The following is a 72,089-nucleotide window of genomic DNA, read 5'->3' on the forward strand; positions in this document are numbered from 1 at the left end:
ATAACTATGTGTGAGCACAAGAGACTTGTAAAATAAAAGAATTATATAAAGTTAAAGGTTGGGCCTGAAGGAAAATCAAGTTAAGTATAAATGCGTGACAAACGGGGTGCCCGCTTCCCCATCCAAAGTTTATCAAATAAAAAAGAGAGCTAAGGCTTGTTGGCTTCTTGTTCCTTCCGGGCCTGCTCAGCTGTGATACAAGCATCCTCTGCAGCCTTAATATCCCTCTCTATCTCTAGCTTAAGTTTTTCGGCATGCTTGGCCATGCCCGCACCCAGGAGACCCCAGTCAAAGTCAGGAACTCTGCTGATAAAGATCTTCATGAAGTTCCTAGCACCCAAGTTCCTGACATCAGCAAGGGAAGCCTCCTGGCTCACAGTCAGGATAGAAAGCCACCTCTCCAGCTGTATAATCTTCTTCTCTAAGGCCTCCCTCTCCCTCCTCGCATCATCTGCGTACAAGTCATGAATCTCCTTCTGCTCCCTCAATTCTTTAGCATGAGCAGTAGACATGTCGAGCATCTTTTGTTTATGGTCTTCCATAAGTTTAACTTTCTCCTTCCCTTGATCATTGATTTTGTTCTGCAGAGCACTTGGAATCTAGCTTAGTTGCGGCTTGACCAGTGGCTCGAATTTACCGAGTCTTGGAAAGCTGGCGAAAGTACACTTCAGCTGCGTCCCGGTCAAAGCGTCATTATTGGCTTCAAGGGAGGTCGAAGTCCAATTTTTAACATCTTAGTCGCTCACATTGGCCTGTGCGATATGGACAAATGTGGTCGCTACTGCGTTGACCAAGGAAGAAGATGGAGGAAAAATTTTTGCGGGAACAAAGAGATGGGCTCTTTTGGGTTCTCGCTCGTTTGCTCCCCTCCCATCTTTAGTAATTATGTGCCTCTTATACTTTGGGGAAGGGGGCACTCTTGCGGTGCTCAGTTAGAGTGGTACGGTGAGCTGAAGGAATTTCCTCAGTGCGAGCCACTGTGGTCGCTACCACCTGTTTGGCCAGACCCGAAGTTGCGGCAGCTTTCTCTGCCTCTTCCATAAAGAGGATAGGGGAGATGGCCATTTCTGAAATTACAAACAAGAAAGAATGTGAAATATAGGTTTGATGCGAGCAGGGGAAAAATGCATGAAAATGGGATGCATGTAATTTAAATGGAACATGCGTGCAGAAATTAATAAAATATGTGTAAAAAGTGAGCCCACACAGTCGCAAAGTTGAAGCAGGTGCGAGTCTGTAAGTCCGAGACGCGATCCCAATACACTTGCCTTTCTTGGCTTTCTTTTTTGATTTCTACCTTAAGGAGTAAGCCTTACTCCCACTTTTAAAAATCCACACTTGACTAGATTCGAGGTGGTAATAAGTTTGCGGATGTTCCTGTCCATAATCGGGAGCTCTAGAAGGTTGTCCGCGTATATCTTTTCCTATTCGTGGAGAACAGTGTGAGGCGGGGTGGATGATGATCAACAAAATAATATGTTGTTAAAGTAATATATTTTAAAAGAAGGTAATGCGACCCAAGGAGACTTGTCTTATATAGGTTGTAATAAAAATGGATTTGAACTCGAGACAACTCATAGATATAAAACTATGGGCTCTTCCACTTCCCCCGAGTTGTTCGGCCCTCTGCGAACCAAATTCTTTTTATTATAGCATGGCCAGATAGACAGGTAGAAGTACCCGAAGTCATTTGGTGAGTGCTTCAAGTTAAGGAAGTAGCCTAGCCGCCTCGCAGTTATAGGAGGGAATTTGCATTTATGGTAGATGATGTACAAGGAGATGGCATATTTATATCCATTGGGATTAATTTGAAGCGGTGCGAGCTGGTAATACTCGCACACATCCTTAATGAATGAATTGAGGGGTGAAGAAATCCCTAGTATGAGTAGGAAGGTGGACAGAACCATGCGAGGAACCCTACCCCCATTTTTGGGGTTGCCAAATCTGTAGCATCTCATGTAGGGCCGCGGAAGAATCACGTGGCCCTCAATTTGAAACTGGTCAACAATATTAGCCTTGTACTTTTGGGTGAGCGAGGACTCTAGGTCGCGACATGCCAAGACCTTTACCTCGTCTTAAACTGAGCTCGAGCTTTCTTCTTCATCTAAAAATTCTGAAAATGATTTCACCCTCAAGCTCGGGCCGGGCAGAAGGTAGATATGGCTCAGTGGAGGCCTCGGGGACATAGTTATAATTGCAGACATTGAATTGGCTTATGACATTCGTCCCATCCTTGCTTCTACAGGGTCATATGACCAATGTGAGCCATCCTCTTCGCCCTCGAGCCCCATCATTGGATATTTTTTATGGACTAGTTTCTTTCCATTGATAACATCATAATAAGCTCTCTACATGTCGCTTTCAGTAGACTCAGAGTCGAGATGGACAGGGTCGAGGGAGGTGGATGCTGTGAGCTTAAGGCGAGCCCCCCCCTCCTCTCTCTCTCTCTCCGGGGCCATCTCCCTGAGAATCTCATCAGCCCGCTCTTTGCCAATATGAGTGGGCTCACATCTAAGTATCTCCTCTACCCCAAGTGAGTTGGGAATATTTAAAAGATCAACTAGTATGTTCCTTTAGTCATAGAGATTAGTCTCCCTTATATAGTCCTTAGGATATGGGTCGATATGGATGTTCAGCGAGCTGGAGCCGTTAGCTCGCATCGATCTTTCAATTTGAACTATGTTCATGGCCCCCTCTAGGGTGATAGAAGAATTGAGAGAGATTGGCTAGCTAAGACGACCAGAGATGGAAGTCAGCTCGCGCTGGAAATCCTTAGAACCCCGTTGCTCAGGCGGAAACTGGTTGAGAGGAGAAGGGGTAGCTCAGAAGTGAGTCGAGCTGGAAGAGGAGCGAGACGACCCGTAAGAGCGAGCTGAAGACACATTCAACATCTGTAAAAGATGGTGAATGTCAGTGTGTGCCCCTATAAAGTAAAAGGTAAGAGTAAAAGCGAGCTAGTGTCCTCGTATCTTACACGAATATATGGGGTCGCATCTATGAGTCTACGCGAGCTGGTAGGCTCGCATCGCGATTTGTGAGCGTGTGTGCTAAAATGGACTCGCGTCGAACATGTGATGTGTGCTCGCATGAGGCATAAAATTGATGAATAAAAAACAATGAAAATGCATGATTTTGGATGAAAAGGTACATGTGGATGCTTCAAATGAAGATCTTGAAGAATCTGTCGCTGGAGAATAACGTTGCCGGTAGACCGTCCTAGTGGCGATGATAGTCTTCGCCGTGGTAGATCCTTAAGCAAAAAAGTGTAGAAATTCAATAATGTTCTTGGAATAGTTATAACTGGCAAGTTGAACTCTCATATTTATAGGGGATATGAGAGAGAAAGTGATGATGACACGTGTCATCATCTTGGTGGATGACATGAATCTTAAAGACAGCTGCCTTACAGTTGTAAGACACTCAAAAGGTGCATATATTGAGAAATGTGAGACGACTAGACCTTAGTGCGGCCTCACTGGATCGCATCATTGTGGCACAAGTCTAGGATTCTTCCAAAATTATTTCTCCTCATTGAAATTGATAAGCGAAGCGACCCCATGGACTCGCGTCGTTGGACAAGTCTTAAGAAATTAGCACTTGAAAATTTCCTAGCCCCAAATGCGATCAGGAATTTTCGGGGTAGTTGTTATACCCACGTTGGGTATAGGCCCTAAAAAGGTCCCTATAAGCATGAATGAGAAGTTGAGCCTATATTTATGGAAAGTGCGAGCTGGGCTGGTGGGCTCGCACTTTGATCCATCCATTTAGGAAGTATGATGGTCTTTGTAGGGTTCGCCAAAGTAATAGATGGGCTAACGGGTTGGGCTCATAAGCTCACTATACTCATGTGCCCAAGTAAATAAGAGTGATGGTAGAGTACGTGCTGGGCCGACGGGCTCACATAACTCTATTCTCCGGATGGTGAGCTACAAGCCCATCGCGTGACATCGAACTCGCATCACTCTAAGCTAAGTTGTGAGAGAAGACCATTTACATGTGAGCAGGGCTCGTGAGCCCGCATCACATGGAAAGACCAAGGAAATTAGTTAATTAACAAAAATAGGGGAGACCAGACGGGATCACCTATCAACTTTTTGAATGATTATTATTAGTGCGAGCCGAGATGGACAGGTCAGCTTGCATCATGAAGATTCTAGATTTATTATGCAAAATGACTCATAGATGACTGAGTTGTTCATAAATTTTGGGGTCGACACAGGACATTCCTATAATCACGGGAATAAATATGGAGATGTCGTGAGATTATAGGGGACGTGTGGGATCGGTTGAGATTTACGTGATTGATTAGATGAAGGCTTGACTGATAAATGGGCTTTAGCTGTATGGGTAGAAAAACCCTAACCCTAGCCTAGGTAACTTGTTCCCTAAAAACTACGTGAGACTTGATACCTATAAATAGGGTAGGCAGGTACTTGTATGAGACATGAGTTGACACTTCAAAAAGAATGAAGAAAATCATATTCTTTCTTGAGGAGTCATCATACAAGCTCAACCACCATTATACACAACCTTCCTCCGCCCTAAAATACCACTGGTCACAAACCTCTAAAATCATGTTAAACAAAATTCTCCTTTTAATAAAGATAAATACTAAGATTACATCTAATTTTGTTATCCTATGAGACGTGCTTAATTGCTTGTAATAATATTGGATAATAGTGAATACATATATTTACCAACTATTACTAGCCTAATCTGTATAACTGGTTCCCGGTGAATATCATAATCCGAGACTGGGCTATGGCATAGTGTTTCCCAATTTCGGTTCGGTTTCAGCTTTAATTCGATTTTTGCTCAACCCTAACACATGTATTATCAATACCGGAAATTGAGCACTTGATTCTCGTCGGATTATATTATTTATGTGTTATGTGACTCCTGATATCAGTATATTTTTTAGAATTGATAAGAACAATGTCTAAATTTTGAAAATAACAAATAAAATGATATAAAGACTTTGTGAAGAAAAAAAATTGCAAGATACATGTATATATGTACAAGAATAATAATCAAATCATATTTCACTAAATATATTAATTTTTGTAATATAAAAAAATATAAACGAGTTTAAATATTATAAATCAATTATTTGATTTATTTTTACATGGTTTCTTTTAACACTTTCTCTAACACTAGAAAAAGTTCCACTAAATAATTCTAAAAAGAGATCGTTCACGCGAGATTAAATCACAAATTTTGTTTTACTCTAAGAGAGTAAATATAATATAGAAAGATGCAAATTTTTTTACTCAAATTTGATGTGGCGGGTTGATTATCAAGTGAGTCACTGAAGTGTGCTCAATATATAAAATTGGTCACTAATATAAAAACGGTATCAAACAAGTTACTTGATAGGATATATATTTATATATTTTTTATATGATTTTATTCCTCATATTTGTTATATTTTTTATTGATTTGGATTTTTATTAATTAGATTTTAATGTTTTATTGTAGGAGGCAAGGAAATCCTAAACTTGGATGGATTGGGGAATAAGAGTTTAATTTGGAGATTTATTAGAAGGAAATTCGAATTTGTTGGACTGCATGCGCGAAATTCATAGTTTGGGCCATATCTTGAGTTCTAGAAGTCAGAATTGGACGATTTAACAGTCCACACGAAGCTAAGGGAATTACCTTTTATTCTACAGAGGTCCAAGTACCAAATTATAACTGGAGCAGCCCAGAATTATTGAAGAAAAGTCAGCTGTAAATTTTCCTTTAGAAACCCAACTAGTTTAGGAAACGTACTTGTATTTTTCCTAAAATTATTAAAAAACTTTTAATATATATACATATACATACATATACCGGGGGGTCATTACTTTTCTTGTAAAAGATTGAAGGTTTTCTTCTCTATTCTCATCAATATCAATTATTTGTTCTTATTATATTATGTGTTTTGTTAATCTAGTTATGAGCGTAGATTTTTAAATCTAGGGTTAAGTTGAAGCCTAGTTATGATTAATGTATGATTTTTCCAATTTTCACAATTTAGTTATATTACATGTTCTTGCTTGTTGAATTATGCTTAATTAACAATTACAGGTCATAAGTGATTATGTGTATTGTTTGAACTCAATATATATTTATCAACGAAAGTTGAATTTAGGTGGTTGTGATTTATCCAACAAGAACACGAACTTCTCCATGAAAATAGGTAGAACGGATTGTTAGGAAGTCAAGATGCTGTATTTAATGTCTTTGAATTGCATGATAACATGAAAATAGGCTTGATTGTATCTTAGAGAAGCCATTAATACTCGAGAGAGGTTATTGGTATTTTATAGGGCGCGTCTTTCCTCTTGAGTAGTATATAATTGATTGGGGTGAAAAATCATAATTGCATTGATTCATGCTAGTGGGGATACTTACCTCTGGATTTTTTAGTTATTTGATTAATACAATATATTTGCTTTAGTATAATTTTAGTTAATAAATCTCTCAATTTTTACTGTGTAATTTGCTTGGTTAAAGAATTACTAGTGATTGATAACTTTGTCTCTGTGAGATCGACTCAGACTTGCCCTACTACATAGTTAGAAGGATTTGTTACGAATTACTAGGGAATTTTGTCCGCGCTACGCGTGCTTAATAAATTTTTACTTTTTAAAATTATTTTAAATTCTATAATTATATTAAAATATTGAGAGAGGTGTTGATATTTTCTTTCTATTTTTTGTATTGTTCAATTTTTCAGTTGATAAATATCGTTTACGCGATTTTTTCATTTTGAAAATATTATTTACATGAATTTTTAAGTTTATAAACAATTTTTACGTGGATATATTTTTTGACGTATATTGCAAAAATGTATTTAACACATTAAATATATGAATTTGAACTCAATATTACTCGGCGTCGCCTTACAGCGACACCTCGTACTTTAAACTTTGAAAAACTAAAAAAATGTAATTATTTAACAAAAATATTTTTTAATATCTGTTAAATTGAAAATCACAATGTTACATCTTAATGTATAAAATCTGCAAAATGTAAAATTAGAGTATTAAGTTTACGCGAATTTTTCAATTTATAAATATTTTTCACCCAGATATTTTTTTTGCATATATTGCAAGAATATATTTAACACATTAAATATACTAACTTGAACTCAATATTACTCGGCGTCGACTTACGGCGACACCCCGCAACTTAAACTTTGGAAAAATTAAAAAATATAAATACTCAACATAAATCATTTTAAAATTCTGTTAAAGTGAAAATCACAATGCTATAACTTAATGTTTTAAATCTGAAAAAATATAAAAATTAGAGCATTAAAATAAAAGTCAATTGTTCTGCTAATGAAGAATTTTTTTTCAAAAATTCGTTTTAATATTTCCCGGCGGCGTCGTAGAGTCGTAGGGTGGCGCATCGTAGTTTAATCATTATAAAATTAAAATATTAAAAATTGTAAAAGTAAGGTATATGCTTAAATTTTTAAGCTTATCAAGTAAACATTTAAAAAAATTAAACAATAGAAAATTACATGATTTCCACTGATAACACTTGGAACTCCACCGTTAAGGACACCTGATACTTCATCGGGAAGGACTTTTACCTACTACAATATTTATCAGAATCATAATACAGCAGATTTACCTACGCTACATATCCACACACATTGTAATTATATATTTTTTTTAATTTTGAACCCTCAACTTCCGGATATTATTATCATAACAATGTACATATGCAACATATTCACACATTAATATTTCTATCTTTTCACTTAAACCTACTACTCTTCTTGGCATTATTAGTGATTCAAAAGCCATATTAAAAGATAATTCTCTCGATTGTGTATATTAATTTTCGTAAATTTCATTGACTCTAATTATTTCAACCAGCGTTACTCGACGTCGCCTCACGGCGCCGTCTCGCATTTTGTATAAGATACATTTATATGGTTATAGAGGAAGCGGGGGCATTACAGTAATTAGTGAGGATTGCGGTTGCGAGTGAATTTAGGAACATGAAAATTTAAATGATTTATGTAATACTCTAATTAAAAAATAATTGTATAAAAATAATTTGACCACAATTTCTTTCATAATTTCTTTCATGTGAAAATATTATATTTTGCAGTAATTTGAGATTTTTTAAAATCTTCAAAAATTTAAATATTAAAATTTAGGTTTATTTTTAAGTGAAATTTCATTAAATTTTATTAACTTATACTTAAAGTATTATTCTTGTCATGTTGTTCTTAATATGTTATTGTTTTTTATATAAATTATATTGAAGCATGTTTATTTTTAAATTTTTATATACCATTTTTAGATTGGATCTTTCACGTGCATAAATTTAGCTACCAAGTAAAATTAATAATACGAGTTTGAGTTTTACAAAATAATTTTTTTTACCATAATATAATGTTATTGATGTTAAATCAATCCCAAACAACCTTATAAGAAATAATTCTATAAAATTCAAAATTGTACTATTATTTTATAAGAAATATTTTTTTTTGCATAATTTTCTACTTGTAAGAAATTATTATAAAAAATTACATTCGATAATTTAAATTTAGATCTCATATTCTTATAAGTTTTATACTTCCCGAATATTTTGATAATGCTTAAATGTTACAACTATAAATAAAATAAAAAAATATATAAAAAGAATTAAGTTAATTACTTTGAAAAGTAATTAATATATACCTAGTGTGAACACATGTAAAGTTTATCAATATATGCATAGTATTTTTTTTAAGTATTTTAAATGATTTAATGCTACTTAAAATTATTGTTAGTAATATATATTTAATTCAATAAATAGAATTGTTTCATATGTTTTTTCGTCTCATCTTGATTCATTTTTTCAAATAAACACAGTTTACCCAATGTTTTTAGTTTATGAATGTTGTTTACGTAATTTCTCAGTTGAACACTAAAACAACATTTCTCTTTTTAATGCTTATATTTTAACGGGAATGATATTTTTGACATATGTTGCAATAATATATTTAAGAGACTAACGCAACATTACTTGCAAAATATTACTCTGCGTCGCCTTAGGGCGACAACTTGAATTTGATAACATGTTTACATAAATAGCATCAAAGAGCACATCAATAGCATAACCACCGAGAAAGGAAGAATATGCATTGCTTTTGTAAAAGAAATTACATTTGAGAAAGATTTAGCAAAAGTAATATACCACTATTATCTTACAATCTGCATTCATTAAAGTTTTTAAAATTTGTCGTGTAACATAAAAATGTTAGGCACAATATAAATGTCAAGAAACTTATAATAAAAAAAGTTTATAAAACATAACAAATAGATAGATAAAAACTTGAGATCATATGTTCTACTAAGATAATAGAACTTAAATTTTATGACATTAGAATACATAAAATTGACGTAAACTATTCAAGAGCACAAGCCTTATTCTGCAATTGTTGCAATCTATATCCACAGATCCTGCTAATGTCCCTTGTCGGCTATATTGCAAAAGTGAGCTTCACATGGCTACTTCTAATGTTGTTGCATATAACAGGTGTGATACTATTTGCAGATCATATTCAGAAATGTTAGCATTCATATCTGAAAATATTTTAAAGTGAATAATTTTTACTAAATATTTTGTTAGTAATATATATATAATTAATTCAATTGAGAGAGTAATTAATATATTGTTTTCGTTTCATCTTTGAAAGTTAATTTTTTCAGTAGATAAATATTATTTATACAATTTTTGTAAGTTATAAATGTTGTTTTTAATACGATTATTTCAGTTGATTGTGGTTCTAACACATTAAACATATAAACTCGAAATCATTTTTTGTCAATTACTACTCTAATAGAATTAACATATATAAAATTTTGATATAAAATTTAGTTCAATATTACTCGGCGTCGCCTTACGACGACACCTCGCACTTTAAACTTTGAAAAAATAAAATATGTAAATACTCTACCTAAGATTTTTTTTAAATATGTTAATTGAACCACTATTTTCTTTGATGTATACAATTTGAAAAATTAAACAATTACTCCATTAAAATTATTTTGCTAACGGATTTTTTTATTAAAAAATCATTTAATAATACTGAAAGCCATCTTACACTAACACCTCCTAATTTAAACATTATAAAATTAATTCTTCAAAAAAACTATTATAAAATTAAAATATTTTTTTTCTCGACACAGTTTGCTCTAAAAAAATTAAAATTAAATAAAATTAATTTAATTATTAAAATGTAAATATAAACTATAAACAAATGAAAATTATATAGTTATATTCAAAATAGCTAAATTTTGATATAAAATTTAGTTCAATATTACTCGACGTCGCTTAGGGCGACACTTCGCACTGTAAACTTTGAAAAAATAAAAAATTTAAATACTCAACAAAGATTATAAAATTAAAATATTTCTTTTTTCAACAAAGTTTGATGTGAAATTTTTTAAAATTACATAATTACCTTAATTGTCAAAAGATAAATATATACTATAAAAAATGAAAATTATATAATTATATTCAAAATAGCTGAATTTTGATATTCAATGTAGTTCAATATTACTCGGCGTCGCCTTACGGCAACACCTCGCACTTTAAACTTTGAAAAAAATAAAAATGTAAATATTCTACATGAGTTATTTTAAAATATGTTAATTGGCAACCATTATGTCATATTTGATGTATACAATTTGTAAAAGTAAATGTTAGTGCATTAAAATTATTTTACTTAAAATTCATTTTAATATTACTGATAGCCACCTTACACTAACACCTCCTATTTTAAACATTATAAAATTAATTCTTGAAAAAAAATATTATAAAATTAAAATATTTCTTCTCTCGACACAGTTTGCAGTAAAAAAATTTAAATTTACATAAAATATAACAATGATTTTGAAATGCAGATAAATATAATTTTTCGAAAATGTAAACTGTGTATGCATATATTTTGAAATGCATATAAAATATCACATAAATATTCACTTCCATGAACTTTTATTGTGACATGACAAATTTATAATTATAGGACAATTTTAAAAGTAATAAGAAAAAAGCTAATTGTAATTAGTACATATAATAGGGATATCCTCGTCATCATAGTGTATATACAACATGAAAATCTGCATAGTAAGAATTTGGAATTTGCAAAAGAATTAATATAAGGATATTATTATTAAAGAAAACTACATCTGAAACAAATTGTTATATGCTCAAGTGATTCTTCATCTACTTCATTGAATGCTGGTAACATATTTTTGACACCAGAGTAGGTAGATGGTTCATCAATTTTTTGTTGAGCACAGTACACATCATTGTTACCTGACCAAGATTGTAACCGGGAAATGTAACAATCTATACTCCTTATACATATTTTTTAGCCCTTATTAATTTATTTCACATTAGAGATTTCAATATCAAAATACATTAGATCTCATGATCTTTCATAACATTATGTAAGTTTACTTTGTCCAAACTTTTTTATGACATTACTCATATCTTACTACTATAATTTAATTATTGTTATTTAGCTGAATTTTATAATATTTAATTTTTCTTACCATCAATTTACTCACCCACTCTTCATATTTACTAATACTATTCACATCCATATACTTAACCACCCTTGCTAACGCCTCAAAAGATTAATATTGATAAATTGGTTTAATTAATATAAAGTACATAACTAAAGATAAGAGTTTTTACAAATTAATTAATTTTTTATTTTACGAATCCATAATTATATAAATTTTAAGAATTAATATTAAATGTCAAGTTGATCCAAGTGTCTTTAATATTGATGAAAAATATTTAAATATAAATACAGTACATGATATGGTAAAATATGTTGTATGACCTACATTTACATGTTACATGCAAGAGAGAATAGCTAGCTCTGTACATGAGTGATGTGTAGCGGGAGTTCAGCATAGTGAACCAGTATTCCTTACTAATGCTACTTATTAAATTATAAACTACTAATATTGCCATGACTTTAAACTTACTTTTGTAACTATTACTAACAGAAATGGAGTAATAGTAACGCATCATCAAACAAATTTAAAAAATAGAGGTCAACATCTCTCTGTAAATCAAATATAATACTTTTTTCTTCACATGTCAAAGACATACTTTGACATACACTTATAAAGCATTTATACTTAGTTGGGAGAATTAATTGTTGACCCCGGTTAAAATGTATTAAATTTTAGAAATAGTATCTCCTGCTGCAGATGCAACCGTACATCCATCCGGACTCTGCAAGGAAGGTGTAACATAGTTATAAAAAAATACCAAGTGAAAAGTATTATCCTGTTAGTTATGATTGTAAAAATAGTCCAGAAAAAGATAGTTACATGAGACATGAAGAGCACCCTAGATGTATGGCCAGTAAGTTCTGCAATCTTGACCATTGATGGGTACTTCCAAAGAGTCAGCTGATTTTGGGTGAAACCATGAAAACTAAGCAGCTCACACTCATTCTTATTCCACATAAAACAGACCTGTGAGCCTGTGTCAACCGAATTTAACCTATCTCTATCAAACTATCGATTTAATTCATATCATTCTACCTTAGGGGCAAGGTCAGCGTATTAGCATAATGTCTTTTCTTCATTACACAATGAAAAAAAAGAAGGTAATCACTTCATGTTTCTAAGAAATTAACACAGATGTACCTCGAGATGAAAAAGGCCAAATAAGTTTTATTTTGGAAGAACTCAGGTTCCTTTTCCTTCAAAGTTTTGTGTTCCCGCAAATATTACATGCAATCATGTCCCGAATATAAGCATAACTGTTCCTACTAAATACATATCTGCAACATTCAACTTATTAAATACTAAACAGGCCAGGCAACTATTCAACTTATTAAGATCGTGTTATGTCATAATAAAAAATTAACAAATTTTAGCACAATTATTTTATAAAACAAAGCAGGCCAGACAACTATTCAACTTATTAAATACTAAATTTTATAAGTAAAATCACCCAAGTATCTTGAGTAGTGTCCCATACTGATCAGAAGAGTCCTAAGATCCACTGCTTCAGTTTTGCTATCTGTACTTATAGATCGACTCTTGCTGAGCATAAGTTCACACTAGTAAGGATCAAAGAAGATAAATGAATACAGAAAAATCACATGAAATTATGTTTCAAAAAAAATATATTCAACCAGATCCATTTATTCCATTCTAATATTTTTTAGAAATTTCAACCTTTTGTTCCTCAAAGTGTGGTATAAATTGTGGTCGGCATATAATATTTTTCAGAATTTTCATAAGCCCTCAACCTCTTGTTCCTTATCGAATTTTCAAAAGAAGCGGAAACAGTCACAATTATTATAGTATAATAGGAATCATATGAATATCGGATACCTGAAAGAGTGGAGATAGTCTTCACAGTCTTCATGGTCTTCCTCTTATCTTTGACATCTTGCACCTCCAATTTCAGAATGAATTTCTGGTGAAAACAAAAACAGGAAAAGCTCTATCTTTATACCAGTATACAATCTACTTGCAAACAACCATCAACTCAATATCTATTATGTGTTCAACCATATAAAAATAATCAAGATCACTTATTAGGAGTATACAAAGGATGTAGCTAATGATTAATCAGCAAAGTGTCTCTAAACGTTTGCCTATATGCATGTATGTGTAACCAGATTACCAAACCGAGTAGACATAAGTCTTAGCTGAGCCGGTGAGGTACTTGAGAATATGAACGATGCTGGTATTTACAGTGGCTACAGCAATGGACCAAGCACCAGAACTGGACTGATCACCGCCATGTCTACTCCTCTTTGTTTTGCCTCCTCCCAGAAAGACTTTTCTGCCACCGCTTTTCCGTAGCAGTACCAATTCTGCATAATAAAAATTAATTTACAACCAAATGAACTAAACCTACTGGTTTATCAATTTATACATATGTAGCTAATGATTAATCAGCAAAGTGTCTCTGAACGTAATCCTATATGCATTTAGTGTAACCAGACTACCAGACCGAGTTGACATAAGTCTTGGCTGAGCCGGTGAGGTACTTGAGAATATGAACGATGCTGGCATTTATAGTGGGCTACAACAATGGACCAAGCACCAGAACTGGACTGGTCACCACCATGTCTACCCCTCTCTGTTTTGCCTTCTCCCAAGCAGACTTTTCTGCCACTGCTTTTCCGTAGCAGTACCGGTTCTGAATAATAAAAATAAATTTACAACCAAATGAAATAAACCTACTGGTTTATCAGGATGTTATACTAAAAAACAGACCAGGACACTAAAGTTTAATTACCTTGATGGATTTGCAGAATTCAAGATCACTCCAGCAATCTTCATTAATGACCTCATCAGGGCCTCTGTTAGGGTATATGTAAAATGCACCAATTGATGAAGTGAAGACTACTCGTCGTACTTTTGTTTTCTCGGCTGCAACAATCACATTTATGGTTCCAATAACAGCTAGTTCCACCATTTTTTCCTGCACACATAATGTCACCACCATTATCAGGCCAAATCATTATCGAAATCTTTAAAAATTAAATATGCACGTACATGATCATCGGTGACGGGAGAAGGAGAGTGGAAAACACCATCACAACCACTAATGGCATTGCATAAACTCTCATAATCAAGAAGATCAGCTATGTATAATGTCAATCTATCCTTTTCACCTTCCAGCTCTCTTAAATGGCCATTCTTCAGTTCATCTGATAAAAATACAAACCACATAAGTACTCAAATTTTTGTAACTGAGATGTTTGAGATTTAAAATCAAATAGTTGGTGTACATACCTTCATTCGTGATTCTATAACCACTACTATAGAATTAATCAACCCATAGTTATCTTCTGCCTAAACTAATATATGTACATAATAATAGTACAAATATATTATCAATATAAAAATAATACTAAAATTACATAAAAAAAGGAGTGCAGAGACGAATTAAATAAAAAATAAAAAAAAAGAAGAAATATGATGTACTAACCGGTTTGATCATTGTGTTGCATTAGCAAATGAAACTCAATTAAATTCTACATGTGACCTGCAAAAAGGAAGAGAGAAAATGAGATTCTGATATTTGAAATTTGAGAGAAGAAGAGTAACATATGTGTATATCAATCTAATTTAACTCAATTTAGAAATCAAGGAGTGATAATTTCTATTGATAAGTAATTTGAAATTCAAATTTTAAAAATATAGTAAATAAAGGAGCAGATTATGCATGATTTGATTTTGTTGGTTTTACTGATAATGAGGAAGTTATCAAAATATGAGAGAGATGTGGAGGAGATTGAGCGAGAGAGAGAGAGAGAGAGAGAGAAAGAGAGTATAACAGACCAGAGACAATTGTGCACAATTTGATTTTGGTAATTTTTTTTACCCATGAGTAAATTAAGGAGTGGTCATTAAGATATATAGATGTGAGAAAATCATGCAAATCTTTCCTTAGATAAGATGTTTAAATTTTAAAATTCAAAAAATTTTCATGTTTAGTGTGTTGATGGGTAAAAAAATGGGTAAACTTATATGGATATATCCATGGATATATAGATTTTATACTTAATATGGGTCATGGGTAAATTTATTTACCCATTGGGTAAATTTTGTGGATATATCCAAGGATCTAGTGATTTTATACTTAATATGGGTTATGGGTACCCATTTGGAAAATGTGTAAATTAAGGAGTAGTCATTAAGAATATATAGATTATTTGATAGGCACGCAACAGCCTTGTCATTACTAAAGTCACAAGTATATTTCGTTAGTTTTCCTCAATCGTTCAAAAATGGAAATTGTCATCGAGTTAAAAATTATTTGATGTGACATCTATGTTGGTAAGATAAATATTTTAGAGCGGTTATTTTGAGTGTACCCATAACTGACTATAGCGACTTGTTTGATATGTTTAAGAGAAGATCGGTGATCATCTTGATACATTAGGCCCACTTTATTGACCAACTTGATAATTTAACCCCTAAGAGTAAATTCAACAAATTAGCTATTCAAGCTCTTAAAATGAATTTTAGGGAATGAGATTAAAATTGGCACTCCAACAATCTCCTAACCATTCTTATATCACTAATAACTTCACCTCACTAGTTATTTTTAACTAGCATCAGACATCTTATTCTCGTGAAATTACATATTTGCCCCTGTGCTTACTATATTTTGAAAAAAAGTTTCTATTCGGAATCGAACCCGAGACTAGCGACTACCTTATAAATTTCAATACCACTATGCCAATATGTCATTTGTATTTTTAATTATACATTTAATATGTATTTGTCACATAAGAGTTATAGAATATCATTTTTTCATCTTTTTCTTTTCATATATGTAGATTTAGTTGCCTATATATTTTTAAAAAAAATTAAATTACTATTAAAATTATAATAAAATTTAATATTTAACATAGAAAAATAACTAATTTACAAAAAAGATAAATGAAGTAACACGTAACATGAACTATTTAATAATGATGCTATACTTTTAAAGTAATCTTTATAATACATAATTAATCTGATCATGTATACACATATACGAATAAATAATAAAATTTATAATACGAATTTACTTAATATTAATATGATATTTATTACATATAAGATATGATTATTCATATATAATTATCATGTATACACTTATGCGGAAGAAAAAATCAATTATACGTGTTTGTTCAATATTGATACAATATTTTTGTTAAATGATCTTTAGATTAAAATCACCAATACAAGATATATGACATTATATCGGCTAAGTAAAAAAATAAATATAGAATTATAAAATTAATTATTAATATTATTCTAACAATTATTTTTTTGATTATGATATAAGATTATATATAATGATTGATTAGTCAAAAAACATATTCTATGTTACTTATACATAGTATTCTAAAAATAGTAACTCGGAGCCTAACAAGTCACGAGTACTCGAATTACTCGCGGAGTCCCCAGAATGAGTACTCAGATCAAAAATCGGATGCGTTAAATATTTCTTTTAAAAAAAATTAATTATTAGTATTTATATCACATTGTAAATTAAATAATATTCCAAAACTGAAATTAACCGGAAAAATACATATTACTCTCAATTTTATCAACCTATATTTTCTATATAGTAAAAATATAATTATTAATTAGTCCATATATCATAATTAAAACTTGATATTAAATGAGTTTCAGACTTAAAAATCGCAGTCAATTTTGTACATAATAAGTACTAAATAGACAATAGATTGAGATAAACGAGTGAATTTTCAAAGGTTCTTAAAAATAATTAGGATATTATGTTATTTCAATTTTTTTATTTTTTGGAACTTTTAATATCAAATCCGAGTTGGACCGAGTTGGACCGAGTTTAAAGCAAGTTATGTTGAGTTTAATATGAGTTAGGATCAAAACCAGGTAATTACCCAAGTAATAGAAAATCAGTTCGTAAATGAGTCCGTGTCCGAGTACTCGCCCGAGTTATCGGCCGAGTCAGCCGATTTTTAGAATACTACTTATACATCATAGATCACGACGATGATATATCGTATTGATTTTTCTTTTCTGGGAAATATAGCTTTCAACTTGAATTCATAAATGTTAAAATGATAATTTTCTAAAACAGACAATTAAGACGTCAATGAAATAAGGGTGTTGACCTTGTATGACACAATATATTAGGTAACGTTTCAAACATCACATATTGAAAACAAGACACTTTTTAGCGCACTAAAACGCAATTTAAATGAGTATTTTTTAAAAACGCAAGGTCGTTGTAGTGACTCTTCTCTCCACAAATTTTTGATTTTAAAAAGAAGACTGGAAACAAAGTTTATATTCGTAGTATACTAGAAATGCGTCCCGAACAGACGTATTTATGCAACGTAAATTTAAATTGAGTTTATTAATAACCACACAGACAATTTATATATAATTTGTGGGCCCATTCAAGTGCTATTTATCCGATCCTTTATACTCATAACACCTTTCTATTAATTAAGTATTATTTTAATATATAAAAGTTTACGATTGCATCTGAACCCGTTAATATCACTGCATTTTTGTCCAGAACTAAAAGCTCAATGTGCTCTATGATTTTAGAGTGCCATAAATGAAAATAATTTTGACATTTTACATTATTTTTATGTTTTTATTTGAAATTTTTTCTCATGAAATAACTGATATTGAGAAGACTTATATCAAGTATAAATTGATTTTTTTAGACATAACTGCTACAAGTTCTCACAATAGTCATATAATCACATTCTGAAATTTTGTAATATATGCTACAAATGCGCATACATTGTATAAAATCATGAAAAACATTTAAATGTGCACAATTTTACAATTACTTATATATATATAATTACTCAAATGAGAACCCATACTATTGTGAGAACTGAGATCTAATCTCAGCCACACATTTTTATCTCTATATTAAATCACAACCACACAATTTATATTTTAAATTCTATTCATATATTTCGTCTCGCTCATTTATAGCCACCCTCTCTACCCACCCACACCCACCAGCTTCCGTCGCCGCCTCGCCGTCACATCGTCGTTGGAAAATAACAATCTCTTCACTCTTATCTCTCTTTCCCCATCCCCATCTCTCTCCTTATCTCTCTTCCTCTCTCTAAATCCCTCCTTACTGAACTCCACCTCCCACCTCCAATGTCACCGTGAAACACCATTACCCCGCCCCCGCGACACAACTTTGCCCCGACCCTTTGCTATGACCGTTACTCCCTGTTAGCTCTCACATCTTAAATTCCGGTCTGATTTTCTTCGAAGAAATTATGATGGACCGAACTCAGATCTGGCGTGTGGTAGTGATGACACGATGTGATGTTTTTGTGGTAGTGAAAATTGGAGGCGGTGGTTAGAGTGTTCAATAATGTGAATTTTGTGTGGATTGATAGTGACTAGTGATGATTAATGATGTTGCTGCAGTGATTATGTTGATATAGAGGTTGGAATTGATGACCATGACCGGATCTGATGGGAAAAGATAATAGCTGAATCTGGTGATTTTTGATTGCCGGAAGTGATTTTTCATTTTCTGGTGGTGATTTTTCATTTTTCGGGGGTGATTTTTGGTTTCACGGTGGTGATTCTGGTGGTCTCCGGAGTTGGTGGTGGTCGGAAATGGTGGACGCAGGAGGTGATGGTGGTTGATGGGTAGTTGAATTTGATAAAAGATAATGAAATATTAAAATACTAAATATTAAATGAATGGTGGGAGATGAATATTATGTATTTATATGAGTGGATATGATTAGATCTAATATTTTACAATAGTGGGATTCTCATTAGAGTAAGACTCTATATTAATCAGTTTTAATTAAATATCGATTTATATTTTAATTGAATATCGATTTATATTAGATATTCTTATAACCAAAAATATTCTTATGCTGCACAAAAAAATCTAGAATTTGACTCGTGCCTCGCACGGGTTATTATGCTAGTTTTATAATAAAACATGAGTCAAATCATCTTTCTCCTTATCACTTTAATGAAAAATGAATTGTTATTATTAAATTATTAAATAAGGAAAGAATATAAAGAGAATTTTTGGAGACAAATTTTTTTTATCTATGTCTTAAATCATTAAGAAATAATAATTTATAATAAATAGAAAGAATTAGTTAAGAAACCATTGGATTTGCTCTAACGTGTCATATTAAAGTAAATAACAACTTTTCTTATAGGATTTCAGATTGGATTTTTCGGACTTTTCGTCAAATCAAATAGGATTTTCGATTTTGAATTTTTTAAACAATCTCTAATATCTTCTATATATAATAGGAGAACAAGGGGATAATATTCATAAGATTAAAAAGTCTCATTGAAAAGATTAGAATACCCCTATTTTTAATATTTATATAAAAGATGAGGTTTGTGGAAATCAAACTCAAGATACTTCATTCACCTATACAACTTGCATACCACGACACCATATTGTCACATGTGCTTTTTTATCATACACATAATATATACACATAATATGTAAGTGTGCTAAATTAATATTTTATTTAACTTTAAAGGTATTTACTTGAATTCCGAAAAAAATAGTTACATGAATATTTGAACAGTTACTTTTAAACAACTTAATTTTAGATATAAAGTTAGACATAATACATAAATAAATTATTATCTTATTTATTAATCATTTTTTAGTTTGAAAATATATCTTATATATTTTTAACATATATTTATTATAAAAAAGTAATTCAAATATATATATATATATATATATATTTTTAAAATATTGAAAATAGTATAGCTTATATATAAATAATCTATATTGTTATTATATATTTAGATAAGTTCAAATTATAATGAGTCATTGCATTTTAGTTTATTTCGAATTTGAAATTAAAACTTGACCTATAGTTACATCGTCACATTCTACGTTTAGTAAATTTTAATTACAAGCTCGGCGAGAATATCTTATCAATAATGTGAAATATTTTAATATCTTATGTTAATATAAATTAATGTATTTGAGGTATTTATAGGATCACGTCAATTAATTATTTGTATTAATATTACTAACTTCACTGGTAGCGTATTATTATTTTTGGGAGTTGTTCCGGTTTTAAAAATATCAAAATTTGATATAAGATCTCACGAGATTTGTTAAAGCTACGATGATATATTAAATCTATTTATTATTCATTTTTCACTTGAAAAAACTAGCCTTTTAAAAAGAATTATTTTTGATATGCAATATTATTTGATCAAGAAAATATTGTATAAATATTTTTAATTATTTTAATATTTTCAAATTTTCAAATAAAAGTTATATCTATACTATATTATAGCATTTGATTCAATACATTTTATACTATTTACAGAAAAAAAATATTGTTCAATGATTTGAAGGAATTAACCAGTTCAACTGATATTTATAAAATTTTATCGAATTAAAAACTATTTAATTTTAGAAGAATAGTATACAATGTTATCAAATTATTATTTGAATAAATATTAGAGTAGTAATAAAAAAGAACTTAAAAACAGTTTAAATAACGATATAATTACAATTTTTCCTTCGAATTCTTGAAAAAAAAATCATGAATATCAATAACAAGTCTTTACAATTTATAATTTAATTTTATGTTACAACCATGATTGGTACTTGATTGCGTAAAAAATAGTTATCAATTTTTTGTCAGTGATAATGTGAATATCATATATAAATTATTGCAATTTATTTATTACATAATTTTAATTTTTGAATAATTATAAATACATGTTATTTTAATAATCAATTGTCTTACTAGATTTGAATAATGAATATACATGTACATAAATCAAATATTTAGCATATAAATAATTGAAACCATCGTAATTTACTAAGAAATGTAACATACGATAATTTACATGATGACACAAGTATAACTTAATTTTACTTTGTTAACAATAGTGTAAATACAAAAACTATCCTTTTGTCATATATGCATATGTTGAATTTGAAAAAGTAACATTTTTCATTATAATCAACTTTTTTATTAATAGTAGTGTAAATTTTATATTATTGTATATTATAATTGCAAGTCATTCTCACTTTAGTTATGCATTTTTTATCTTTTTAAATTGAATAAGTTAATTGTAAGTTAGTCAAGAAGTCGGTAATAATACAGAGCAGTACATATAATTTATTTAAATAAAATTCAAAATTTTTGGTCAACCATATATCGAACATATATGTTAATTTTTAGATTTTTCTTTGTAAACATAATAACGACATTCTACAGTTTAAATTTAATCATTTTATTTTAAACGTACACTGATTATCCTGTTTATATTCATTCATTAAATACAAATTACACAACACAAACAAGAATATATATATATATATATATTTTGCTTAATGAGCTATATTAGAAACGTTATGTAATTTGATAATGTCTTATATGAAAATAATACATGTTGATAAACAATCAACTTGTATTTAATATACGTTAGACATTGTACAACATTTACAAATAAGAAAACAACTAAGAATATCATTATTACATGATACATAAAAAAATTATAAAAAATGACACGTGCCTCGCACGGGTTATTATGCCAGTATATATCAGTGTTCCAGAAATCGCTAGGCGTGTCAGGGCGGTGAGGGTATCTTCGAGAGATTAATCGGCAAGTCGGAGATTAATCGGAACATTAATCGGAAGAATATAAATATTATTTTTAATTTTTATAATTATATAATGACCAATATGTCAAATATTTGTTTTTAAAAAAAAATTAGAATGATATTAAACAATATTTACACATTTGACATGCGTTACGTACTAATTATTGAGTTTACAATATTAACTATATTCTAATTCACACTTTTAAATTAATTATAATATGTTATTTTTATATTTTAAGTGAGAAAATAAATATATTAGATTACTTGTTACTTTTTACCAATAATTTATATTAGAAATTGACATGATATTGTGTGAAATTATGAAATTAATGAATTAAAATTATAAAAACGAAAAAAAAAATATTTTTTTAATTATTTTTCGCCTAGACCGCCTAGGACCGATTTTTGACCGTCTATCCCACCTAATCCCGATTTTAACCCGATTTTTTGAAAAAACGCCTAACTCACCGCGTAGGTTCGAGTCGGGGCGTTTTACCACCGCCTAGCGCCTAGGCGATGCCTAGACCGATTTGTAGAACACTGGTATATATAACACATCAATAATCAATGTTACAGATTTCGGAAATCGTGATTATTCGGTTGATGTACCGATTTGCGATTTATCGCACGATTTTTAAAAAATCGGATGATTTATCAGCAATTTATCGGAAATCGGTCAAATCAGATAGATATTTTGCACCGATTTTTGAGTGATATATCGGCGATTTTTAAAAAATCGGCTGATTTCTATAACAAAGCCCATCATGTATTAGGCAAATCACCTGGTGAAAATTATGTGAAATATTTTCGGTTAACTAACGCTTTTTTTTTTCATTTGATCATCGACATCCCTAGTTAAGGAAAATCCAGCGTATTGCTACAAACTTACCAATCACAGATTCACAGAAAACGTCTATATCATAATCATAATCAGAATCAGAATCTTTATATAATCATCAATAGAAGAGAATTTACGAATCTTCATACAGCGTTATTTCCATCCGTTACAACGCAATTGTTAAATTGTGATTTGTGACAGGACGCCAGAATCAAGTAATCAACACGGTAATCTAAGCGATTTTTCTCACTCTTTTAATTTTCAACGTGCGCGTCCCGTGAAAAAAATACAAAGGAGGCCAGCACTTTGTAATTGACAATCGACCCCATCATTTAAAAAATTATATTTAACAAATTACTACTACTATATGATTCCAAAACCTCGCCGGAAGTGGACATCATTACCGTTAACGCTCATTAATTCACTCACCAATAACACCACTGTACACACACATTACTTATAACTATATACACATTGCAAACTACACCTGTTTTTAATACATTTGACTGAGAGAGATCGAGAGAGAGAGAGAGAACGAGAGTGTGGGAGAGAGAGAGCGAGAGTGTGGTAGAGAGAGAGAGAGAGAGCGAGAGAAAGAGAGTGAGAGAGAGAGAGGAGAGAGATCAGGAGAGATGGAATCACCGACGGCGGATGACTTGAGACCAGCAAGAGTCGCCGTCAGATCATCACTGATCGATTCAATCAAGGCGTGCACATTCGCCGGAGCGCAAATTCCAAAGGAGCAACTCCGGTCTAAGATCTCCATGCCTCAACACCTCCGTTTCGCAATTCGCGACGCCGTTCGCTACAAAAGTGTCGATGCCGGAATGTCTCATTTCCGACACGCCGTCGTCTTTGATCCGCCGGAGTCTCCGATCGTCGTGTTCATCAGTTCCAAGAGCGGTGGCCGTCACGGTCCTAAACTCATCACCAGGCTTCAGGAGTTAATGAGTGAGGAACAGGTATACATATATCTATCTATCTATCTATCTATCTGTATATACATGTGCAGTGTAATATACTATAGGACTATTAGTTTACTTTACTCTATAGTCTGTACCTGTATAAATACTTTTTTAATGATTTAATTAGAAATGTTAGTTAATTTGTTTGAATTATGACTATTATTAATTGTTTAATAAGCTGAATGATTAAAAAAAATGTTACGATCTAGTATGGCAGAGGCCGGTGTTGTGAAGTTGTCGGTGTTTGTTGCGGTAATGTGAATTAAAAGAAGCTGAAGAATGTGACTGATCAGGCGTTTCGCCTCTGCAATGCTTTGCAATTGTTTGTTATTTATTTTTGTTTATTGTGCTGCTGCTGTTGCATGTAGATAGATTTAGTTGATGTGTGAGACTGTGTGGATTGCCAGGAAGACAAAGACATCCACAGCATATTAATGATTCTGCATATTCATGGTTCCTGACATATTTTCTACATTGTTCCTGACATTTTTAGTCTTACTGTGGTAGTCACCATTAAATTAACTATATGACATAATTTTTTGCATTGTTTATTTATTTGGTATTATAACATGGTTCGAGTATTTTTGGCTTGGTAATATACTTCTTTACATAAATCTGATTAAAGATTTACACTGTTTATATATACTTTTTGTAGTTTTTAGATAGTTTATTTTTCATATGCCAGGTATTGGATCTTTCACATGTGAAGCCTAATGAATTTGTACAGTATGGATTGGGTTGCCTGGAGAAGTTTGCTGCCCATGGGGACACTTGTGCCAGAGAGACTCGTGAGAAGCTGAGGGTTGTGGTATGTTGTTGGCAAACTTAATTATATTTATATAATATTCCAGGGTATTAAGTAGCCAACTACAAATTTTCAGATGTTCCTTTCTCAATTTTTACATGGTTAGTTGTAAATTGTAATAAATTTCCAAATGTTTCAATTTTATTTTTTACATGGTTAGTTGTAAATTGTAATGAAATTTAAATTTTTTATTTACACGGGAGCTAAAATGTTATGATGTGTTGAAAGGTTGCTGGGGGTGATGGCACAGTGGGTTGGGTCCTCAGCTGCCTTGGAGAACTTCATAAACAGGGACGAGAACCAGTTCCACCAACAGGAATTATTCCTCTTGGTACTGGAAATGACTTGTCCAGAAGTTTTGGTTGGGTAAGCTTGCACAACTTTATACCCTTTACTACTGTACAGGCTTATTAAAGACTCGCTTCAGTCACACCTATTCCTTGTGCAAAATTTCCTTAACTTCATCTGTTTCTGCGAGTTTAAGAAAAATATGGATAACATAAAATAAAAAACTGAACACGGGTTTCCACTTTTTGTTTACATTGATAACCAACTTCAGTCCCAAGCATTTATACTTTTACCATTTATTTAGGGCGGTTCCTTTCCTTTTAACTGGAAATCAGGAATTAAAAAAACACTCGACAGGGCTGCCAGTGGTCAGATAGGCCGTCTGGACAGGTGAGTAGTCTAGTGTATTTTTGGTCATCAGTTTTTCTTTTTTGAGTCTGGTTATATTAATACATTTCTGTTTCTGTATTTTTCTGGAAAACCGAGGGCCCTTGTGTTAATTGAACTCATTGTTTTTTTACCAAATCCTTCTCATCTGGAAAATAGCAAACTTTTTTCTGAGGTTTAATGACCCTGTTTAACCCCACACATCTGCAGATATTACTGTCTGTTAGTTTTCACTTTTCACGTGATCAAAAACTGTTTACACCGGCAGTTTAATTATACGGTTTTGTTGATTTCCCGTAAAATTTATCATCCTGGATAACATTAGTTGGTTTGCAGCTTCTACAAAACAGGGCTTAGTTCATCATTTTCATGCATCGCCAATAGTATATGTCACAATGATATAAATGACTGATGTTGATCAAGATGTTCTCTTTGAACCCAACCTTCGTTATTAGAAGTAGCTTAAGTTGAGAGAACTATAAACAGTCTCTAAACTGCAGTAGGCACACTACTGCTGCCGAAGATCAGATCAAGGGAGATAGAACAGAAACACACTGCTGAGAGAGCGTAGATTCTTTAGATAAAACAAAATGAATTCAGAACAATGATTTGCTACAAATTGCAGGATACAATTTATAATCTGAATGTACTAGATGAATTAGATGCAGAAGTCTAGTCAGATTCATTCATAGTACTTATCTTAAATGCGGAACATGAACTTTTTAATGCATGAACGAATCCATAATTCACTTCCCTACAATTCTAGAAACTTCATGAAGTTTGCACAAACTTTCAATAATTCCCCTTAGTGCGAACTTCAGAGACTAAACCAAGTTGTGCTCTGAGAAACTCAAACTTCGCCCTTGGTAAGGCCTTAGTAAATATGTCTGCAAGTTGTTCACGTGTATCAACTTTAATTAAATCAATCTCTTCGGTTAGAACCATTTTCTCAAATGAAATGGTAGTGAACTTCAATATATTTAGTCCTCACGTGAAATACCGGATTCGAAGCTAGTCAATTTGAACTCATATTATCACAATATACTTCAACTGGTTCCATAGTAGACCTAAATTTTTTTAATTAATAATTTTAAATTCATTTCTCTTTCTTAACAAACAAACATGAAATATAATTTTTTTAACCGCAGCTGGAATCTTCGAATATTAATGTCAGCTAGGGAAGAGATAAATGCACCTCACTGTCTAAAGCGGCAGGCAGCGGAAGACTTTTCTCTTGATCAGGTTAGTGATAGTTGTTTGCTATATTCATTGTGCTTTGTATTGCTTATTACTTTTGCACCCTAACGTTAACTGTGTCATCCCCAAATTGATATACGAGCTTTTTTAAATGATTAGGAATCTTTTGTGGTGAGGTTTTAGGTCAGAAAGTCATATGCACTTTGGAGGATCTAGAAATGCATGTTGCGCCCTCATGACTTCTTAAGCTAATGCAACATCCTTGTTCTTCTGCATCCATTCTACATGAATCTTCTTTTCCCTTAATTAATCCAATAGCCATAACGTTTATCCCGGGGTTGCAGTTTTAGGTTCAAATACACCACATGCTTTTCTTCCTCAATTTCTTTTATATATTTTAAAATATAGTTTCTCTATTTTAAAGATGGTTGCGCCAAACTATATCGTCTAACTTAGATTTAAACAAAATTCTTCTACGGTATGTTGTCCGGCACCATCTTGGATTCTTTATGTTCAAGGTGAGGAATTACAGGTGTCCAATCAAGGAGCTTATAAGGAGATATATAGAGAATGAATCAGGGGGAAGGAAAAATAAAAGAATCACATGGACTAGTCCCTGAACCCTGGCAATACCGTAAGAAGTGTCTATTACATGGAGTAGTCCCTCTGGAGAATTCAATTCATTATTTAATGACGATTAGGGAATAGGCGAAAAAATGGATTACATGGTCGAAACCCTAGAAATAGCATAGAAGTGTTTCGTACCAAATCCTTGTAACATTAGAGCTTCACTATTTCTAATGTTAGAGTTTCCACTTCCTGTATCCACATCTAAACCTATGTTTTCTCCTCAAGATGAGCACTACTTTACTAGTCAGGGTAATTCCTTATGCAATATACTAGCATATAACCCAATACCAAGCACCAACCGTTTAAATTCAAATGTTAATTTTAAAGTAAGTTGCACTTGATGACTTGAAATATTATGTTTCGGCAGTTGATGTCTACATTTTAATTATAGCACTTTGATGCCTTATACAATCAAATATTTTAAAGTTAAAGTGCTTCCATTTTATTATGTCAAAATCGACTAACTTTGTTAATGAGATTTTAAGTGATTTAAATCCTTGTAATAGTAATTTTAAAATTAATAATGAATTTTATAAATATAATATCATACATACTCATATATATGTTCCTAAAATCTGTCTATCCATCTGCTTCTAACTCGATTGGTTGGTGAATCCAGCACAAATCCCATTCCCTAATCTTCTATCATATTTCCATAGTCTAAAATCAGTGAAAATTATAAATATGAATCGCTCCCCTTTTTCATAACAATTTCTCACTATGTATGTCATAGAAAAATGAGGCCAGGTCATCCATATAGTTCTTGCATTGAAAAATTTCAATTGTTGCATTTTTGTTCATATAGATAATGGGACTTCAATGGTACTTTCAATATTCATTTTGGAGGTTCTAAATGAAAAACGATTTTGGGTCATCGAAGAAAATTTGTATTTGCATATTGAAGCAATTTGAAGTTATGTATATGGGGTTTGTTCTTGTAATATATAACATATGTTATTATTATCATTTTTTAAGATGGTGATTTTTCTCATACATTAATGGACGGAACAAGCTCTAAACATGACGGTAGCCCTTCAATTGCTTAAAATTATAGTCTTTTCCAAAACATAAAATTAGAGGCCGTTGAAGTCTAATTTAGTTTAAAATTTTCTTACTGTTAAATTTTTGAATAATTAAATTATACTAATTAAAGTAGACAATATTATTCATAATAGAATTTAAAGTCAATTTATATTTATTTTGGAAATACTATAGCATGATTGTTAAAAATTATTATAAATGTTTATGAAACTACATATATTTTATGAAGATATAAATATTTTATGTTAATATTAAGTTTATGCTAGAATGATAATTTTATGACAACATCCCAAGTTGATCATCAGTATCTAGTATATATAAGGATTTATTGAAATTGCAAGCTTGTAGTGTCTCATGTCTGTGAGTGAATCACACATGTTATTTAGTGGGGTTAAAGAAAACAGTAGTTTGGACTCAAGGTGCAGTAAAAGGTAGAAAATAATTGGCTTTTGCGGGGGATATTCTAGGTAGAAAATAATTGCAAATAACTTGGGAAGCATGGTACATTTTTTGCAAATTCATGAATCTAAAGATAAAAAGTTTGAGATTTGAATACTTCACATGTATCTTCATGGGCAATTGACGATAGTTTTATTCTAATCATTGCATTATGCAACATTTATCTGTGTTTTTTTGTGATAAAATTGATGATTTTGCAGGAAATGGAAGATAGGCGAGATTTGCCCGAGAAAGTTTCTTGTTACGATGGAGTCTTTTATAATTACTTTAGCATAGGTTGGCTTTCTGAGTTGCTTGAATTGGTTTAAAAATCGTTACAGATTACCGATTATCTATTTTCAGTACATGCATTTCAGGCCTACCAATTAAATATTTTTCGCTGTTTCATGATTTAATAGTTTAAAACACGACTTACTATTTCAAATATGTTGTTGCATTTCATTAAACAAGCGAGAACCTTTCACATGTTGGCTTATTTTATAATTCTTGGAATTCACTTAGTGGGTTCTTTTTTGAGTTTTACTTGTGGCCTATTAACAGAGAACCTATTAGGACTTATCTCCTAAGATAAGATCAATGGGGACTATCCTTAATATGTTGGGCTTTTGGTCATAATCATATGTACTATCCTTATACCTTAAAACATGAACTGTTAAAAGTTCCAAGTTCACTTCTCTCTCTCTCTCTCTCTCTCTCACTTTTTTTCGTCAAATATTTGGAACAAAAATAATAAGTAGATTAGGCAGATGGATACTTCTTTAGTTATCTACTTTCCCTTTCAGATCACCTTTTCTTTTCCCTCCAGCTCCCTTGTTTTTGTCCTCTAACTTGGACCATTGCATTGTATATAGATAAGTTTATAAATTAATACCTCATCTATGATTCTTTTAGCTTTAAAATAAAACAATAAATGGTCAAAAAATTGTGTTCTTGATTCTAAAATTTGTGAGTGGAACCCATATTACACCTCAGAAACCTAAAATCTGTTACCTTCTTATTAACTTTTGGAGAGGGTTTTGTTATTCAGAAGACAACACTCGCAAAACGGAAGGATAGTAAAGAATAAGTCCCATACTTAGCTAGAGAATTTATTTTTTTTATACCTCGCGAGCTAAAATGGAAGTGCCTCTTTTTTTTTGCTCACATGACGTGTTGCTGAAAAAATTACAGGAATGGATGCCCAAATTGCTTATGGATTCCATCACTTGCGCAATGAAAAACCTTACCTTGCACAAGGTCCAATTTCAAATAAGGTATGAACTTTACTATTTCTGTCACTTGAATAAAGTTTCCTTGCACGAGGTTGATTTTCAATATTTTATTTTTACATTGTAATTAATAACTTTTGATTGAACAAATAAGTTTTTTTTGTTGCAGATTATTTACTCTTGTTTTACTTGCACACAGGGGTGGTTTTTCACCCCTTGTATTGCTGATCCCGGTTTAAGGTATTCTCTATATACCCCTCACCCCTAGGGATTATGATACACACACACACATATTAAATGTTTGTTATTGTTACTGCTTGATATCACATCCTTTGCATTTTGAGTTGAGCCTTGAAACTGCTTGCAACCTTGCATTGTTAATAACTAACATAACATTGTCCACTTTCTTAACAATCAGGTTTGGTCATTTGGCTATAAAGGCTCTCTCTAATGAATATTATGAGACATTTTTTTACCTCACATGAATGATTATACCAAAACCTTGCAGCTTGTTATGAAAAAAGAGTAGCTATTGTCGTTTGTAGGTACTCGGTAATCGGGCTCTCCAAAAATGTCAAAATATTAAGTCAGCCATCCACCTTGAGTGACCCACTTCTGCATTGGTGGTTCCTTATTTTTTCCAAACATTTGTGGTTAAATTTTTACTCCTACTCTCTAGCCCTATATGATTTGTTTGTGAAATATATCTCTTGACTACTAGGGAGCCTGTTTTATTTGAAGTGTAAATTGAAATGATTGCTTCCTAATCCAGCAATCGTATTGAATTTGAGGGTGTATGTGAAGCCCTCTATTTTTACTTCATCCTGTTTCGATTCGATTACAGCTTCTGTGTGGACTCAAAATTTTGTGTAAATTCCGAAATCAATTGAGGTGGACAATTTGTTTTTGAGTATCTGAAGCTTGAATTGTAAAAAATTACACTATCTCGACAGGGAAAGCTGTAGCAGAGTGTTATGATGGGAGCTTGGTTATGTAATATGACTTTTGAAAGTAATTTGGCCAGAATCAGTAGAATTTAAGAGATAGAAGGATTATGGGAGCAGTCAAGTATTAAATAGGGAGATAAGTCGGGGATAATTGAATTTTATCAAGAAATGAGAGACACCAGAACTGAGATTTGAGAGATCAGAGATGGAAGGAGTGTAAAACTTGGAGAGAATCTTCCGGGAATAGATTTAGAAATTAGAAGAACCTAACGAAACATGTTTGGATCAGGCACATAAGCACTAGAGCCAAAACTAGCTGTATGGCTGTGTAGACGCCTAGTCTTTCCAGGTGGTATAAAACACGTTTCTCAACGGAGCTAGCTGTCTCTTAGTATGTGTGAAAATTTTCTTCCACTCAAATAATCAGGTTTTTACCACTCCTCAAGTCCAATCAATATACGGACTCAAAATGTCGAAACTTCGAATTAGTGTGGAGGTTTTGTTTTTAAGTTTATTCATTCAAATGATTTAATAATAATTGTGATCAGCTTATTTAATTAATTTGTTAGAGCCGAGGAAATAACATTGGCTTTCTTAATAGACTGTAGAGATAGCTCCTATAATCGATAATACATTATTCTTGGTACTTTACTCCAATATGGTTCTGTAGAGTATCTGAGTGGTAGTGACTTTAAACTCCCAATATATATGCATCAAATCCCAGAACAAAATTTCATATCCTGCCATCTCATGTTACACCTTGGAAGTCTTTTTTGCTACCTCATGTTTTTACTATGAGAATAATAATATCAAATTAGCTCGAGGAACACCAGGGTTTTTTAAGCTATCTGTTTTCCTCATATTTAAATGCATCAGTTTTTTGCAAGTTTTCTAGGAATTTATCAGAATGGACCCTGAAGTACAATTGTATAGTATCTAACACAATCTTGCATTTCAAGCATTTTAAAAACATTCTCTTGGCCTTCATATGTACTTACAGTACTACTAGGGTGTCTTGTCCATGGTGCATTAATGATGACTACTAAATGCATGATTGCATTTCTATGTTCTAGATATGCTCTTTTTTTTGCTAAATCTAGATATGCCCTACTTAACTGAGAGGAACTTGCTATGGAGATGAATTTGAATTGTACTTAACTTTGTGCCATTGTCTTTAATGTGCCTTGTGTCTGATCTAATAAAGTAAGAAGCATGCACATCACATGCTCTTGCAAACAGACAGATCGGAAGAAAAGCATGCATATATTTATCCCTTCCTATTTAAATAAGATTCGAATATGTAATTACCCATTTTGGATATACTTTTTTCCTGTAAAATGGTTATAGGCTTATATCTACTGTATATGAGATAATATTTAAGGCTCTTATACAAGAAACAACTACTCTGATGCAGGGGACTGAACAACATATTAAGGATGTACATTAAAAGGGTCAACTGCTCAGAATGGGAGCAAATTCATTTTCCTTCAAGGTGGATTGCTATATTGGAATATTCTGCTATGCATCATCATAATGCTTTTAAGTGAAAAACTTCAAATTGTATTTCTTTTGTAGTGGAAAAACTATTTTTTTATTTGAACTTTTTCTCCTAGTGTTTTTTATTATATATTTGTTAATTGGTGATGATTTTCACTGCTTTTTTGCCATTTCAGTGTGAGGTCTATAGTTGTTCTAAATCTTCACAACTATGGGAGTGGAAGAAATCCTTGGGGACATCCCAACCCAAAGTATATGGAAAAGGTATTGTTGATCAGTTACCATACTAAGTCAGTAATCTTTATATATATATATACACACAATATATATATACAGTATTTCGTAACACTATAGATACATTTATTTATAATTATTCTTTGTTTATGTAAGTTATTAATGACATTTTAACATTCTTATCAGCTAAACTTATGACGAGCAAAAAATATGTTAATTTTGTATTTACTTTTTCTTATTAAGTTTTCATCACTTATTACAATGTTCCAAACCTGGATTGGTAGTTCATCACTGTGTATTATTGCAAATTGGCAGGTCTTGTTAACTTAACATCTCTTGGTCTTGAGTTATTTTTTTTCTCCCACTCTTTTTCCAGCCTTGCCATTTCAAGCTTATTTTCTATGGTGACCTTCTTACAAGCATTATGTTTTGTGAAACTTTATATTTGTATGTATATAAGAAGACCGTGTTTATATAACTCAATAGAGACGGCCGAGATTAGGGTTTTGTATACTTAATTTAATTGGGGACGGGTATATTTGTCATTTTGGTTCAGGAAACGTCCCAAATATCAACCCACCGTCCCCAAATTTTTGGGAACGTACATAAGTCGTCCCCTAGACGTCCCCGAACTTCGGTACTCCACCTAGTAGGCGTCCCCGTGCAACATAGTTGTTAAACTGGTTAAAAATGGATATGGCGTGTACACACATACATATGTTTGAAGGCATATGTAAGCATTATTAACTTATTTAGAAATGGATGGTTTTGACTCGTGTAGGCATTATTAACTTATTTTGTGTAGATGGAATTACATGTAGTTATTTGTATGTTTTATATTTGGGGTAGTAGCATATATATAATAAGCACAATTGTTATAGGCCTTAAATCAAGTTCAATAGGTTAGCTAAATGAATTCCTTGGCCAAAATTTAAGGAATTTAGTACAAAAACATGAGTCAAATCCCGAGCTTTTTTCGAAAACCGGGTCAAGTCCCGATTCCGAGTCTGAAATAAGCTCAAGTCTATTGTCCAGAGTGCATCCAACTTGGGTAAATAACAAGCCCACCATAGGCCCCTAAAAGATCATGATATGTTGGTGCACAGAGCAGTAATACTTTTGCCTTAGAAACTGAACAGAAGTCCCAATTCCTATCGATGTGGGACTGGGGTGTTACATCATTAGTGTCTAGGTGATTGGAAAAGATACAAAAAAATATATTAGAACCAGATAATTATCAGTTTTTTAAATATAATAGTAGAGACTTATTAGGTTTCTATTATCTATTAGTTTTTAATCAGTTCATTTTATACAATTTGTATAGTATCAAATGATATACGAACTTAAGTTTCTCCATCAGTTTGTTAATTGTGTGGAGATTAATTGCGGATTTTGCAAAAAAAAAAATAGAGTTGCCTTTCATCAATGATTGTTCATGGACATAAAATATTATTCATTATTGTCTGTTGAAAAACTGTTCATCGTCGGATAACCCTGTTCATCGGAAGCTTGGGGAAGATTAAAAAGAAAAAAAAAGAGGGGAAAAATTTACTATTCAGCTGTGGTGTTGTTTAACATGGTTGTTACGTCGGTGAGTCGAGTCGACCGTGGTGTCGGACAAGTCGAGTCGAGACTAGTCGTAGACTACTTACAAGGTATAATGTTATTTTTCTATAAATATAGCATATAAAAATTTCATTTAAATTAATGTATTTTTGCTAACATTGTCTTTGTTATAGTTTATTTACACATAATGGTTGTGTACTGGAACATGTAAGCTGCAGCTTTTCATTTACAAAAATATTACTTTATTACTACTAAAAATACACTATCCCTATATATCTGTGTAGCCCATATGATGAGTCCACTTTCCAAGCAAACAACAACAGTCAAGTACATCTCTACTCACCAACACTATGTACAAACATATACTTACAATACATACAACACGTTAAACACAGACAAATAAGGATTTATAAAACATAAACACAACGGTGGCCGAACATGGCACGTAGCGGCCGGAAAAAGTATGTCGTGACTGCTCTTTTAGATCCATAAATCCTTCATCTCTTTAATTTGGCTTGGGCTTTTTTGAATTTTTACACCATTCGGTCGACTGGTTCTTCTAGTCGAACCGACTAGTCGACCAGTCGACCGCTTAGTCGACCAGGCGACCGAAATATCGACATTCACCTAGTCGACATGTTGAGTCGACAACCATTTACTGCTTGGTCGACTAGTGATCGACTAGTCGCTAGTTGACCTACATGACAACCATGGTGTTTACAAATATAATGGTAACCCTAAACTTATTTATATACATATTTTGCAAAACTGCAATTCGATTCTACCTTGAAGATTTGATCCCATAAGGCTCCTCCTGATGCTGCATCAAGCATGGGTCTAGAAGTAGCACCCAATCCATTGTAGAAACAGTTGATAATCATCCAATCAGGCATGCCATGGTGTGGGCACTTCCTTAGCATCTCCTTATATCGATCCCAAGCCTCACACAGAGATTCTCCAGTTTGCTGAGCAAACTGAGTAAGAGCATTCCTGATTGCAGCATTCTTCGCTATAGGGAAGAATTTAGTGAAAAACTTTTGCCTAAGATTGTCCCAAGTGGTGATAGACCCTGTTGGTAGAGAGTGTAACCAACACTTAGCTTTGTTCCTTAGAGAGAATGGGAAGACGCATAGCTTGATAGCATATTCAGTCACATCATTGAACTTGAACCTGTCGCAGATCTCGATGAAATCCCTGATGTGCATGTTGGGGTCTTCAATTGGAGAAACCCCAAACTGAACTGAGTTCTGCATCATCTGAATTGTGCTTGAATTGATCTCAAAAGTGTTAGCCCTGATGGATGGTCTGATGATGCTTGACTGAATATCATTAATATTAGGCTGAGAATAGTCCATCAAAGCCTTCGATTTTCCGCTTGATCACCCATATCTACTAAAGCTGGTTCTTTAACTTTCTCTTCTTCTTCTACCTTCTTTTCTTCCTCAAAAACTTCTTTACGAACTACCACGAGATCTCTCCCTCGGCTTTATCCAGTGTTCTCTTACGAGTACGTGAACGCGTATGCATACACCATCGCTAGAGTACCTGAAATAAAACACGGAACAAATAAGTAACAATGTCCGAGTCAATGAACTTTAACGACCACTGATGGAAAACACATAAATTATAAATTAACACTGCAGTCCCCGACAGCGGCGCCAAAAACTTGTTAGCCGCTAAACACGCGCTAATATTACACGCAAGTATACGAGTTCGCAAGTAGTATAGAATCTTTTCTAGTTCGTTCCCACAGAGATTGTATTGGTTAACTAATTAATTCACGCACTTAAGCAACAATGTATGGTTATTATTCAATGCTAAGACGATAACAAATTGAGGTTATTTATAACTAAAAATTACGCTAACTATTATAACTACGAAATTAAGATTGACTAAATTAATATATATGACAAACATGAGATTCTAACTTCATTAAATACTTCATTCAATAGCCTTATTGTTCTCAACCTTAGCATACAATGGTGATAACACTAATCAGACAACACGAAACTGATAAACGCCAACTTTCGTTGCACGAGTACCTAACTACCAAACATCCAAAAAAGAGATAGAAGCTGAATAGACACCAATTATATTGAGACCCTATATGTCTATAAAATTTGACAACATAACGGTTTAAGCACAAGTTATATATCTTGATTACACAGGGCAAGTAAGATGGGTAAACTTACCTACGAATCATGCATAACAATACATGAACCTATGCTAGCATGGCAAGTTATAAATTCTTAAATTCACTGTCGCTTCATTAAGAATTAACACATTATCTTATAAGTTCGCGACGCTCATAAGACGAATACGCACAACCAATACTAGGATATCAATCAATCACCACATACTAAGGTATGAAAATAATTTAACTAAAGAAATCCATAAATAAATCCGCTAGAACCCCATGATAACGATTAACCCATGATCAGACTCATCATTAACGTGGGTTCCGATGAAAGCATGGTATAAAACAAATGTAGTCTTTATAACGAATAAATAAAACCAAGTATAAAACAAGAGTAAGGTTCACAAGTAAAAAAACTAGCATCCAAATATAACTTAAAACAAAGATTCACAAGTAAAAACAAGATCTTTTTCGCCTTTGTTGAATCGTGCTAAAACGGTCTTCTTACGGCTCTCCTTGCGCTCTGGTATGTCTCATGCTTGATATCTCTTGAAAACGTTCTAATTTGAATATATATAGCAGCCCGTTGCAATATGAAAGTCTCCCCACTTAAAATCGAATTAGAATCAGGATTCTTTAATTTCGCACCGGCACGGCCGCGCGCTATCACAATGCGGGCGTGCTGTCATTCTAGAATCCTGGCGCGGCCGCGCGCTATCACAGTGCGGGCGCGTCGTCCTTCTGGGAAAAACTCAAATTTTATCTTTTTCCTTGCTGCTTCGAGCCAGTTTTCCATGAGCTTTTATTCCAACACCACCTTGTTAGTCCCTAACAATGCAACAAGAATTACAGAAGGGGGGTTGAATGGAATTTTTGAAACTTTTTCTAGAATCAAATCTGGAACTCTCTGGATGTTAACAAAACAGTCCCTAAAATTTCCATAAAGTATAATCCAACCCCTTCACTTGCTGATGATTCCAAACATGTCCTTTAACTTTCCAGAAATTTAAATTCAGCCCTTAACTTTTCTGAATTTACAAACGTCCTTCGTAATTGCAATATTTTTCAAGAGCTTCCCCCTTGGTCCTTTTATAATCCATTTCAAAATACATAACCCTGAAACTGAAATGTTGCAATATTGATACTTATTTTCTTGAGAATGAATGTGATTTCTTGCGGTACGAAGTTTATAACTGCCATTATCGAAGCAGGTTGTATGAAAATGAGCTTGTATTCCATGAGTTGGGTAAAACACACTAAAAACTTGGAAGGTTGAAGAAGAAGTATAAATTTGAATTGAGAAAAGAAGAAGAGAAAATACATAAAAGTTCTTTGCACCTGAACTGATGCTTTGGAAGAAGTGCAATTTTTTTTGTTCCAATTTAGTTTTCCATGGTTTTTACCTTCTACAAATCACGTGCTTGAATTTTCTCTGAAAATGAGGGAATTATGGGAAAACGGGTTAAGAACTTTTATATGTGTTATTAATTAATTTATCTATATTTAGTGTAGAGGGTTTTAAAGTTACTTATGTATCTATTTTATATGTGGAGATAGTAGCTTGTGTTTAATAAGCTCGATAGTTTTAGGCCTTACTCCTAGGTTACTTTATTTGGGTTTCTATTCCCTATAAAAGTGATGTAATCCCCACATATTATGGTAGACTTGATTATTGTTAAAATATTGGATTATTATTGAATATCAAATTAAGACTTTTTCATGGGTTGTGATCCATAATTGTTGTCCCCGCAATTATTGTCCTTTATGCGGTTGTAATCATTTCGAGTAGTGGATTTTCTGTGGTTAATACACCAAAGTCCATCTTTTGTTTTTTTTTCCTCATAAATTCATTGTTGTACAATCTGTCCTGCATCACATGGCAAGGCACGACATACGTGGCATTGGCTAATTTGGTGGCCTTTTTGAGGACATACTGGTAGAAATTTAGTGTAACAAATTTTTGTTGGTTGAGGGAGGGTTGATTATAAGCACATGTTTACCTTTTGAATTACATTCTTTTATTGTTATGTTTTAGTGTGTGTTTTTTTATGACAAGCTTTTGCCTTCATGCAACTTTGCAAAAAAATTCACTTTTAAAAATCCAAATGTTTACATGATTATAAGCATCTTTTGAATCTTACTGGCCGAGGACTTTACTGATACAACTTTCGTACTTTTATAAAGTAGCGGTAAGGTCTGCATCATCTCACTCTCCACTTACTTCTGACTAGGGAATATGGGGTAACTCCCCAGACTGTACTTCCAGTTATTCTTTGTTTGCTTAGTTTGTTGCATCAGCTTTTGTATGCTCATCTTTAATTCTCTTTCCTAACTTCATGTATTCTGTATTCCTATCTTGTTGGCACAAGGCTCCCAGAGCAACAATGTCCGGGGGTAGGTGAAAATACATGACCGCTAAAAGAACAGTGGAAACATAAAACATACATTGTCTTGGGAAATAAAATTCTTCGAAAGGTGTTGCCGCTATTATCTGAACATATAGTGCTGCAATCAGAGAGACTTAGCGTGCTGTCAACTTTTTCCAGATTTTTCTATTTTCATTATATTTTATAATATTGAACTTTATTAACAATTCAAATATTGACATGACCATAAATTTTCAATCAGTGTGCATTGTTTGATTTGAATTGTTCTTCTAAGATAATGTACCACATCTTTGTGCCTGCATTTCGTTTTCTAAAATTTAAGACTGTCTTCTCTTTTCCCTTGTTCCGATATTCATTTTTTTTTCATATTAGATCATGAACTCAAATGGCATGCTTTTTACACTTGTCAAAACTGTACTATGTTTCATCAAACCGAATATTTATGTATCTTTCTGCCATTTTGTATTATTTCAGAAAGGTTTTGTTGAGGCCAATACTGATGACGGTATCCTAGAAGTTTTTGGCCTAAAACAAGGATGGCATACCTCATTTGTCATGGTAGAGCTTATAACAGCTAAACACCTCGCTCAGGTACGCACCTTGCTGATATATTTTTAGAACATAGCATTGTTCGTAAGTAACAACTCTGACTTACTAACAAATGAAAGGGTTCATTGTATTAATTTTGAGAGGGGCTTACAGTTGAAGATATTTACATTTGTTATATCACACAATTATGCAAAAAAAGAAGATCTTGTAACAGGAGTATCTGAACTTGATAGATTTGCTTGTTATTTCATTTTCGAGTTTGGAAAAATAGTGTCAGCAATTTGATAGTAGACGACTATAAATCTCTTCTATATATAATAGGAGAATAAGGGTATAATTTCATGAGATTAAAAAGTCTCATTGAAAAGACTAAATTACCCATATTTTTAATATTTATATAAAAAATGTGGTTTGTGGGAATCGAACTCAGGTTATTTCATTCAACTATACAACCTCTTACCACTACACCATATTGTTGCATGTGCTTTTTATCATACACATTATATGTAAGTGTGCTAAATGAATATATATTTAACTTTAAAGATACTTACTTAAATTCCGCAAAAAAAAGGATAGTTAGTTGAATATTTGTACAGTTAATTTTAAAGAATTGAATTCCAGATATAAAATTAGGCATAGTACATAAATGAATTATTATTATATTTATTAATCATTTTTTAGTTTGAAAATATATCTCATATATTTTTAACATATTTTTTATTATAAAAAGTAATTAAAATGTACATATATAATTTTTTTTAAAAATATTGAAAATAGAATCGCATATATATAAATAATCTATATTGGTATTACATATTTAGATAAGTTCGAATTATAATGAGTCAATGCATTTTAGAACTTGACCCATTATTCAAAAAATACTTGAAATTTGACTACATGACCCGACCGAAAAACATCGTCACATTCTACGTTTAGTAAATTTAAATTACAAACTCGGCGAGAATATCTTACCAATAATGTGATTTTTTTTTAATATCTTATGTTAATATAAATTAATGTGTTTAAGGTTTTTATAGGATCAAGTCAATTGATTATTTATATTAAAATTACTAACTTCACTGGTAATGCATTATTATTTTTGGGATTTGTCCCAATTTTAAGAATATTTGAAATTTAAAATGAGATATCACTAGATTAATTAAAATTACGATGATATATTAAATCGATTTATTTTTCATTTTTCACTTTTAAAAAACTAACTTTTTAAAAAGAATTATTTTAGATCAACAATATTCATTGATCAAGATAACATTGTACAAATATTTTGAATTATTCAAATAAAAGTTATATCTATACTATATTGTAGCATTTGATTTAATGCATTTTATATTATTTAAGGAAATAACATATATTGTTCAATAATTTGAAGGAATTAACCAGTTCAACTGATATTTATAAAACTTTATCGAACTAAATTTTTTTAATTTTAGAAGAATAGTATAAAATGTTATCAAATTATTATATGAAGAAATATTAGAGTCGTAATGAAAGAAACTTAAAAACGGTTTAAATAACGATATAAATACAATTTTTCTTTCTAATTCTTGAAAAAAATCATGAATATCAATAATAAGTCTTAAAAACATATAATTCATTTTTATGTTACAACCATGATTGATACCCGGTTGCGTAAAAAATAGATATGGATTGTTTGTCAGTGATAATGTGAATACCTTATATGAATTATAGCAACTTATTTATTACATAATTTTAATTTTTGAATAATTATAAATACATGTTATTTAAGTAATCAATTATCTCACTAGATATTAATAATGATTATACATGTACATAACTCAGATATTTAGCATATAAATAATTGAAACTATCATCTATACTATACTATAATAACCGAAATGGGGTATAATTTGTAGTTTGGTTGACCCCTCATCTTGGTTATCCCTTTGCATCACGGCCGTCAGATCTTCTTCATCAAATAATCAGAGCCGTTAGATCCACATACTAAAAAAATACACTCCACAAGTTCTCAGGTTCGAATTCCGTCAATAACAAACATTTATATTATTATTTATAAAAATACATATAAGTTCTCAGGTTCGAATCCCGTTAACAACAAACATGTATATTATTTATAAAAATACATATAAGTTTTCGGATTCGAATCTCACTCACCAACAACAAATATTTACATTATTATTTATGAATAAGATCTCATCAATCATATACTATTTATACTATTTGAACCTAACTTGAAATTATAATTATATAATCATTATTTAGTATTTAATTATTTATATAGAATTTTTATAAAATTGTGTGAAATAAAATTAAAAATCTATAAATATTAACCAAGACCCGTGCATCGCACGGGCTGTAAGCTAGTAATTAATAAGAGATGTAACATATAATAATTTACATGCTAACACACACACATACATATAACTTAACCTTACTTTGTTAACAGTAGTGTAAATAAAAAATTATCATTTAATTAAAAATTAACATTTTCCCAAACACACATACGTTGAATTTCAAAAACTAATATTTTGCATTAAAATCAACTTTAATATTAACAATAATGTAAATTTTACATTATTGTATATTATAATTGGAAATCATTCTTCAGTTATGCATTTTTTATCTTTTTAAATTGAGTAAGTTAATTGTAAGTTAGTAGTGAACTCAGTAATAATATTGAGCAGTACATACAGTTTATTTAAATAAAATTCAAGATTTTGGTCAACTCCGTATTCAACATATATGTTAATTTGTAGCTTTTTATTTGTAAACATACTAACGACATTCTACAGATTAAGTTTAATCTTTTCGTTTTAAAAGTACACTTACTACCCGGTTTATATTCATTCATTAAATATAAAAAACGGGTAAGAAAAATATAATATAATAATAGTTGAGGGGATTTTCACTCCTAAAAGTGAGGAAACATTCGAAACTCCTAATGTTATAGAGGGGACATGGAGGTTGTTGGAGAGAAATTTTATCTCCATTTCTTCAAAATTTGACTCAAGAGCGTATATAAGGATATTGTTGGAGTTGCTCTACAAACATTATAATTGCATGATGTATAAAAAAACTCTAGAAAATGAACCGTGCCTCGCACGGGTTATTATGCTAGTTAACATGTATGGACGAAAGATGTTCACCATATTTACTTGGAAAAGGACTTGTAATGCATGAGAACATTTTGTGCCTTGTAAAAAAAGATTGTAATCTTTGAATTTACCAGATATTGTATAAAAAGACATAAAATCATATGAGAAGCACTCAGGGCCGTCTTAACCAAATTTTAGGCCGTAAGCTATTTTTGGTAAGAATTAAGTAGTAATGTACCAACCAAACTTGAGGTCCTAATTTAAATGGAATAGAAACAAACACCTTTTTATTTCTACAAGGCAGAGAGTTTGTAAAAGAAACATGCCTGGAGTCATTTCCATGTAAGGTTAGAAGCATTGCTTTTTCACCATACCACTAGCAGCTCCAACAACCTGTTGTATTCTTATATTATTATGGGACTTCCATCTAAAAACAGCCAGAAGCACTAGAATAACCTTGGAAAGAGAAGTGTTTCTAGAATTATTAAGTGATGTTTACACCATCACAATTCACAAGGATGTTAGATGATAATCTGGTCTTGTATGTGTTATAGGTATTGGTTATTCTCACTTCTCTCAATGTTTATGACTTTTCATGAATAAATAAGTTGAATGTTAAAAAATGTCTAATTTGTGACTGGTAAGATAGTTCATGTGATTGGCGTGACTCTTTTGGCAAGCTCACTTCATGCATTAACCAACTGTCTATATCTGTATCAATGCAAAACCTTATTTAGTACAAGGCTTCACTGACCTTCCTTCCGTTAAAAAGATATGCTCAGACTAGGTTATGTTGTAATATGTGACAAAGTATACTTTACATGTGATTTGAAGCATTATAGAATCCAACCAATGCTTTAACCAACACATAAGTAAATAATATATTTGCTGTAGGACAAACCATTTTAGGCTATATAGAAATTGCAGCTTAACAAAATATACTTTATGTTTCAGGCTGTAGGGCTCCGATTTGAGTTTAGGGGTGGAGATTGGGGAAAAAGTTATATGCAGATGGATGGGGAGCCATGGAAACAACCTCTAAACAAGGCATATTCAACTTTTGTTGAGATTAATAGGGTCCCTAATCAATCAGTGATGATAAGTGGGGATTGAATATACCAATTTTTATTACAACTAGTGTGTGTATAAAATATCTTATTAATATGGCTGTTGTAGGTTGTAGCAAATTATGTTTTGCTTCTTCGGACTATAAGCTGATGTAGGCTAATCGTTGTACCAGTAATTAATCATTCTTGTAACCAACTGCAAAATTTTGTTGTATGAAACAAATATACTAATTACGAGTTCTCGGTCATGTCACATATTTTCATGAAGTTTGCATCAAGTTTGTTGTGATTGTACGACACATACTGCAAGGCTGCTAATATTATTCGAGGAATGTTGGGCAGCTTAGTGCACAGGACCAGTGGGGCGCTCACCTACCCAGTCACCAATACGCATTGTGAGTAATTCATCATACAATACACACAATGTAACTGGATGCATCATGCAAAACTTCTCCAAAAAGCTTTGATTTGCAAAGCAGTTCCTTTTTTTTTGTACAAAGTCTATGCAGTACAGTTGTTTTCAACATCAATGTGTGTTTTCTCCTACATGTACATATCAGACATGCATATACAAATATACTATAACACATACAGAACCAGTGTATTTAGCTTGGAATTTTGTATATGTTGTGTTGCTTGATGGGCTGGCACCTCAATTATTCCTACCTTTGATAGTGAAGGTGTCGATAATCATGACTACATACATGGTGAAATAAGGTTTTGCTTACGGTTCACACACAAATATTCTGCACTAGGCACTGTGTCCTGTCACCCTCTTATAGGAGTTGTCCTCTTCGTCCTTAGCTTGTTATATAAAAAAAGTAAACGGGTTGCTTGCAGCTTAGAGATGAAGTGGGAGTTGCACTGGAATTACAAGATAATCATCCTCAGACCAAGAAAAAATTATCTACTGCGAAATTCAAATGGAGAGAAGCTTTGTCCTTGTGCAGCTCTATGATGTTGAATGACAACATGCATATGTCTCCTCCCTGGGACGCATAACATTTGTCTTTTACCTTGTGTTCTTTCTAAGTTAAATTCAGTACTAATTAAGTGCTGCTACTCGTGAGCCTCCATCCTCTCGTTATCGATCTCTCTCACTTTTACTGCACTTTTTTTGTTACTTAGCATAATCAATTATTTGTTCAAGCTTTTTACAGGAACCACTAGCATTGATTTGAGTTTCATAAACCTCTTACTCTTAAAGATTATCACTCTAATTTTCCGATTGTCCTTCATCTGGATTTCATCGGCCTAATTGTTTCTTCTGTATAACAATGTGAACAAAATTAGCACCTGAATGTATAAATGGGTGGATGTGTTTTAGCAATGGTAAACCACAGGACCAGCAAAATGATGAGAGATATTAGCTGGCTAGCTAGTGGATAGTCATAGTCTCATGTTAGATTCAAGCCCTGTGTAATTTTATTGGTGTCAGCTCCACCAAAGTAGGAGTAAAAATTGGGATGCTTATTAGGGCGTACGGTCGGTCATACTGATTACTGAAACGTTGTTGTATCATTTATAGGCGCATCCACTTGCTTTTCGAACATTCCTTTTCATTCCTTTTATTTCATGACATGATAGACAACGATATAGCGACTGCCCGCATAAGTGTATTATCTACTACAGTTGTAGGCACTTGTGAATATACTTGATCCAGACAGGAAAATGACAATAGTTACAATATATTACATGAACAAACGTTCATTTCATCACTCTTCTTGTTTTCATCAAAAGACTAAATAAAACAACTCCATCGTTAATTGTATATTTTGTTTTTCTGGTTTTTCATAATAAAAATTTTAATGCCATTAAGTTTGCTATTCTATTCTATTGTTAGTAGTCGCTGGTGTCAAGTATGCTCGGAAGAAATTAAAAGAACTCTCAACATAATCTAAGAAAAAAGAAGAACGATAATTATAAAAAGAGAAAATTTGGCCCGATATCGACGAGATTATATTACTTTTTTATATAAATACTAAATGATATTTTTTTATAATATTTAAAATCTGCCTCCTATATTTATAAAATAGCCCCCTACTTATATTATATTTGTCTTAATTTCAGAGGGTTTGTTACATGAGAGTTTCGTCTTTCTTTCCAGCCGCCATACGGTCATAGTTCTCTCGTCTTGCAGGCCAGTAAAAGAAGAAAACTGTTTGTAAATGAAACTGTTCGTGAATGAATCTGAGTTTCAACATAAAATGTGTTCGATAATTAAACGAGTTTGACCCGAATTATATATATATATATATATATATATATTTTTATGATACATCAAAGTTTAGCTTCTCGTATATATAGAAATTAAATTCATATTCTTGAACTCTTAATTATATAAATATATATTAACTTTTTTTTAATAATTCGAATGCTCTTCTCAATGACACGAGTAAAAGAAAGTAATCCTCTTTTACATTATTTGTTGATATAATTGAAATGAAATTATTCCTATAAGTTAGTTTTTTTTGGTGCTATAAAATTCAATTCGATTCAAATCCAGTTCATGTTCGGCTCGATTCAAAAGGTTCGGGATGAGGTTAGTGTTAAGCTTGTTTATTAATTTGTCAAACTTGAATATCACTTTTTGTTGGACTAAAAAGTTTAATTCGATCATTTTTAAAAAAGCAAAACACCGGCTCATAGTTTTGTTCGTTTTTGAAAGAAAATTTTCCTTTAAATTTTTTTTGCCGACATGTTTTTGTATATTAAACGAATAGGGGAATAGAAATGAAAGAACTATGGTGAAAAAAGTGAGGAAGTTACACAAGTAAAACGCCCTTAAAAACAATTTTTTATTTGTGTAATATCTTACATCAAAATCTTCAAAAAAATCGGAACTTGAATTGCTCGTAAATGTCTTAAAATTCGTGTCCGCCTTAGCTTAGACACCCGTCCATACTATTTGTTGAGAACAGTGTTCATAGGCCGTAGAGGGACCAAATAAGATAAGAAGGTTATGTAATTGTATTTGTAGCCACGCGTTTTATATCAATTAATTTAATACATGTTGTATACGTGTTGGGAAGTAATTAGTCGGCATGATATTTTCTTATCATGTAATATATTAGGAATCGAAAAAGCGAGGCATGAAGTTGAGGAGTGGGTGCAACGTCAGCTCAAAAATGGACTCACTAATGAGTGGGATATTGAAAGTAAACATATGTATGTTGATGTTATGTTTATGTAACCCTCTCGAGAAGGGGATACCAGTATGTCAAGTGTTAAATAATTGAAGATATCGAATTTCAAAAATTCATCATTTATTTATAAGTTTATGAATTTATGCCAAATCTTGCCATATCTATATATATATACTAGTAGACAGAACAAAATGACTGGATGGCATTTTGCAGGTGCACGGTGTATCAGAATAATGCGACACATTCCATGCCGTGTACGCCGGGTGGGTGGAGTTAGGTTGTATACCTCGGCTCTTGATCCCAATTGAGACCCAAATTATATAATTTTATAATTATTTGAAAGATAAATTAAGTTGATTTAAAAATTATCTGTATCAAAAATAATTCAAAATATTAAATTTGATTATAAATGAAAATTTATCAAAATCGAATAATATATAATCTGAATCGAATATGACTAAAATTCATATTTCAAACAATTTTAATGATTATGATAATATAATTTTTTGAACATACTATTTTTGTAAAATTATAATTATATTATATTAAAAATATTACATTTAATAAAAGGTTATTTTTTAAATCTCACAAATTAAAAAATAAATTAGTCATGATCCAAAAAAATCCAAACTGAATTTAATCCGAGCCGAATTTTATATGATGCTAACCGAATTTCATGCGATTTTAATACGAATCAAACCCGAACTAAATCACATTCGAACCGATACATATAATCTCCAAATATATAATAATTTGTACAAGAATCTGATTAGAAACCAATCCAATTATTTGCATTGCCATAATAAAGCATAAAAAGTGAAATTTGGCAATTCGGCAAACTTTGCGCTAAAATAGCATAGTTTTGAAATTAGTGCTAAATATAGCACAAAATATAGCTAAAATCATTTTTTTGTGAAAAATGTGTATATAAATTTTATCTCTTCAATTATATTTAATTTATTTATTTATTGAATTTTATTTGAGTTGGTGTAAGGATCATTTAAGCATATTTGCTAGTTATTGGAGTTAATTGATATAACTTTGACATGAATAAGAGATAATTTAAAAAAAATTACTCTCTCTCTCTGTTTTATTTTAACTATTTCTTAATATGAATAAGAAATAAATTAAATTATGTATAATTGAATGGGACGAGGGAGTAACTTTGTGTTGAAGACACATTCCTGGGCGTTGCAGTTGTATGCTGACGAAGAATTCTTATTTCGTCAACGAGACAGCCCTAGTTGTTTCATATCACATGTACCATCAGCATTTAACCTGGCCTGTACATATATAGTAGTGTCAGAAATAATCCGTTGTCGAATTCTGTTTCATATCTAGTCCACTCTATAATGGTAAAGAACTAATCAAGTTACATGCTTGCTTGTTTTACATTTTGGGATATCTTATACATTTGTTGAAGTACAATTGTCAAGTACATCATTTTTATTACGTAACTACAGTCTTACGTTTTTATACAGAACTGCTCTCTCTCTCTCTCTCTCGATCCCCTCTCTCTCTCAGTACAAAATTACAAATTGTTCCTAGTTTCTTTATTTTCTGTGAAATGCTCTGTTACTACTTGCTCTAGTAAAAGATTGAATATCATTAAAAAAGTTTTGATAGTGTGTCCGCTGCTTTCATATAATGGATATGGATCCCACAATTTATGCAAAAGGACGACTCAACTCACCACAAACCAAAATCCTCCCTTCCCCATTTCTCTCTCTAAATTCCAAATACGTTACCTCTTTTCTCTTTCTATAAATTACACCTGAATAGCTTCCTGCCCTTATCTCTCTCATATTTCTTCTCCTTCTCTATCAACTGCTAATCTCTCCCGGGAGCTAGCATTATATATTGATAATGGCAGGGGTGGCAAGTGCACCAGTACTATCCATGAAGGACAAGTCACCATGGCATTCTCCTGTGCCCTACTTGTTTGGAGGCCTTGCTGCCATGTTAGGTCTTATTGCTTTTGCCCTTTTGATTCTTGCTTGCTCTTATTGGAAGCTCTCCAGCCGTCTCGGAAACGGTGATGATGAGTTGCTGGAGAATGACCTAGAAGCCGGTGATAGACCAACCGGAAATGTGAAAGAAGCACCAGTAGTAGTGTTTGATGAAAAATGTCTTGTTATTATGGCCGGACAAGAAAAACCTACTTATTTGGCTACACCTATGTGGAGTAGAGCGACGTCGTTTGATAGCAACAGTAGCTGTAGCACTGATACTACACCATCAGGCTCTTGATAGAGAGAGTTCTTTGGTTGAAGTGATGCACTGATTCTAATGTTTGAATCTATCTTTTGTTTGTAATTTTTCATATTTTCAGTTACTTACCCTTTTTTCCTCGTTCAGAGCGAGCTGCATGTGTACATATGGTTTTTAGAATGTAATGAAACCAGGTTAATTCTTTTCAAATTGGTACATGAGATCTAGTATTGTTTTACAATCCGGTCATGATGTTAAAAATTATTCCTGATATGCGAAATATGGAGATAACCTGGGGTTATGTAACATTATTCACAAAAACGGGTAAGTTTCATGAATAAAAACAGATTCTTTAACGACCTTTCTCGATTTTACGATATTTTTCGTTATGATTGATAATAATAATTGTAATATTTAAATTAAATATATGCGCGTGAGAGTACTCGAATCCGACTTCTTTCCTAAACCGAGCTCTGATACCATGTTAAATAATCAGTTACACTAAAATCTTAAGATTATAAAATATGATCCGAATATAATCTTATACTCTTTAGTACTTATATATGTGATGTTTATTCCTTTAATGATCTAATCTAATTAGATTGTTCCACTAAATCTTGTGTTAGAAAGACGAGCTGTGAATAAATTAAAAGGTTTTATTGTAATTCTAAATTCAAATTTGTTTGTTATTATAATAATATAAAATTCTGTAAAATGTCTTTTTTTAATACATTGAAATTTGAAATTTTAGAGTGACTGATATGATATGAGTTTAGTTTGACGGTAGACTCATGTTGCCGGAGGTTTTTATATGTATATATAGTATGTAACTTATTTGGTTCCGATCTCATTGATCACGATTTCAATTTTTAAGTTGATGTTCTTGGCATGACTTAAAACTTGGTAGCTTGTTGATTCGAATACGGACCGGGTTTCTCTTATTTGTGGTTTGATCATATATAAGATTGTGTGTTTATATTTTGTAATAGTTAGGTTCTTATGTATTTTTTTTTGTAGTTTTGATATTTTCAATTTTTTTGATCTCCGATAATCTGATAATATACTCGATTGAGATTAATTCACTATTATTGACCCTCCCTCTAATAAAACTATTATTTTTTCGAGACTTTCAAATATTTGTTGATGTTCGCTTTTTAGAGAGTTTAAGTTACTTTCATGTATAGTAATCTTCAAAATCTAGTTTTTACACCTCTATGTAGGCGGAAAAAATAATAGTTTTATTATGAAAAAAGCATTTTTACAAACTTGAAAGGCTTGGAGAATTAAAAAATTTCTAATTTATGGGTTTGTGTAACAAAATTAGGTGATAATATACCAGCGAGCCAAGTATCCTTAATGTTTAAGTATTTATGAGAAACAAATTGCTGCAGTTTGAGTTATTTGTTTTGCTATTATTTTCTTTTATTTATACTAGTGTCATCGTGTAACTGCATTAGTCTGCGACTTGAAGTTAAAGGGTCTACGCGTAAAGCAAATTAAATGCCTCCAAAATATAACACATGCACGTGACAGGGGGCACCTTAAATTTAATAAGGACACGTGTATTGTACTGTCGACACAAACCTGTGACCTGCCTTGCCTTTTATATGCGGGGAGCTACAGCTAGGCGACTTTTGTCAAAAAAAAAAAAAAACTACAGCTAGGCGAGATTCAATGCGTAGCTGGTATACAGTACTCCCTCTGCCCCGACCAATTCTTTACTTTTGTTTTGAGCATGGAGGTTAAAAAATATATATAAAGTAATCAAAAGTCAAAGAAAAGTAGTTGAAATGGTGTGACTCATTGATTTTTAATGTATAAAAAGGAGATAGTGAAGTAAAAAGTAGTGTGAAAATGAAGCAAAAGTGGGAAAGTGGTGGGACCCATTGATTATCTTTGGTAAGCTTTAAAATGTAAAAAATTGGATGAGATATCTGAAAAGAAAACTGTAAAAAAATGGTTGAGCACAGGAGAAAATATAACATTGGGTGTTTATAAACACCCAAAATTTATGCATGCACTCTCCGACCCTGTGAATTAATTTTTGACTAAAATAACCTTACTTTCCCCACATCAAAATTGTCCATTTTTTAGTCTTACTCTTACCCATCTACAGATATACCCTCCCTAATTCACGTACTTCTTTTATTTTTCTAGGAGTCAGCATAGTAATAGTTGGTATTATAATTACTAGTAGATAACCCGTGCGAAGCTCGGCCCAAATTAAAATATCAATATTTAATAATGATTATAAAAATTTATTTTAATTTTTATTAAAATAAATAATAAATAAAATTGTACAATTATTGCAATTTCCCTTTTTAAATTATAAGTAGCTTTCATTAATTCAAATTTTATTTGAACAACAAACTTAACGTTATTATATATCTATTTTTCAAAAAGACATAACTAATATTTTACATCAAAACTTTAGTCGCAACACGATTGATGGATAATTTAACAAAAAATTAAATCAACAGCACTAAATAATAGCATATTAAATTTCTTATTGTTAGCTGAATTTGTATTTTTATATAGTTTGTGATTGCATAATTTTTCTAATAAAATATTCATAATGTATGTATAAATTTGCATTTGGTGCTAAAATAGCATTCTGTAGGTATGAATCTAGAAATTACAATGTATATACAATTATGTTTATATAAAAATAATATAAATATGTGGTAAATAAGAATAAAAAAACGGGTAAAGTATTACATATAGAATTATAATCATATATACATAAAAAACAATAAAAATGGTATATTTAGAGCTATAGTAAGATTTAAAAAAGGGTGAAACCAAAAGTTCGTAAAATCGAAAAGTGTTGAAACCAAAGTATCCCTTAAAAGATTGTTTCCTTATTAATTAACAATAACACTGTTTAAAGGATTCCATTTTATTATTTTGATAAAAAAATAAAAAAGAATTCTACGAAAAATAGAAATATCGTAATTATAATATGATTCTAATTTATATTTTGTTAAAAAATAACATAGAACTTTACATGAAAAAGAACTATACGGGTGAAACCAAAATACGGCGTAACCGTGCTAAGATGAAACCAAGTACCCTATCAAAAAATAATTTGGAGTTCTTCAAAAATAGAATTGTAATCATATTACGGTTTGCACAATTTTATTATTTTCTAGTGGTAAAACCAAAATATAGTATTTATAATATTCACACCATTTTATTAAAATGGAATTCTACCAACAAATTAAAAAATTATGAATTAAAAATTTTCAATTTAAACACATGTCCTATTTACTTGGTCGTTGTTTATATTTCTCGGAACCTATTTAGTTGAGCCAATTTATGAACTTATTTATTTTAATATATAATTAAAAATAGGATTTAAACCTATAAAAATAATAAAAAATTATGGCTTATAAAAATTTAAAAAATGAGTATAAATAAGACATATACAATTACAAGTCATATAGGAATAAAAATGAATAAAAATAATACACTTAGAGTTATAAAAGGTGAAACCAAAAGGTGGTGGAACTAAAAAATAATTGAATATGTTTCGTTAATTAATAAAGAAAAACGGGTAAAAATAATATATATAAAATTATAAGTCATATAGAAATCAAAAAAGATAAAAATATTACACTTAGAGTTACAACATGAATTATAAAAACAAAAAAACAAAAGGTGATATAACTAAAAAATAAGTGAAAATAAAGTATCACTTAAAATATTATTAGTAAAGTAAAACGGGTAATAATAATATATATACAGAATTATAAGTCAGGTAACAATAATACACTTAGAGTTAGAGCTATAACATAAATCATAAAATTGAAACCAAAAGCTGGTGGTACAAAAAAATAAGTGAAATCAAGTAACACGTAAAAAGAGATTTCACTTATTAATAAAAATTATTTATGATACAGGATCATAATAAAAAAAATCTACTTTAATGTATGGGTTTTATAAATATATAAATGAATAGTTAGTTTAAGATTAAAGATAAGCAATAATTATTCTTACAATATCACTAAATATGAAATTTTTTTATTATAAAATATAATTAACATTAAAATTGAAATCCTATTTTAACAAAAAAAATATACTTGTTGATCTCAAATAATAACAATAGTTATAGTCATGTCATTTTAGATTTAACATTGGACTTCTCTCCCTGTGCCACACTAACTTAATTTTTTTTACAAACACAATATTTTTAAAATTATTATTTATTTTTATATAAACAATATTTTAAAATAATAAAATAAATTAAAAATACACAATTACATGGAACATTACATATTGATAGTAAAACTATTAATTATTTTTCGTTATGGCCCATTACATATTTTAGAGTCCGCGTTATACATATTCACACTAAGTTATACATTATGGGTGTAATCGAATCGAACATTATCAGACTCGACTTGAACTGGATTAAAAAAATTTGAATTTGAGTTCGAATTCGACCAAGCCTTTAATTTCAAGTTCAAAACTCATCTCGTAAAAAATTCGATAAGCTCGAGTTCTGCTCGAAAACTCGAACTAATTTCGCTAAATATTAACAAAAACTCGAAATATGATCGGTTCGCCTCAAATTTGATTTGATATAAAATCTATAAAGCTTAAAAATATTGAATATCTATATAAAAATCCATTTATAATAAAAAATAAAAAAATCATAGAAACTCGATAAGTCTCGCGAACCTTACGAGCGCCGAGAAATTTGAACTCGAGTTCGAGCTTGACGCAATTATTTCCGAGTCGAATTCAAATTTTTCACGAGTCGAGTTCGAGTAACAAACAAATAGTTTGGATCGTTTATACCCCTTATTTTAGGTACTACTTAAAAAAAATTAATATATATATATATATGTGTGTGTGTATGTATATAGGGTAGCACTTCATGAAGTATCCTCTTATATAGAGAATCGTGGAAAACCATTATTTAAAAACTATAAAATATATAAATTTTTTTATTTTTCATCATATATAGTTATAAATTTTAATTATCAAGTTAAAAATCGAAGTTACACAATTTTTTATTTAAAAAATCATTGAAATTATTAAAAATAAATAAATTGGTTCCATAGTAGAATCACAGTAGACACTTATTAAAAATTATTCCATTGTATAATCAAATTTAAAATCAAGTAATTTTATCACATCTTAATTGTTAAATTTTATATTATATTTATTATTCTGGATTAGCATCGAATTATATATTTTTTAAAATAAAATTTTACAATTTGTGATGAGATTTTAAAATAAAAATAATGGTTCTTCACTGTTCTCCATATAAGATGGTTCTCCACGGAGTAAAGACATATATATATATAGGGTCATACTCCAATGAGAACCCACTATTGTGAGATATGAAAACTAATCATATCCACTCATTTCAATTCATCATAATCATCTCTCACCATTGATTTAATATGTAATATTTTAATATATAATATTTTAATATTTATTCGTTTTCTATCTAATTCAACCACTCATCAACCATCATGACTTCCGGCAACCACCATTTTCGGCCACCACCAACTCCGGCGACCAACAGAAAATCACCACCGACGGACATAAAATCACCCCCGTCAAACCAAAAATCACCACTGGAAAGCGAAAAATCACCATCAGAAAATGAAAAATCACCGTCGACAATAAAAAATCACCACATCCTTCAACCATTTTTGCCCAGCAGATTCGACCATGGTGACCAAATTCGATTATTGTACCAACATAATCACTAAAACATCTTTATTAATCATCACTATCAACACACAACCACCACTAATAACACCATAACCAACAAATAATCACAACTACTTAAGCTCTCATGTTTTCCGGCGACCTCACACCACTGATTTCTCAACCACTGGCCAATCTAAACTAGTGATTAAAGCTCCTAACGACGTCAACGAACAAAAACTTACCTCAACCAATCAATCTTTGTTCATGCTTGATATCGACAATTTGAAACAAAGTAGCGATGACATAAATTGATGATGTGCATATCGACGATAATGAGGAACATTCCAATTTAAATCTGGTGATGAAAAGGGAGGAGGGGAGAGAGAGGGGGGTTGCGAGGGAGAATGAATAAAGAAAGAGTTGGGTGAGAGAGAAAATGTGTGGTAGGGATTAATAGAAAATTATATAAATATTATAAAATGGAGGATTGAGATTAGATCTCATATCTCATTATAATTGGGGTTCTTATTTGAGTAACTCTCTAGACATATATATTTCATAATTTTAATTTTGAAAGGGATAATATTTTTAATATTTAAAAATATCTGTAAAATGATAAGGCTAAAAAATGAAACAAATTTAAAATTATTTTGATGTAGAACTAATTTAGGATGTGCATAAACAAGTGTAGGGTCATAAATAATAATCCATATCCCTACCCAACTACACAGCAGGGGTCCAGGGAGCACAATTGATAGAGCACGGAATAATTAAGAGTAATGATTTCAGCGAGAGTAGCCGGTCGGACTAAACTTTTCCATCCCAACTAGCTAGGCCGTTTATTTTTAATTTTACATGTATCATAGTAATTTTTATATTTTCTTTCTCAAAATTTCTCTTTATTTAAATTTTAAACATATTTTTAATGAATTATTCTGTTGTAAATAAAAATTGATAGCTAACTTCTATTCATGAAAAATATAAAAAAAATCATTTATAAATTTACATATCCAGTATATTAAATATACGTGCAAAAGTTATAGCATGCAAGTAGTTTGGTTATTGGTAAATAGTTTTTTTTTTTGAAAAATCAAAATAATTCAATAACGAAAAGCCATACGACATCTACACATATGATCGAAATTGTACATACGCATAATTATATCGCTGTTGAATCTTTCATTCTTGGATAGGCAACCAAGCAATTTTTTGAAGTGATATCTACATGATGTAATCCCCCGATTGTTGTTTTGAGCAATCGACCACAAATGCATCACCATAAAAATCTTTATCACCGAATCAATACCATGAAAATTCCGCAGATCTGTAATCTCGGGCATGATGAACAGCTAACAAATCAAATAAAATCAAACTCTCACAAGGAGAGATAAACAAAAACCCATTTAAGTTGGGAAATTATTGAATATTAACAAGAAATGAACTAAGAGATGAACTAACAATAATAAAGAAGAATTTTAGGGTTGAGGTCGCTTCAAGGTTGAAAGAATTTTTGGGTTTCAGGATTTATAAAAATAAAAATAGTTGTTAAAGCAAGCAGTTAAAGTGAGTGCTATTGTCTAATATAACATTCAAGCAGAAATACAATTTAAATAATATGATAAACTGAGATATAAAATATCAAAATAATATACTTAATCCTTACTCTGGTTTTCCCTCTGAAACTATTTTTCAAGGTTGTCCCTAGAAGAGACTTAACAGTTGAGTCTGCAAGCTATAACTTACATCCCTGGTGTTTATGATTAATCTAATTTGCCTTTCGAGAGAGAAATATACTTAATATAAAATATGGAATTAATTGTGGTGATATAATTGTTAAAAAAGAATTAATAATATTACACTCATAAATTTAGTATACTTAATATTAGGTAATTGATATGTTCTATTTTACATCTCTATTTTAGCATCAAAACTAATTTTTGATTTCAATTATAGTTATATGTATAATAGCATGAACATGGACTTTCTCTTAATTTTGAGTCCCATAGGTTATACTATTCAAATTTTAAAATTCCTATTTTTTAATTTTAAACTAGAAAAAATTAAAAAATAAGTTTAAATATAAAGTCAAAATAAATTGCAATGCTTACCGCATTTCCACGCTAGCTAAACTAGCATTAAATATATATTATGCGAAATTTGTTGAATCGATATGGATTTGTAATTAAGTGGAATTAGCTATAATCTAATAATGATTATTTATACGGGAAAGTAGTTTTTTAGCTATTTTCATATTTTAACGATTATAATAAACGGTTGTCCTCTTAAGAAAACGATTATTAAGTGGATTTTGACCGATTATTGTGAAATAGGGGGGATATATATGAATGAAATATAAAAATAATTAAATGATAAAATGTATATATATATATATTTTAGATTATTACAGCCTTATATTTATGTCTTTTGCATTAATTTGGATATTTATTTGATAGGTTTTTATTTTTTATTGTAGTGAGAAGAAAATTCTAGATTTGGAAGGATTTGCAGTAAAAAGTCTTTTTTTGGAGTGAAAATAGAAAAAAAATTGTATTATTGGACTACACGGATTGCAAATATTGTTTGGATCGTATCTGGAGATCCAGAAGTCTGATTTTGGTGATCTTAAATTTCACATGAAACCTACGGTATTTTATTTAATTCAGAGATGGTCTGGTAAGGAGAATACAGTCGGAATATGCCAGAAACAGAGAAAAACATAGAGCTACAAATTTTTACAAAGAAATCATATTCAGTTTGGAAGTCACACTTGTAATTTTATTAGAATAAAAAAAATACTTTAAATATTAGATATAACACCATATTTTATTATTAGTTAGTTAATTGTTATTATTAGCTTGAAGAGAAAATTTGATACGTACATATAGAGAGCTAGGGTTCTTCATCTCTGAGAATACACTTTGTTTTAGTTTTGTTCTTCATTAATAAAAGTGTTCGAGGTACTCTTTTCTTCTCTATCTTTAGTTCTACATATTTATTATGTCTTTTTTAATTGTTTTCCTTGTTTTTATTTCTAACATGGGGAGTAGTCGTAATCCAGGGCGCAAGGAAAAATCATGTTTACGCCATTATAATTGTTAGATTTTTACAGTAGTTTGACTAGTTTAAATGATTCTAATTAATATGTTTTAATATTTAGTTTGTGTAATTGACCAATATCACAGACTAATTAAATACAATAATGGTAATAGATCGAGAGATAATGTTCTAATTAGAGGCACACATTCGATTAGCCGAATTAATGTGAATGCGAGAGTATTATTGAATCTCTGAGAGCGCTGATACTTGAGAGAGATCGACATATGTTCTAGTCACTTGACAGATTAAATTACTAAAAGTTATTATTGTGTAATCATGTTCCAAGAGTGTCAATACTTGAGAGGGATTGACAAATTCTAGTTACGTGAACACTTTAGTCTCTTTAGCTTAGAAATCACTTTGGTGTAAGTATGGTGAACCCTATTGCCCTAGACATTTAGTTAATTAATTAATTCTTAGAACATATTTATTAGCATTCTTTAGTTATATAAAATTCTCAACAATCCTTATCACTATATAAATCACGTGATTGCTAGTTTCTGCTAACAACAAACACTGTGCACTTGCGATATTATTAAAATAACACATCATTAAACAATCACCAACAACCACTAATTTCTAGTAAAAATCACCTGATCTGAAATTTGAACATGATATATGAGTATAAATACCAGTTCGTATAAGATAAAGCACCAAATTTACGATTTAATCATTCAATCATATGACAACAATCACTGATTTACATCACACAAATCACCAAATTATATTATAAATATCACCAAATAGTATATACGAGACATATACATAAAAACATTTAATTTTCTACATTGATAAAAATCGTCAATTTTGTTGGTCGTTGAAGATACTGATGATTTACTACAACCATGAGTATAATTAATTTATGAAGCAAGAGATATATGATGGACGAAGTGTTCCGATTGACGATCGCCAGAAAAATAGGTCGGGAAGAAGGTGAGAGGTTGGCTTTGATCGAAGATAAAGACCAGATGATCGGGAAGAGAAGTAGGATTATGTGATGGTGGACAACGAGGGAAGGAGTGACTGTTTCGTGACTTATAAGTGGTTTTAGTTTTTATTCAAGATTGATTTTTATTTAACCATTAGCCTATATAGATACTCTCTCTGTTTCCTTTTGATTGTCGTTTGACTTTTCAGCACTCATTTCGAAATGTTTCGCCTGCATAGTTAAAATAATAATTTTTAATTTTTTTTTCTGAATAAAAATATATACCTTATTTTTATTTACAAAAAGAAAAGTTTAAAAATGATAATATTTACTATGAGGTCAATGCATCTTGAGATGTGTGTAGAAAAATATATTTTAAGATAAATGTGGTATGTTATTTCAGTCGTAGCTTTTAGCTTTTAGTATACATAAATAACAAAAATATGATCGAGTACACATATATATTCTTTAATGTAATTCAATGGGGCCAACAGGGTGACAACTTACAACCCCTAACCATGGACGCGAGAATGTTTAAAGAAATACTCCCTTCGACCGGGATCAACATTTAACATGCATTTTAATTTTCTTGTAAAACATGATTTCTTAAATAATTTATATATATATTTTTTAAAAATAAGAAAATAATATTTAAATTTTTAAACAGAAAAAGAAATTTCTAATAAATTCTAAAATTATATTTTTATAATAGGTTTAAAATATGTGTCAAACATGAATAAAAAATATATAAAAAATGTTGTAGTCAAACACTTATAATTTGATATACGAATATTTGTAACATATATTCTGATCTAGCGCGGTGTGTCAGGCGAGAGCAGCTAACTCCTGCGTATCATGAAATAAAATAATAAGCCATCAACCACAGGTCGAATTCACTAAACATTGGTTTGATTACAAATCACCAGAGATGTACCAAAGCACAAAAACTAATTCAAGAACGTAAAGCAAGTACAAGCAAGCAAAGCCAAGGAAACTGATTTTACACTTACAGAACTTGGTAACTTCCCTTTATCCTTCCGTAGAAAAAGTGCCTCATATACTGGTAAATTTATCAGAACCAGGAAGAAACATAGAATGATCTGTACAGCCATTGTTTCGATAGTCCTGCTAAAATCTACCAAGAGTTGCTTCACCAAACCAGCAAGACAAAACAGATTAAGCATAGCAACTGTTACTAGTATGGTGATCAGGGGAGAAGGAGTTTCAAAATCCATAATATCTTGTTGATATCTCCGATAAGCATCTTGATCAGCCACTTTTGATGTGATCGTAAATGTCGTGTTGGAATATTTAACCAAACTACATATGGTATCAACAAGGGCAAAAAAGTAGGAGCTAGTTCTCTTGTACAGCCACATTCTTTGGTCATTCCACCAGCCTAGGAAAGTTCCATCCGACCAGAGAAACTCAGCCAAACTATATGTGGTGGCAGAGAAAATAATGTATGCGAATGGAATGAACCACGGGCTTGATATCTGTTAGAGTTTACAAATATGAAACTCAGCTTGCGCTCATTAAGTATGCAATTGCAGTCATGGAAAAACTTGTTATAAATGGTGCTTTTAGTTAACAAGTGCCAGTCTCATTGACCAAATGTAAAAAAGTAAGAACATGTCAGAATTACTTGATCTACAATGTGCAATGAGTATTGTCATGAAGATGACCTCCTGAGTGATCTGGTAGTTATGAATGTACCTATGTATTATGATTTAGCATATGAGATTTCATCACGGTCAACTGACGGCTAAGATACTTATTTGATAAATCAATTAATCCAAGAGATAGTTTTACAAATTACATGAATGCCTTTAAGCTTGTTCGGTACTAGTGGCTAAGGGAGTCGCTTGATATCACTCTGGATGGACATCTGGAAATTACAGATAAAACTAGGCAGAGATGCTAACTATATTGATTTTTTGTGAGGTAAAAATTTATCGTACCTGAGGAAACAAAGAATTGCCACTGAGGAGATGGAGGGAAGGTATGATGCAGTAATAGAGTGTTGGCACGCTACTAGGAGCCCAGAGTAGGTACACACAGTATCCCATTATGAGGCCAGGATTAATCCGTCCTAAACCATATGATGCTGGGTTGTACTTTGATAGCAAGATCTGTAGATCACCCTCAGACCATCTCTTGTGCTGCACCAGAGTTGAATACAGACTGGTGGGAGCTACACCTAAGAACCCTATTCTTTCTGGATTGTAATATACTGATTTCCATCCATTGCATTTTATTGACAGTCCGGTTATCACATCTTCCACTGCACATCCATATTTCAAACCCAACTGCAAAAGTATTCGGTTTTAAGTCCCCCGGTTAATCTTGGCATCTAGACATGGCATAAGAGGATCACAAATATACACAAACACATGAGTCAGGTTATGCTACCTCGTTTCCCCATTCAGTATCCTTTTCAAATGTACAACTTGCTAGATCCTTCAGTCTTTCTTCCAGATCATAAGTAGTTTCTTCAAAATATTCGTGATCATTACCTTTACTCCAGTTTTCGGTCTTGCTTTGGTTTTTGCTGAAAACTCTGCCACAAAGAGTATCTCTTCTGTGAAAGCAGCCAGTTCCAATGTATAAAGGACCTCCCAAACCATCCAAACCATTGAATTCCACCTGATTAAATTCATAGCAAATATCGATAGAAAGAAAAATGTTATTAATGTAAGATCTTTTTTAGGAGTACACTACATGTAAACATTTATACTAACCTCCATACCGCTTCTCATGTAACTAGCATAAACATCATTCATAGTAACATTTTCAAAATTCTGCGGGAACTGCACATAAGCAAACTCATTCCCATTCTCTTCATCCATAAAAAAGCAAAGAGCATCCCGTAATGATTGAGTGCTGTTAGAATACATATCACAGTCCACAGTTAGTATGATAGAACCATTGCTCATCTTTTCTGACACCCTTATCTGCAAACCCAAAAACTAATCAAAAACATTATTCCAGGAAAAATACCTCATGAGGTGAATCGCGTGTGCTATCAAAGTACTAATGGCTGCTAGATTATGGACTTACTGATGCCAAACAGTTTATGTACTTACATGCAATTGAGATAATTGATTATATATGTTTTTAGATAAGTTACCAATGAATTTATGGCCCCAGCCTTATAGTTATGGGGGTGCTGTGGTCTCTTCTCCCTGGCCAAGTATATCAGATTGGGCAGTGTACACCCGTCGATATCATTTACCTCTCTGTTAGTGCCCACTCCGATTAATATCTGGAGAAGATTAAATATGTAACAAATTATTAATCCAAACAATCAAAACAGTTATGTATAGGTATTTGATGAATTAGTTATGCATAGAAGTAGTACTGGGTGCTTGGCACAAAATGTTAAAAAAGAGTGTATAAAAGTGACACAAGACTAATTACGTACACAAAGTATGGTGGCATGGTTACGGGTAGACGAAAATAAATTCCATTGAGTAAATTCATTGTGCTCTAGTCGTAACTCTTCAGGAACTCCTCCAAGGTCTGTCACACTTTGAATCCGGTTCTTCATTTCTTCATATAATTCCTGTGAAGAGTTCTCATAGATGAATATTCAGAAAATGATGTCAATGTTATTTATGTTATGCTCAGTTGGTCGAGAAGGAACGTAAAGAACAGCTAAATAGAGAAGAAAGTGAAGGAAGATATTGCAGTAAAGAATATTATAGAGTGAACAGAATTTGCAAGTTCAATTGACTGAGATCAAGTACCAGAAAGAAAAATGTGCAATTTGAAAATTGTTACAAAAATTATATGTTATATGGGGCAATGGAGGTAATACTAATACTAGAACGTTTTATACTTAGCTTAGTTATATCAATCATGCAAGAAAATAACAAGTATCTGGCAGCACTACTGAATCAAATTAATAAAGTGTTCGCACCCTGATGGAAGCCCAATCTTCGGAACCTTCTGGTGGTCGTGCAGAGGTGCTGAAATAAGCTGCAGGACAAGTTGATTGGACTTTAAATTTCTTGCAGTAAGGTATCCAATGTTTAGCAAAGTGAGAGGCTAGTATGAGTGCATAGAAGGTAATGTCGGAGCCTCCATCATCAGAGAGATAGATTGAGACTTTCTGTGATGGGTAATCATAAGCCATGACCGATAAAACAGTGTTGATAACCATTATTGGTGGCTCTATTATTGGATTAGCTGTGCACACAAATATGTCGATTCCAGGCAAATGTTTCTCGTGCCTGCATTGCGTTAACATATTTATCAAGGGGATCTAGTAACTTACCTAAAACCGGGTAAGAATTCTTAATATTAATGTTGGCCACCAAAGACTAGCTGACACAACTTATTGGTCATCATAGTTTTAACCCCGTGTTGCATACTTGCATTCGATATAATTAAACATTTTAACCACAAATATGATTTGGAAACTTAATCAAGACAATAAGTCACTGACCGGTTGGAGAGATTGTCCTTAAAAGTGTGACGATAAATAGGATTCCAGCGTGCAGCCTGAGTTAGCAGCCAGTAGAGACCAAACCAAACCTCAGCAGCAAACATGCCAATCCACGCAAATGCATGATTATGACTCCGATGATAATTTTGTGTAGGGAAGAACAAGTACATAACTCTATACAACCAAACCCAAAGTATAGCCAACAACGTGGATGCTGCAAAAGCCCTGCTGCATATCAACATGCTCCTGCTAATTCCCCTAGTTTTGAACAGTACATCACCTTCGTTTTTCATAATCTCCACTTCTTTTTTTGGCTAGTGTGAGAATCCACTTATTGGTTGGGTCGCCCTCGTCTTGATATTTGTTTTACTTCTTAGATTCTGACCTTATCGTTATGCACATTTGGAAGGACTACATTGCTTTGGCTAGTTATGATCTAATTTTTGTCTTTTTCTTATTTTGAATTATATTTCTTTCATTTTATAAGTTTCGAATCTCTACTTGCCTCACCAAATTATTAAAAAGAAATCGAGATCTTTAGTGAAATTATTCAAAATTTGAGCACTTCATTTCTTGTTTATTTTGGATTTCAAATTAAAATAGATTTGATTTTTGCAAAAACAATCATATCATAATTAAATATAAGTGGCGAACTTATATTTTTGAAATTAAATATAATTATATGTTAACTACAATCTGCGATTAATACAAACAAAATATACGGATAACTAGAAAAGACAATAAAAGGATATAATAAGAGAAGTTCTCGAGTCCAGCATATTATGTCTCCTTAAAGCTATTACGGCCCTCACCGCGAGTCGTTAGCCTCCCAGGACAAAACGAGAAAACGAGGTTGCTGCACGAACAGCGCCTTCGACGAACAATAACGGGTAAGAAATTATCACCGGAAGAAAAAAGGGTTTTTGTGTAGGAGGCGGCTGTGAGATATGTTTCGAATGAATGATTAACCCTAAACCTATAATGATAATATATAGGTTCGAGGGAAACGTGTGCGCTACTTTACGCGTAATGAATAAAACACGTTAATTAATAATCAAATCCGTAATTGAATCAGAATTATTATTTCGCCAAATCAATTATAATAATTCGTAATAAAAAACGAATTAAGAATTTAAGAGCCCAAGCCAAGTGGAAATTAAATTTAGCAAAACTAGTCCGTAATTATTCGGGCCAATTTTCTAGCTACATTCGTGTCCGCACGTCGCACACGCGGGTAAGTTCGAAGGCTTCGCAAGTCTCGGATTGCCCCTCGAAAACCCAAGATTTGCACCCCCTGCGCGCACGTAGGTGTTGGAGCAATACATAAGTAACACATTTGAACACTACATAAGTGTTTTACTATATAAAGCTATGCATTCTCCTTTGCAAATTTAATGTGGGACTTTCATTATTCTACATAAATTTCCATAACTAAGGGATTAATTTTGGATGTTCATATCTCATCCATCTCTTAGTTATTTAGAGTGATTCAAAGTGCCTCGAAAAGCTCTCGCGGAAGAGAACACGTTCCAAGTGTCACTTGTTGCACGCACGCGACATTCGTTCACTTAAGTTATGGCTCAAATTGACTCGGCAATGTGGGGCTACTACCCACATTTTCCAACAATCCCCCACATGGATGAGATTGACATTTCAGTAGCACACACCAGATAGACAGACACGGAGTTTGACTTGGTGATAGTTTCTTCGATCAGATATAGCATACGATAGGTAGAGAATGCTCCTTAAACCTTCGGTTGAATAAGCATACCGACTTCACTAGTAGACTGTAGACATGCTTGTCCTTGAATTGTTCGACCGTTTATGTAAACGATGATATACTTATCACTATATCATTTCTGACTCGTTCAGTTTTCATGAGTATGTCCATTTTAGCCATGGAACATTGTCCTGGTTCTGCAGGAGTTTCTAAGGAATTGTGCCTCGCAATTCTCCTTTGAAGCGGCCCCACTTCTCTCCCACATAGGTGATCTTTATCTTATAAAGTAACCCACATTTACTCAACTGAATTTCATTCGTTCACTCCTGAACTCCATGTATTCCCCAAAAGATTATTAAAAGCTCAAAAGCTTAACCTCTTACCATACGGGTCTCACTGTTTCCTCATCATAGGAACAGGCCAGGGGTTTCCTCCACAGTGATTTGGTCATCATGATTTAGTTGGCCCATTGAACCAAGTTCTTGGGATCTCCAGTCAGCATTGGTTGGGTGTCCACCATGATGCCATTAAGCAACAGGCTTAAGGCCCATCCCTCTCGATGATTTCTCAACTACTTCTCTTGATAACCCTTTGGTTAGCGGATCCGTGATATTATCATCTGACGGTATATAGTCAATAGTGATAATTTCGGTTGAGATCAATTGTCTAATGGAACTATGTCGTCGTCGTATATGACGAGACTTTCCATTATACATCGTGCTCTGTGCTCTACCAATAGCGGATTGACTGTCACAGTGTATCCCTATTGCAGTCACAGGCTTTGGCCATCTTGGAATATCCTATAAAAATTGGCGTAGATATTCAGCCTCTTCGGCGCATTTATCTAGTGCCACGAACTCAGCTTCCATCGTGGAATGAGTTATCACAGTTTGCTTTGAAGATTTCCATGAGATTGCCGCGCCAGCTAGTGTAAACACATAGCCACTCATAGACTTTAGAGCCTTCTTACTGGATATCCAGTTCGCGTCAGTATATCCCTCTAATACTGCTGTAAATCTTCCATAGTGTAGTCCATAGTCTCGAGTTCCTCTCAAGTACCTCAGTACCCTTATGATCGCTTTCCAGTGATCAGTTCCCGGATTACTCGTAAACCTACTCAACTTGCTGATTGAGTATGCAATGTCTAGTCTTGTACAACTCATTAGGTACACCAGACTTCCGATTATCCTCGAGTATTCCAACTGGGAAACCGCTACACCTTTGTTCTTGGATAGATGTAAAGTCATATCCACAGGTGTCCTGGCTTTCTCAAGGTCATCCTTAAGAAACTTCTCAAGGATCTTGTCAACATAATGAGGTTGACTCAGTGCGAGTCCTTCTGATGTTCTAGAAATTTGGATTTCTAGAATCACATTTGCTAGTCCCATGTCTTTCATGTCAAATCTTGCCTTTAACATGTCCTTTATAGATTTGATCACTTTGTCATTGCTTCCGACAATAAGTAGATCGTTTACATACAATGTCATCATGACATAACCATTGTCATCGTCCTTGACATAACTGCTTTCATTATCTTTGTAATAGGCACAAATATCACATTCATTGATCTTGAAGCCATTGGCCAGCACGACCTCATCAAATTTCTCATGCCATTTCATAGGCGCTTGTTTCAGGCCATACAGTGACTTTGCTAATCTACAGACTTTCCTCTCTTGACCCGGGACAACGAATCCTTCAGGTTGTTCCATATAGATTTCCTCATCTATATCTTCATTTAGGAAAGTTGTTTTCCTATCCATTTGATGTACTACTAAATTTCGCATTGCAGCGATAACAAACATCATCCTTATAGACGTTATTCTTGTTACTGGAGAATATGTGTCAAAGTAGTCAAGACCTTTCTGTTGCTTGTATCCTTTAATTACAAGTCTTGCCTTGTACTTGTCGAAAGTACCATCAGTTTTCAATTTCTTCTTGAAAACCCACTTGCTGCCTAATGGCTTACAGCTGTTCGGCAAATCAACTAATTCCCAAGTATGATTCTGCAGAATTAAATCAACTTCATTTTTAATGGCCTCTTTCCATATGGGGCCATCGGGTGAGGTAACCGCTTCCTTATCGGTTTTCGGGTCACCTTCCTCGAGTAAATATGTCATAAAATCTGACCCATAGGATTTCTCCGTACGTTGTCTTTTGCTCCTTCTCACTACCCCCACATTTTCGTCCTTACTTTCTTCACTCTCATTATTCTCCTTTATAGACTCATGAGTTCGTTTAGACGTTGTAGGGGGTTCGTTTCCTGGATTGCAAGGAAATGTCATCTCAAAAAATGAGGCATTCCTAGATTCCATAACCGTATTCTTTTGAATGTCAGGAATCTTGGAATCATATACGAGAAACCGATATTCAGTGCTATGTGGTGGATATCCGATAAAGATACAATCCACAGTCTTTGGACCAATCTTTACCTTCTTAGGTGTAGGGACCAGTACCTTTGTCAGGCACCCCCACACTTTCAGGTGTTGGTAACTTGATTTCTTTTTCTTCCACATTTCATAAGGACTTACATCCTTATTCTTGCGCATAGTAATATTTAAAATATTATTCGCACTTAAGATGGCTTCCCCCCACATCGACTGTGGAAGTCCAGAGCTTAACAACATCGCATTCATCATTTCTTTGAGAGTGCGATTCTTCCTCTCAGCCACTCCATTTGACTGAGGGGAGTAGGTGCAGTGACCTCATGGATTATACCATGTTGTGAACAAGATTCCCCAAAGGGTTCAACATATTCACCTCCACGATCACTTCGTATCATTTTGATTTTCTCCATTTGTTGTGTCTCAACTTCTTCCTTATAGATTTTAAATTTATCTATAGTTTCGTCTTTGCTTTTCAACAAATATATATAGCAGAAATTTGTACAGTTATCTATGGATGTAATGAAATACTTGTTTCCTCCTCTAGTTGGAGCGAATTTTAAATCACATATATCGCTATGTATTAGGTCTAGCACTTTGGTTTTTCTTTCCACACGTTATAATGATAATCTCGTTAATTTTGCCTCAACACAAGTCTGACACTTATGTTTTGTATCAATTGTTAATTTTTGTATGTATTCTTTTACACTTAACATTCGTAAAGTGTCATAATTAACATGTCATAATCTAGCATGCCATAAATTAGGAGACTCAAGCAAGTAAGCAGAAGAATTCTTCATTTCATTATTGTCCCTAATGGACATAACATTGAGCTTAAATAGCCCATCGGTTACATAACCCTTGCCTACAAACATACCACTCTTAGACAAAATAACTTTATCTGACTCAATTACAATACGAAAGCCATGCTTATTCAACAAAGAACCAGACACAAATTTTTGCGTATATCAGGCACATACATTACATTCTTCAAAGCCAGATTCTTCCCAGAGGTCATCTTCAGAATCACCGTGCCTTCACCTTCAATGGTAGAAGTCGCTGAGTTCCCCATGTAAAGCTTTTCACCAGCATCGGAAGCCTTGAGGCTAGAGAAAATCGCCTTGTCTGAGCAAACATGCCTAGTAGCACCAGTATCAATCCATCACTCACGCGGATTAGAGCCGACCAGGTTCACTTCAGAGATCGTAGCACATAGATCTATGTCACCCATCTCCTTGGACATGTGATCGACCATGTTTGCTTCTTTTTTCTTGTTGGCCTTTTTGGGCTTCTTGCAATCAGAAGATCTATGACCCACTTTATCACAGTTGTAGCACTTCCCTTGGAATTTTGATTTCGAAATCCCTCCCTTGGGTGCCATTTTTTCCCCTTTACCAGAAGTGGCCTTCTTTGGCTTGGAGCTTTCAACATGCTCCACCATGTTTGCCTTCTCAGTAGCAACATTCATCTTTTTCTCAGATCCTCTGTTTTCTTCTTCGATATGAAGTCTGAGGATCAAATCCTCCATGGTCATCTACTTTCGCTTGTGCTTAAGGTAGTTCTTGAATATTTTCCATGCAGGTGGCAGCTTTTCAATCACAGCAGCAACTTGAAAAGATTCACTAATGATCATTCCTTCAGCATGAATTTCATGAATGATCACCTGCAGTTCTTGCATCTGATTGGCCACAGTCTTAGAATCCATCATCTTATAGTCAAGAAAATGGCCAACAATCCATTTCTTTGCCACAACGTCCTCGGTTTTATACTTATGATCAAGTGACTCCCATAAGGCCTTAGCTGTTGGCTTCGAGCTATACACGTTATACAATGAGTCAACCAAACAATTCAGCACATAATTCCGACATATGTAGTCGGAGTGCTTCCAAGCATCCACAGCATACAAAGTCTGCGTGTTGCTCTCACCAGTGAGCAATGGTACCTCTTCCTTCAGAAAGCGATCCCGATGCAACGTGGTCAGATAAAAGTGCATCTTTTGCTGCCAACGTTTGAAGTTCGTTCTGTTGAACTTCTCAGGTTTTTCAGCGTGTGCAGTAGGCACAGTTGGCATAATCGGAGGAGTGAATCCTGCCGAAATCTGTCTAAGAGGCACACTAAACTGTCCAATGACAGTGTGTCCCACATGCACATGTTCCAGCAGGTGTTTGACCCCCATCAGATACTACGATCTATGGACAATAACACTGTGAACAATATGATGAACATGACAGCTGATCCCAACACACAGATCGTTGGATCTGATGGGGTTCACCAGCAAGCGATTAGAACATCTCTTGTTATATCCTTTTATTGTCTTTTCTGTTATTCGTATATTTTGTTTGTATTAATCGCAAATTGTGGTTAACAGTCTTAAAGCTATTACGACCATCACCGTATGTGCGAGTCGTTAGCCTCACAGGATAAAACGAGAAAACGGCGTTGCTGCACGAACAACGCCTTTTCGAATGAATGATTAACCCTAAACCTGATAATGATAATATATAGGCTCGAGGGAAACGTGTGCGCTACTTTACGCGTAATTGAATAAAAAACGTTAATTAATAATCAAATCCATAATTGAATCAGAATTATTATTTCGCCAAATCAATTATAATAATTCGTAATCAGAAACGAATTAAGAATTTAAGAGGCCAAGCCCAGTGAAAATTAAATTTAGCAAAACTAGTCCGTAATTATTCGGGCCAATTTTCTGCTATATTCGTGTCTACACGTCGCACACGCGGGCAAGCTCGAAGGCTTCACAAGCCTCAGATTGCCCCTCGAAAGCCCAAGATTTGCACCCCCTGTGCGCATGTAGGTGTTGGAGCAATAAATAAGTAACACATTTGAACACTACATAAGTGTTTTACTATATAAAGCTATGCATTCTCCTTTGCAAATTCAATTTGGGACTTTCATTATTCTACACAAATTTCCACAACTATGGGACTAACTTTGGATGATCATATCTCATCTATCTCTTAGTCATTTTGAGTGATTCAAAGTGCCTCGGAAAGCTCTCGCGGAAGAGAACACGTTCTGAGAGTCACTTGTCGCGCGCACGCGACATTCGTCTAATCAAACTATGACTAAAATTGACTCGGCAATGTGGGGATACTACCCATATTTTCCAACATTATAATCAATCCAAACTTGTATTGATATAATTATTTCAATGTAAACTCCAGTTGGAGTAGGCAAAGCAATGTAAATAAGATTTAAGAGTGTTATAGCAGTTCCAATAACTTAGCTATTTGTAGTCTTAAAGTCTAATATAAGAGCAAGTCCAAGAGTGTCCTAAGAAATGTCTTAAAAATATTATAAAATATGATGTACTGGTAATTTAGGACAATATTCTCTTGTATGCAGTCCAACAACAATGTCATATAGTTGTGTCTTATCATTAAAATAATATTATATTTGAATTATATTTGGAGGGAATGAAAAAGATGAGAGAGAAGATAAGTGTAAAAAAAGGAGGGAAGTAAATTTTTTATTGAAAAAATTGAAATAAGGCATTCCTAGTAGAGCCTTAAAATTGAGGCATGGATGTCCTAGTGTTTTAAGGCACCACTGTGATATTGTTGAAGCACCTAATTATTCAAAATGCCTCAAATTATAGTTTAGGACAACAATTTAAGGAAATATTGGAGAAAAAAACTACTCCAATAGTGTGGTTCCTTAAATCACTGAGATCACAAAGATCTTCTTCCAATTCCTTATCTTTAACTAACCTATCTCCTCTTCTAACTTTTATTTTATAATATATATTTGAATGAAACACTTTCTCTTTTTTTACTTTATGTAATAATGTTACTTTTTTAATGATAAAATATTGTATAAAAGATTAAAAATAGGGAATGTTGTTAGAGTTGAGAATAACTATTGATGTTTTAAGTTAGTAAAATCGAATATTTTATATTAAATTTAGATAATGAACTAGTAACATGTTCGAGATGCTCTTAGATATCATACCAAGAGAAGTTGATGGAACTCGATCAAACTAATGATGAAGATGAAGAAAATGTTTGAAAGTTGTGAAAATGGTGTGTTTAGTTGAAAACTTTTAGTTTTATTACAGTTCAGTCAGAGATGACCAGGAGATAGATAAATTATAAGAAATTTAAAGCTAGTTCAAAATGGTAAAGCAAGTACAAGCAAGCAAAGCCAAGGAAACTGATTTTATGGTTACAGAACTTGGTGCCTTGCCTTCATCCTTCCGTAGAAAAAGGGCCTCGTACAATGGTAAATTTATAAGAACGAGGAAGGAACATAGAATGATCTGCACAGCCATTGTTTCGATAGTCCTGCTAAAATCCACCAAAAGTTGCTTCACCAGACCAGCAAGACAGAAAAGATTAAGCATGGCAACAGTTACTAATATGGTGATCAGGGGAGAAGGAGTTTCGAAATCCATAATATCTTGCTCATATCTCCGATAAGCATCTTGATCAGCCACTTTTGATGTGATTGTAAATGTTGTGTTTGAATATTTCACCAAGCTTAATATGGTGTCAACAAGGGCGAAGAAGTAGGAGCTAGTTCTCTTGTACAGCCATATTCTTTGGTCGTTCCACCAGCCCAGGAAAGTTCCACCCGACCAAAGGAACTCAGCCAAACTGTATGCATACGCAGAGAAAATAATGTATGCAAATGGAATAAACCACGGGCTTGATATCTGCAAGAATTTACAAAATTTGAATTTGGCTTGCAATCATTAATTTATGCAGTTATAGAAGAGCTCGGGATAAATGGTGCTTTTATGTAGAAACTGCCATGACTAATGGACTAAATGAAAAAACTAAAAACAAGTCAGAATCACTCTGATTCTGCTATGTGAAATACAAAAATTGTCATCAAGATGACCTCCTAATTTGTCTGCTACTTAGGAATGTGCCTAATGTAATTAGAGTTGGCGTCTGAGATCCGATCACGATCAACTAATAGCTAAGATACTTAGCTGATATCAATTAATCCCAGAGATTGTTGAACAAATTAAGCCTTTAAAGTTGTTTCATGCTCATGTCTTAAGAGAGTTGTTTGATACTAACTC

The 72,089-nt window shown here is 32.4% G+C and overlaps 3 protein-coding genes, 1 non-coding gene and 1 pseudogene across 4 annotated transcripts in view; 2 read left to right on the plus strand and 3 right to left on the minus strand.

The window, feature by feature from the left end:
* Positions 1–13,735: 13,735 nt before the first annotated feature.
* Positions 13,736–15,110, minus strand: LOC141719810 (cinnamoyl-CoA reductase 1-like; annotated as a pseudogene).
* Positions 15,111–23,182: 8,072 nt separating this feature from the next.
* Positions 23,183–43,682, plus strand: LOC141721159 (diacylglycerol kinase 7-like). Its single transcript, XM_074523924.1, has 12 exons — positions 23,183–23,937; positions 24,626–24,748; positions 24,974–25,111; positions 25,338–25,423; positions 26,569–26,662; positions 28,948–29,023; positions 29,918–30,000; positions 30,125–30,195; positions 32,317–32,394; positions 32,576–32,663; positions 39,198–39,314; positions 43,322–43,682. The coding sequence occupies exons 1-12, from the start codon at positions 23,608–23,610 to the stop codon at positions 43,478–43,480; spliced, it is 1,443 nt and encodes a 480-aa protein (XP_074380025.1). The 5' UTR covers positions 23,183–23,607; the 3' UTR covers positions 43,481–43,682.
* On the plus strand, positions 35,091–35,197 carry LOC141722701 (small nucleolar RNA R71). The gene has a single exon (XR_012575706.1). It is a non-coding gene; the product is annotated as a small nucleolar RNA R71 (small nucleolar RNA).
* Positions 43,683–59,346: 15,664 nt separating the features above from the next.
* Positions 59,347–63,321, minus strand: LOC141721161 (cellulose synthase-like protein E1). The gene is made up of 8 exons (XM_074523925.1): positions 62,936–63,321; positions 62,408–62,720; positions 61,910–62,050; positions 61,616–61,750; positions 61,227–61,439; positions 60,898–61,131; positions 60,447–60,794; positions 59,347–59,981 (listed from the first exon to the last, which is right to left on the minus strand). Exons 1-8 carry the CDS (start codon positions 63,226–63,228, stop codon positions 59,433–59,435), a joined length of 2,226 nt encoding a protein of 741 aa, XP_074380026.1. The 5' UTR covers positions 63,229–63,321; the 3' UTR covers positions 59,347–59,432.
* Positions 63,322–71,071: 7,750 nt separating this feature from the next.
* The window catches only part of LOC141721162 (cellulose synthase-like protein E1), a 4,368-nt gene continuing 3,350 nt past the window's right edge, over positions 71,072–72,089 (minus strand). The window contains exon 8 of the mRNA XM_074523926.1: positions 71,072–71,714. Within this exon, the coding sequence (XP_074380027.1) occupies positions 71,166–71,714 (549 nt within the window). The 3' untranslated portion in view covers positions 71,072–71,165. The remainder of the gene's footprint in view (positions 71,715–72,089) is intronic.

The sequence above is a fragment of the Apium graveolens genome, chromosome 4 (genome assembly GCF_009905375.1).
Source record: "Apium graveolens cultivar Ventura chromosome 4, ASM990537v1, whole genome shotgun sequence".
In the NCBI taxonomy this organism is placed as follows: Eukaryota; Viridiplantae; Streptophyta; class Magnoliopsida; order Apiales; family Apiaceae; genus Apium; species Apium graveolens.

Coding starts and splice junctions, on each gene's coding strand:
- LOC141721159 (XM_074523924.1), top strand. CDS start 23,608: ATGGAATCACCGACGGCGGATGACTTGAGACCAGCAAGAGTCGCCGTC. Junction 24,749..24,973: donor GTGAGAAGCTGAGGGTTGTG/GTATGTTGTTGG, acceptor ATGTGTTGAAAG/GTTGCTGGGGGTGATGGCAC. Junction 25,424..26,568: donor CAGATAGGCCGTCTGGACAG/GTGAGTAGTCTA, acceptor TTTTAACCGCAG/CTGGAATCTTCGAATATTAA.
- LOC141721161 (XM_074523925.1), bottom strand. CDS start 63,228: ATGAAAAACGAAGGTGATGTACTGTTCAAAACTAGGGGAATTAGCAGG. Junction 61,132..61,226: donor ACATGAGAAGCGGTATGGAG/GTTAGTATAAAT, acceptor GAATTTAATCAG/GTGGAATTCAATGGTTTGGA. Junction 59,982..60,446: donor GCAATTCTTTGTTTCCTCAG/GTACGATAAATT, acceptor AAACTCTAACAG/ATATCAAGCCCGTGGTTCAT.